The 72,089-nt window shown below is 39.4% G+C and overlaps 2 protein-coding genes and 2 pseudogenes across 2 annotated transcripts in view; 1 reads left to right on the forward strand and 3 right to left on the reverse strand.

Moving 5' to 3' along the window:
- Window positions 1-31,003: 31,003 nt before the first annotated feature.
- LOC139455713 (uncharacterized) lies at window positions 31,004-32,001 on the reverse strand (annotated as a pseudogene).
- A 4,003-nt stretch (window positions 32,002-36,004) lies between these two features.
- On the forward strand, window positions 36,005-41,503 carry LOC139455043 (uncharacterized; annotated as a pseudogene).
- A 5,281-nt stretch (window positions 41,504-46,784) lies between these two features.
- Window positions 46,785-48,086, reverse strand: LOC139455044 (uncharacterized). Its single transcript, XM_071236628.1, has one exon. The coding sequence runs from the start codon at window positions 48,084-48,086 to the stop codon at window positions 46,785-46,787; it is 1,302 nt and encodes a 433-aa protein (XP_071092729.1).
- A 7,987-nt stretch (window positions 48,087-56,073) lies between these two features.
- The window catches only part of LOC139455045 (uncharacterized), an 87,329-nt gene continuing 71,313 nt past the window's right edge, over window positions 56,074-72,089 (reverse strand). Inside the window, exons 37-47 of the mRNA XM_071236629.1 lie at window positions 71,340-71,462; window positions 70,034-70,156; window positions 68,734-68,856; window positions 67,395-67,517; window positions 66,057-66,179; window positions 64,744-64,866; window positions 63,403-63,525; window positions 62,176-62,298; window positions 60,867-60,989; window positions 59,638-59,760; window positions 56,074-56,763 (exon numbers count right to left, since the gene is read on the reverse strand). Of these exons, the coding sequence (XP_071092730.1) occupies window positions 56,174-56,763; window positions 59,638-59,760; window positions 60,867-60,989; window positions 62,176-62,298; window positions 63,403-63,525; window positions 64,744-64,866; window positions 66,057-66,179; window positions 67,395-67,517; window positions 68,734-68,856; window positions 70,034-70,156; window positions 71,340-71,462 (1,820 nt within the window). The 3' untranslated portion in view covers window positions 56,074-56,173. The remainder of the gene's footprint in view (window positions 56,764-59,637; window positions 59,761-60,866; window positions 60,990-62,175; window positions 62,299-63,402; window positions 63,526-64,743; window positions 64,867-66,056; window positions 66,180-67,394; window positions 67,518-68,733; window positions 68,857-70,033; window positions 70,157-71,339; window positions 71,463-72,089) is intronic.

Below are 72,089 nucleotides of genomic sequence, written 5' to 3' on the forward strand. Positions count from 1 at the left end.
AATTAGACGATCTGCATGCATCTGTTTCAAATCAGTTTTTAAATTAGTGTGAAATTGATTGAAAGCATCAACACGTTTTTATATCTGTCTCCACGTTTATAAACATCTATATATCTATCGAGTGCCATGAAAAGCTTTCAGGGTCCAAGGTAATTCAATAAAGTGGGACGATTAAACCTTTAACAAACCACAGACCTACGAAATGATGTTCTACAAATATTTCTTATTGCAAACAGCTGGTATTTATATGCAACAACAAGCTATTGTCAAAAAATTGTCCGATGGCTTAAGATGTAACAAGAGTTTAGGTCTTCCTCATGTAGAGTGGTGTTTGACAAGATTTGCATCCAGGTGTTTCGGTCAAAAGGCAGATTCTGTTGACAAGACTCTTGTATTATACTCCATGGTCTGGTGTCCATTGTATTTGGTTAGTTTTAGATATTTTAATTGATATCAGGTGTGCTGCTTAAAACTGGATAAATTTGTCTGGACTGCCAATTAGCCGACTCTAGTCTCGGTTAAAGTGGTTAGTCGGAAACGTTAACCAAGGTTCAGACCACGATTAACACTGGTAAGGTTCTCGGCGTGGGGAAGAACTCTGACCTGTAAGTTGTGTAACCTTATTATGTAATAATGTGTGAATTTGTACAGCGCCAAATACTTCCATAAGCCCTCACATTATATATTACCCCGTTCAATGGATACGCGCGCCCTCAATTTGCATTCCCAACTCCCTGGGGAGGAGAATAGAACTTAAGTTGACGTGGCTAGAAACTTACCTTATGCAACTCATACACTCTTGGGACATTATTAAACATTCTTGGCATCATTTACATTTTCTTTTCATTTCGCCCTTGCTGATAAGCCCTGTTATTCCAATAATGTATTCGCATAATCATAGTTTACAATATGTAAATCTATAAATACCCAAATCACCGTTTTCAATCCAACACGTAAGATGCGATCGAGTAGTAGTATATACGTAAATACCAACTGTATTACAGCCAAACAACTAGTATCAGAGGAGTAGTGGCATCAGGGATATATCTGTTATTTTGACGGCCAATTTACATACATCATAGATATAGTGAGGATATTTCCCAAATTCTTTTCAAATAAATAATTACTGTCGGTTTTATTCTATTGGGAAAGGGAGGTTATTCTGTCAGATTCATGTGCAGTTGTCACGTGTTAATCCTTTCCGTTCATGTTGCGCTATAGACAGCAACAACAATTTTTGCTCGCTCTGCACATTTAGTATTCTATCAAGAGTAACAGCTTGTCAGATCGCTATGCCACGGAAAAAGGGTGTCCCAAGATCCTTAGGGTCGACAGGCAGGGCATTTGTTCAGACTAGAGGGTCTGTCGGACAAGCAGACAAGGATTGCGCCCGCCAGTTTCGTTTCAACTACAGGTGAGTTATCCCCCTTAGTTGATGATTCGTGTAGTAGGACTGACAGCAGCATAACTATTACAAGTGGTAGGTCTAGTAATACTGATAGTAGTACAGCTACAGTTTCCACCCAGTAAGCGATAGGCCTATTGAGCTTTATGGCGGCGACAGGGGTACGGTTGCTATGGCAACCGGCATTAGTCAGTCACAGGGGCTTGGTGTCAATGATATCAAGATGAAAATTTGGAAAAATGAGTATGTGGAATTAGGGATCTTAACTCAGACAGGAGGGCTCAGACAGGAGACCTATGACATCAAACCAGGAGGACTCATGGGCCTCAATGCACAAAGGGGGTATTGAGGTTACACGGCACAATTATCGCAGAATCAACACAATTGAGGAATGGACAGATGCATTCTTTATATTTGTCAGCAATAATCTGGAGACATTTGTCGGCAAAACACAGCACATGCTCAAATACATGAATATTGTACGCATGGAAGCTACAAGGATGAAGGGTGATGGTTGGCGTTCCTATGATCAGCAGTTTCGACTTCGCCATGCTCACAATCCTCACAAACCATGGGCTGTCATCAATAATGATCACTGGCTTATGTTTGCAACCCATCATCAAGTGTTAGTATCAGTCCATACTACAGGCAAGGCCAAGGCCAAGATGTTATGCCCAACATGCAGACAAAACGCCAGCTTCCATGCTATGACTTCAATTTGAAGAAATGTAGCCGTAGTGCGTGCAGATATGCACATGTGTGTACCAGTTGCAGTAAGCCACACCCTTCCCGCCTTGGTAAGAATTTGTCAAAGTTGGCACATGTAAACCCCCAAATGGGAAAGCAACCTAGTTTTGCCTGATAAAGGTAAATCACCAGTCAATCTGGAATATTTATCAGCTTTGTTAAGAAAATACCCAGACCGAGACACGGCTGAATACCTATGGCGTGGTTTTTGTTTTTGATTTAGTTTGAATTAGACAGGTCCAAGGGAATAATGTTATTCCCATAACTTGAAATCATGTACAGAACTACCAGAAGTAGTCCGGCAGAAATTACAGAAAGAAATTACATCAGGTAGGATGGCAGGGCCATTTAGTTTCCCACCACTTCCAAACTTAAGGGTGTCGCCAATTGGGCTCGTCCCAAAGAAAGAACCAGGAGAATATCGGTTAATTAACAATTTGTCATACCAAGAGGGTACATCAGTCAATGATTATATTGCTGATGAGTATGCCTCAGTTTCGTACGCAAGTTTTGACGAAGGAGCGCACTTAGTCCACCAATTTGGCAAAGGGGCAATGTTAGCAAAAGCAGACATTAAAAGTGCATTTCGATTGTGTCCAATCAATCAGCACGATTTTGATCTCTTAGGTATATTTTTCAAGGATAACTATTATGTAGATATGTGCCTCCCAATGGGATGCCGCACCAACTGTGCAGTTTTTGAGAAAGTAGCAAGTTTTATACACTGGGCACTCAATGCAGGTTGAAACAAAGGGCATTACTTCACTATTTGGATGACTTTCTTTTTGGTAGTTCACCTAACCCTAATCATTGCCAAGGCGATCTTGTCACCTTTATGTTGCTGTGTCAGAAGTTGGGAGTTCCTATTGCTAGTGAGAAGACAGTACTTCCAAGTACTTGTTTGACATTACTTGGAATTGAAATTGATACACTAACAATGGAAATGCTAATACCGACAAACAAAATCAATCAATGTAAAAACTTACTTCACGGTTTTGCAGATCGTAATAAAGTGAAATTGAGGGAAATGCAGTCACTTATAGGTTTGTTGAACTTTATCTGCCGAGCAATCCCCATTGGACGCCCATTTGCAAGACAATTTATAGATTAAACAAGAAATATAAAGAGAGCAAATTATCATATCAGGCTGACTAGAGGGATGAAGGAAGATATTAATACATGGCTGGATTTTTTAAGCTGTCACAATGGTCTTACAGTGTTCCCAGACCAATACTGGATGTCAAGTGACTCTCTACAGTTATTTACAGATAGTGCGGGTGGAGAGGATTGTGGCTTTAGTTTGTACTTCAAAGGCAGGTGGGCAGCTGGATTATGGCCCAGGGAATGGAGACTCCAAGGTTACACCTCAGACATCACATTCATTGAGTTTTTCCCAATGTTTCTGGCAGTTCATATATTTTGGGGGGAAATCTCACAAACAAGAAAGTGATATTTAATTCTGATAACCAGGCAGTAGTGCATATACTCAATAGGTTAACATCGTCATCACCGAGAGTAATGGTTTTAGTCAGTCCGTTTGTTTACTCTCAAGTGCTTGAAGCTTAACATAATCATGAAATCTCAATATATTCTAGGGTGCATAGCAGATATATTGAATCAATATTTGTTAAGTTTAGCATATTACCTTGTCAGGATGATAACCTGTAATTGTGTGAATCCTTTGCACTTCACATCTGACTTCCCTATCCAGGTATGGATCGTATCTAGCACTTCACTATCAAACTTGACAATCATCAAGAGAAGTATTAAACACTCCATTTCGCGGCGCCATTTGTGACACGGAGTGATAATCCATAGGAATTAACAACCAATTGCAGATAGTTCAAATGCTAGACTGGTGGTGGTTGTTCAAAAATAACATTCAGTTGCTATATTTGATGTTAATAATGCACCAGATCTACAGAAATCAAGAAATCCCATTTTGTTCGTCCCTTTTTCACTGTTTAATATCAGTGTACGTATATTTCCCCTTGTGGGTGGAAGGTTGAAATTAATTAATGATTAAAGCTTTCTTTCGTGTCGACTTCCGGCATGGGCGCAAACTCTAGAATCCATTTTTGTGTGTCCACGACCGTGATACTACTGGAGTGTGTTAACTTTCTGAAGAATGCGAAATTACCTGTGTTCAAATATGCAGAACTCATTTGAATCATTTGGGTCTTTTAAATACGTGAAATGTCAACTGATTAACATTCTTCGCTCATCGTGTTTTTTTCCATATGTTTATCCTATTTATCATTACTATCTTATTGTATTCCCCAATCTAAAAACAAAAACATCCAAATAGTTTTATCATTTTTTGTGTGTAGAAATACATTAATTTTATTTCAACTGTTTCAATGTGTCAACTGTTCGACCAAAGCATAATTGGACGATGTATTATATTATATATATATAACTGTACTAACACTCATTATAACAATACCGATTCATTCTGGGGTATTTGATAATATAAGGGATATCAATTCATTCGAACCAAGCCGAACCAAGCCGTGCTCTGACTTTCGGAACGACACGCTGGCGGACAGATCACATTCTTAGTGTTACTGTCATTTTTTTTATGAAAGTAGGCCATTGTTTGACTGGAACCGGGCTGACAGGTATTACAAGATTAATCTTTTCGTTTTTGACAGTTACGTTACCAGAACACAGAGTGCTGATGTCACTAGAAAACTGTCACTTGGAGATGTGCTCATTGTACGCGGGGCGATATGCAACACGCTGGGTCAACAACATTAAGAGCCCACAGTATCAACTTGAGAGTATAGTTCTTGTTCTGATTTCAAACATAGCTTATTGACATTGAAAGGAAAAATGGATTAGGCAAATGTTGTCCCACTTAAAACGCCCTCTCGATAAACATTAATACAAGTATTATACTTTGTGATACTGCTGTTGAAACCAAACCAAACCAGAAACAGATTCCACAAAAGCTGAAAATAACATTTCATGAATTTGAAATTTGCAAACAATTTCTGCTTTTAACGTAACATTCTTAGACAGAAATCAGTTCCCTGAATGTATCTCAATATTTCGAATTTGAGAAACCAATGGATGTTTAATTTTGCTATGCATATACCACGACCTCCAAGTTTTTGTAGGAACGTGTTGCAGAACCTGGACTTGGCAGCCCCTGTAAATAAAATCGACATATAAAATTTCCATAACGATACAAAACCTCTGTTAAAACATAGCTATTGAACAGTCCGATAGTACCATAGTCATAAACCCACGATAAGTTACTTGCGCCTGGCAAGCTCTTCAAACTGATACCAGTTATCTTCATTGTTAGCAGCCTTCGTCAAAATATCGTGAAGAGCCTGCTGTCAACTGGCATCAAAATGTTGAAATCATCAGGGATGTTGTTGAAGCGTATGCCGAAAAATGAGCCCGTAGAGAAAATAAACTTGTTGAATGCCTGTTGTGTGGGTAAAGGCTGTAGTTTATATTAGTCATTGGAAGAAGGCACACACAGAAACAAATATGAAAAAGAGTAATTTACGTATGTGACAGACCCAGTTTATCATCAAAGCGTATGCATCTCGTAAAATGCTTTTGTGTATCTACGTCTTTCCAGAAGAAGTCCACACCAATAACCCATGCAAAGACAGTAATAATGTAGCATAATTACCTCAGACCAACGTCCCCGAAAAAGACCACTTGACGTGCGTTTCGAAACACCTGGACCCCTCTATAAGGCATCGTTCTGCATCTTTTCTGAGGTCTCCCTAAAATTTAATCCATGCTCCATTCACTAAAATTGGTAATATCATATATGGTCTGAACAGCATGAAAAGGTAAATTTTGAAACTCCTCAATCGTCTATGAATGGGAATTCTAGCCTTTCTCACTTGAATAGAAGGAGTTTCACAAGCTCTTGACCACACTATCCTGGATGTAAAAATAATAGGTATTTATAATAGGTTACAGTTTTCATTTCTACTCCTGAATAAAACCACTTTCTACACTGCGTAAGTAACCACCGTTTCTAAAAGCAATTATGTTAGACTAATTCATATTCATCTCTGGACCTCATGTCTGACAAAAGTCTAACTTCCTTCGTAAACCAAATACTGAATCATCCACCACCACATCCATGTCATCTGCAAATAAACATTGCAAAATTTCATCAAGATCCTCAAAACCATTTATGTCTCTTAATCCACTTTGCTTAACCTCCGAAACTAATTCGTATCTCAGTTCTACCATCCCCACTTTTCACAGAAGGCCTAATTTTAGAATACATATTATTAAGAACATTAAATATCTTCCCACAAATATCTTCTTATCCAAAAACACATAATAATTTTTCCTACTTACTAAATCAAAAGCCTTACGAAAATCAATAAATGCAACAAAGAATAGCATTGGCAAAGGGACTGTAAGATAAAAATGTTATCTATTGTTGAATATTTTTTTCCTGAATCCAGCCTGTGATTCATGAATAAGCATATTAACTTCCATCCAAGTTCTTATTCTTCCCTCCAAAACAGATGTAACGTCCTTCCCCAAAGTATTTAAGAGAGAGATACCACGGTCATTATTCGGGTCCATTAACAATCTTTCAAGGCATTGACAGTCTACATAATTTCAGGATGTGTAATGGGGTCTGATAATAAACTTGCATTATTACAATCAACCTGCTCTTCATGATCACGATTTCTGATAAAGTCCGAAAAAGGGCCATCAAAAGAAGATTGCTGAACACCCCTGTCAGGATTTAGCAGAGTTTTATAACAATCATACAAACTCCAAGCGATATAGATAGTTGGTGACCACTACAACGTAATGAAGATTTAATTTTACGCAATTTTTTTTTCAGTTTATCAGAAATAGCCGCTTTAAGAGCTTCAATAATATTTTCCTTATATTGCTGCTTTGTACCATTCCTTTTTGTACTCCAAATAGTGCTTTAAATTAAACTCTGACTTATATCTGCACAGACAAATGACAAAATGATATGTTCTATCAAATATATCATCAGCGAATAGCCATTTCTGTTTGTTTCATTTTTAGCCACATCTAGCATGGGTGTACACGTTCTTGTGCCCAGTAGACAAGTGGAGTGTCGTTTTGCCTCTGTTTGGGCCATATCTTTCCGCTTCTAAGCGACGTAACCAGTTTCACTGCATTGTGTCATTGACTCGTAACACAAGGTTAGACAAGCAAACGTATATACCAAACGCTTCAGTAGCGCGTTTCCGAGAAAACGCGATAAACCCTTCACAGAGAAAGATACCATGTTCCACGGTGTGAATATTGTAAATTCAGAGCGGTTTTACCGAAACGAAGAATATGAGTTCTTAGTACTCAACTTGCATTTGAGAATGCACAAACTATCTACACTTTTCTCATGAATGGAATAATATAGTGGTTTGGTGATGACAGACCACGAATAATGCGCCTTAGTGACGTTTCTGTGCCGGATGAGTGGTGTTGCCTCAGACCACTAGGCTCCAGATAACCATGTTGTGAAACAACACATATGTTCAATAGTTGCAACGCCCTCTTGATGCAAGGCATCAGTAAGTGTCTTGTATAATCGGCGACCGGATAATGTCACACTGTGGCCCGCAGCCATAGCAATATCTCTGAACGTGAAAGATAATATGTTCGAGAAAATAAACAAACCTGACATGCATGGGAAAGGTTTATCGAAGAGTTTATGTGATTCTGTGCCATAAACTACTTATCGCGAAAATATCTTTACACTACAAACATACCCCCAAGAGTTAAAGGTTTTGCAAGAGAAGACTACAGACCCGTTCTTCGAAAAATGTTCCAGATACACTGGCTCTTTCATTCAAAAGAGATACAATGACTTTTTATTCTTAAATCAATAAATGGAGACATGTGCTGTGCATTTATTAAAGCACATTGGGGTGCTCCGTTTTCCACGTTTTCATAAGGTGATTTAATGGCAAAGTTTGCTAATATCCTGATATATTTGGTAATTAAAAACGCTTTAACTGTCTTGCAGCTGCTTGGTAAAACATACATGTTTGAAAAAAAACACCTTATATCAACATCATATATATCCATTTTAAAGAATTATGATATCGGTTCTTCATGCAGAAATACTACTAAGATCATTATCGCATTCTCTTTGACGTGTGGTCTCTCTGATGTCACATGCACGTGCACCTCTGCTGCACACTTATCCTCATATGCTCCTAAACTCTTGGGGGACATGGGTGGCCCAGTCGTCTAAGGCGCCGCGATTCGATGTGCAGAGTTGCGTCCCTTGGGCACGCCAGAAACCTATGATTGTGGGTTCGAATCCCGGTTCGCCCAAATTATGTTTCTAGGTTTGTCAGCATCATACCCGTGCTCGTGGGTTTCACCGAAGTGATAAACGTCTAAAACCTGCATCACTTCGGGCTTTCCTCCCACATTAAGCTGACACGCAGCGATATGACTGGAATACTGTTGAAAGCGGCGTTAAACCCAACTCACTCACTCACTCCTAAACTCTTGCCTTTATTTGTAGCGATCTAATGAAACCTTCGGGCCATTAATCATGTAGAACTTGCCATTATTCAGAAGGATGAGTGATGAATAAAATACCAAATGACAAATCTAAATGCCCAGGTGTACTATTGTGTACTACTATTGTGGCAAATTAACTAAACTGATATAACAAATTTGATTTGTTTCCGGAATTATTGCTGCATTACCTTTCCCGCAGTTGTATCGTCCTTTACGTAACCCACACGTATATCAACCGTTACATAAATATTGAAATATACTTATAAACATTATATAAATTCTCCCTTTACCATCTGATTACAATCTTCATGTAAAACTGGTATTCCCTAACCTTTTATCATGTACACAGAGAACCTACATGGGATGGACACAATGAAAGAGACCTACAATCACGCATCATTAGTTTGTGTCTACTAGCAACGATGCATGGCTTGATTGTATGCATGCTTAAAATTATGCCAGGTCAACACACGAGATATAGTGAAGTAGTTTTCGACGGGATGTGAGAGAAAAAAATCACTGACATACATGTAACTGATACTGATCCATAATCCTCGTCAACAGTGTTCTTTACATATATAATGGCTCTATGCAGTTGCAGAATATGTACACCGCCCACGCTGTCTGGGAGTGTGAAATGGCATCCTGGATGTATCTTGGTGAAAGAGAATTGTTAAGTTACACAAAGCGTGGATACGTAAATAACATTTGCTTCTACCTGGATAAAAAAAATTCTGGTACCTTTTACCTGGGTGAGATAAAACGAGGCGATGTGGGAACAAGTGAGATATATTATTGACAGCGTGACAAAAATAGGTACTGTACTAAATGTACTAAACTTGAGCTGATGCCGCATTGCACAGTAAAAACTGCGTCAGGTTATGTCATTCGTCTTTAAGATGAATACTGTACAGATAATAAATTCAAACTCAGGAATGAAAATAAAAAACAATATCTTCTTACAAAATAAGAATAACAACGTTTGCTCCAATTGCTTTTTATCGTCTGAAAAGACATGATTTGTTTTTTCAAAGTACGTGTACATTCTCGCTGAATATAAAAATGGTTTTAATCGATGCATCAACCTCGTAACGGTTACTGGGTTGGAATATCATAGACTATGTAAACGTAATCGCTTCAAGTATACACGTCATAAAAAAAAACGAATATGCATGCTGTGGGGTAGTATCGACATGTGACAGAAATCATTAATTGACATACATTTATCGTTCAGCTACATGCATCTGCATGTCCAACGGGTTTATGGAATGGGTAAAGGTTTTTCACCAGGTTTTTCTACACCGTGTATTTATTGGTGTAGTATCATATCTCTATTTTCAATGGGGACTGGAACATCCCCGGACCCAATCAAAGCCAGAGAACATGCTCTTATACCTTCAATGTAAGGTTCTACTTTAGAAAACTCAGCATAGTTGGTGTTTGTTGTCGCCTGTGTCTGTGGCTCTGATTGCCCCCGTCGGACTGGTATGACAAGTGTGCAACATGGATGGAAATCATAGAAGATGACGATAAGTGAAGCAAAAACTACTTTAATGGCTCATCCCAATATATATACCAACACGAAAATAAACCGTGGCGATTTCGATTTGTCATTAGAGTGTAATTATAATAGCTACAGTGTAGCACACAGCATACAGAAAAATATGGAAAATCTTGAAAAATGTATTTGGATACACGAAATATATGGTACAAGCAGGTATACAATTATGTGTTGAAACATGTGATCAAACAGATAGCTTAAGGGATAATTGAAGTTCTCTTCCAAAACCTCGTCAAGCCAGATATAAACACACACGTGGCTTCCCCTGTGGCACACGCCGAGGCATTTACTCTGCATTGAAATTTCCTTTTACAAACACCAGTGGCGTCACTAGCCTTGATCCATATGATCTCAGAACCACGCAAGTCACCGACACTGTAACATCTTACTGTAAGATACATGCATGTACCAGGTACCATCCATGCTTTGTGGTTCAGAACCATACTCGTCACTGTGACGACATTTGTCTTGCAGCAAGATTGAACTACCCGGGCTTTACAATTTCTATATATACCCCACACGGTAGCGCCGTCTACCGTGAATAACCTCCCTTTATATCTGGCTTTACCTTCAAGAGAAATCAATTTCAGTCTAATTCACTCTGTTCAACCGAATTAAATTTCATGTGTTCGAAACTACTTGGATTCACTGAGAGCAATTGATGTACACAACACAATGATTGTCGCAGGAATATGTTACAAACGGGGTTTTATTTATCAAAGATTACCTCCAATTGATTAACATTCTATATTTAGACCTTGGCCCGATTTACTTACAGAGTAAAGTCATGTATGATCGATTTCATATGTCGGGAATTACCTATGGCATTTCGTCACAGTTAGGTTAGAAACTGCACATTAGAAATTTAGAAATTACTCTCAATAAAATAATTACACGACAGAGCCCAACACGTGCCTTTGCACATGGTGACTGTTTTCAAATCCTGCATGTGACGATACACACGTGGTGTTTTCCGACAAATGAGATATACGTACATGATGTCAAAGAAACGGCCCACAGTGTTATTGGTTGGTTTGTTGTTTAACGCCGCACTCAGCAATATTCCAGCTATATGACGGCGGTCTGTAAATAATCGAGCCTGGACCAGACAATCCAGCGATTGACATCATGAGCGTCAATCCACGTAATTGGGATCGATGACATGCATCAACCAAGTCAGCGAGCCTGACCACCCGATCCCGTTAGTCGCCTCTTACGACAAGCATAATCGCCTTTGGGCCCACAGTATGAACTTAGACAGCCCGACAGACTATACTCTCGTGGATGCTTGTTTTACTGCCACCAATTACTCCCAGCGTGTCACAGAAACGCCTTTGTGTGGTTTGGTTTGGATTGTTGTTTTACGCCGCACTCAGCAATATTCCAGGTATATGACGGCGGTCTGTAAATAAACGAGTCTGGACCAGACAACCCAGTGTTTTACATCATGAACATCGATCCACGCAATTGGGATTTTTTTATTTATTTTTTTTAAACATATTTATTCACAAGGAGTGAACGGGATTGGGGGACAAGTTCTTCCAACTTAGAATGCCCTCTCCCCTCAGCATGTTCAATAAACACCCACTGCATTATGTAGTATCACCCCATTGGCCATACATGCCATTTGCCCCACGCCTTGAAACAGCATCAGACGGGTAGAACCCGGGTCGTTTAATCTGTTTGGGAGAGACTATCAATGGGCATAGGGGTGTTTGGGTAGGGACAACTTATCGTTTGAAGTTGTTCAGTTGTAATCAGTTTTTAAGACAATCTTTCTGTTATCTGCTATAAATCTCTATATTGTCAAACTATGTTATTTCACTTACATTTCTTGATTAATCTCATTACTAAGAATATGAATAAATACACCGCTATATTAATCTATCTACATCTCAAGCTTCCCTACCCGAACACCCCTATGCCCATTGATAGTCTGTCCCAAACAGATTATACGGATTACATGGATACATGGAGAAACCACTCATGCATGGTCAGACAACCCAGGCATAGTGAAGCTCTGAAAATTCGACCACCCGGGTTGTTACCCATAAGACACATGACTCCACAACTTATCCCCTTCCTGTTAGAATAGAATGATTCAGGCAGAACAACTCCAACATGTGGAGTGCATATTTATACATGTACTAATTCAGCACTATATTACCTTTATATTATCTTAAATATTGACATACAGTGACATAAAACATTCTTGTACACCATGTGTTCTACTATATATTCAGGGGGCACGGGTGGCCCAGTCGTCTAAGGCGCCTCGATTCGATGTGCAGAGTTGCGTCCCTTGGGCACGCCAGAAACCTATCATTGTGGGTTCGAATCCCGGTTCGCCCCGATTATGTTTCTAGGTTTGTCAGCACTATACCCGTGCTCGTGGGTTTCACCGAAGTGGTAAACGTCTTAGACCTGCATCACTTCGGGCTTTCCTCCCACATTAAGCTGACACGGCGTGATATAACTGGAATACTGTTAAAAGCGGCGTTAAACCCAACTCACTCACTCACTCACTATATATTCAACATTAAATTATATTACATTATCTCAAATAGTAACCAAATAGTTACATACAACATTTGTGTCTCTGTGAACCAAGTTTCAGCAGATGATCAATAACATCCAGGCACTGCATTGGTGTCTTTGTTCCCTGTTGGAGCTTGTCTTTTTAGCCGTTTAATGCGTTTTTCCTCTTCTTTCTATCTAAACTGTGACCCAAGCTGTCGGCACCGACTCCTTACTAGAAGTAAAATGGATTAATCCATAACAACAGTAGGTATATATTGTCTCCCTTGATCACCATAACCTCTGTGTGGTAACTGGCACAATCGGAGATTATTATATTTGTAGGAGGCGTAGGTAAAATATCTAAATTATCTTTTCAATTTGATTGTAAACCAATTGAAATTGTAGATAATTATACGTATCTAGGTATCAACTTTCACTGCAATAGGAGATTTAATACCGCAATAAACGATTTACTGTCCAGCTCTAAAAAGGCCATGTTTGCACTCCTGAAAAAAACCAAGAAACCTTAATCTAGCACTTGATACTGTAATCCAATTGTTTGATATCTTTATACTACCTATAGCCTTGTATGGATGTGAAATATGGGGTTGTGAAAATGTTTTAAACATTGAAAAAGTTCACCTTAAATTTGTAAAGTTTGCTACTGGGTTGCGATCATCAACTCCTAACTTTATGGTTTACGGTGAACTTGGACGTTTTCCTGTGAACATTACAATTGCTAAAAGAATGATCTCATTTTGGTATAATTTAGAAACCACATCTTCTCCTTTCAAGTTGTCATCACGCATCCTAAAACTGTTCAAATAAGATCACACCCTCAATATAAGTAATAGTAACGTATGGATATCTCACATAAAAAGTATTTTAAACAGTTGCATTGTGGCTTGACCTATGTATTTGATCATCCTGTTTGCGCTTGTAAACAGTGGCTTGTCTCTGTGGTAGAAACAGCACTTAAAGATCATTTTATACAACAATGGAGGGATGATATAGATAAAAGTTCAAAAGGTAATTACTATAAATTGTTCAAAGATCTACAGTCGTTTGAAAAATACCTCCTGCTACCTGATTATTTCTCTCGACCTATTATGTCATTTCGGACATCGAATCATTATTTACCTGTTGAGACAGGCCGCTGGAAAAATATACCCAGAATCAATAGAAATTGTAACCTATCTAGCTCACCGGCGATAGGCGACGAGTTTCATTATTTATTTAAATGCTCCTTTTTTGACAACATGAGATCACATTATATTCCAATTTATCTTTGTAAATGGCCGAATCTCGCAAAGTTCAAAGTTTTGTTTACCTCAAATAATTGCTTAATTGTGAAAAATATCTCCAGATTTATAAGAATTATTAATAATGCTGTCAGGGGATGAGTACAACACTATAATCTACAATTTACCAAGTGATCACTACAATTTATTGTTTATGTTATAACTTTATATGTATTGTTCCTGTACCACCTATGGTGGTTTGTTGGAATAAAATATTGATTTATTGATTGATTGACAAATAGCGTGTGTAACTAATGGGAGGGAAGCCATTATGCAGTGATAACATTTGTTCTGACATATTTCATTATCATATTTTTCGTTATGTTTTTCGAGATGAACCCGATTCTCCCATAGGATATTTAGTGCACTTTCAAAGCCATTAACGAAATTGAGCGGTAGAAACACGAGAGCAACAAGGAAGCACTACATCAATGTCATCGCCCACAGATCACCTCCTATCACAGCAGCACACTCGACACGTTCTCCAACACCTCCACAACAATGTGGTGGCGATGAAAGAAATCATCAACGATAAATAACGTCACAACTGCGCAATCAAATTAGGGGGAATTACAGCTATTTATAGCCCAACAGGAAGCGGACTGTCAGTGTGTGTAAATGGTGGTGTAAAAATAGAAATAAGAATTGTACCGTGCAGACAGGTCAGGCTTCCCATTTGAAGAGTATTCGTCGATGATTGTCACTGAGCATTTAACATGTGTGAGACAATGGATTCCCAAGGTGTTCCATGTTTAAATGTTTTGCAGTTGGAAAATACGATTTACATTGTAATGAGTGACAACATATAACCGTTCTTCTGTACATCAGAGAAAAATAAATTTGCCAGCTGTACCTTGATATAAAAAAGGATGCTGTTCTATCTCGTATATGTATAGTAAACACAAATTCATGTGATATGTGATTCCCTGCTCTGTTTTTCTTTTGATTCAAATAGCTGTGTATAGGAGCTTTATCCATGATCCGCTCATTCACAGTGTACATGCCTTCATAGAACAAAAGTAGCTCTTTGAATGCAAGATCTCTAGGTATAGGCATATACATGTACAGAAGATAGTATGAATAATAATGCATTCTCAAAGGACGAGACCCTTGAATATCTGTGTTAGAATAAAGTCTTTGATAGGCATTTTAAAGTTGGGAGAACGTGAATACATGGCACTTTTTTATTGATTTTATTCTTTGTGCGACGTTTCAGAGTCCCTTCTTGCGTCGTACAAAGAAAAAAAGAAGTTACTATAGATAAAAAAGTGTCATGTATTCGGGTTAGTAAAGGTCTACAGCAACCCAGGCTTGCTGTAACAGGCGACTGTGCTTGTCGTAAAGGGATCAGGCGGTCATGCTCGCCGACTTGGTTGATGCATGTCAACGTATTGCGTGGATCGATGCTCATGATATCATTCACAGGACGGTTAGGTCCAGACACAATTATTTACAGACCGCCGTCATATAGTTGGATTATTTATGAGCGCGACGTTAAAAAACAACAAAACAAAGAAAAAAGAGACATGACTTTTGTGTGTATAATTTTTAGCAGCATTTTATGACAGCGGCCTGTAAATAATCGAATCTGGGAAAGACACACATTGGTTGATAAGATAAGCGAAGACGTCGAGGTACGATGTGGCAGTCGAGGAAGACATCAAGCCTGACCATCGATCCATTTAGTCTAATCTAGCCAGAATTCAGCATAAAGAGATTTGAAACGCGTTGTGTCCACAGTTAACATAGTTGTATGAATGCGTATATGATATGCGTATGCAATGTGTACTAGGTAATATGTACCTACAACCTATAGATGAGTTCAACGAAGTGATTTCGCTGGCGTCTTGATCAAATATACTTGTTTGTAGCGTGATAAAGGACCCCGACCCCGCGATGCAAGCATTTGTTTCGGGCGTCATGATGGATTGGGGAATGTGTCGTACTTGTACAGGCAGGGCAGTACTTCCAACGGTGCCGTTACCAATGTACATTCCACTGCATCGAAACAATTTGTTTTTATTCCTAACCACCATATTATCGGAAGAAACACTTGGATTCACAACTCGTTGTCGTGTGTGTACTCACAAGAAAGGAAATATTTTTTTGGTTTGCTAATTTAGTGGTTTTATCTTAACTTAAATATCTCACCTAATTTGTTTGTAGGATATGTATTACTTCTGGTGTCATTTCATGCAATGTATGCGCAACATGCAACAATGTATGTTTCAACTTTGAAGACTGGTGAAATTGGCTTTTATATTCTGCTCCACACATCATTTTTTATAAAGCATATTTTATTACATTCTTCACGTATGAATTCTACCGATAGCTAGAAATTGCCACCAGTACTGGCCGCAGATGGCCTTTGATAACTACTATTCTCTTTTTTATTTGCTTGACGCACAAAGACCATTTCCAGACAGCAACTGGCACCACTCAAATTATCATTATCAATTGTCATTTCGACATATATTTTTGCATGTTAATCTTTTTGACTAAGCCGTATGGCAATATTAATGATTGCAGGTGTGCCCTAAGATCTTCCCAATAGCAGACAGAGGTATGTTTGTCGCTTAACAGGCTGTTGAAACTAATATGTTTGTTAACGTGAATAACAACATACAACACTGAACGTAAACTGTTTACTTTCGGCAGGATTAAAGCATTGCGCTTGTGCAGAGATTCTTGTGTTAATGGTTATGACTTAAACTACAAGAAACATCGTTAGGTGGAGAAGTTGTCCAAACTCTAGATCTGGACAATAATTGCATATAGCAGTCGGCAGTAGTTAGAGTTGATACATCATTGTATTACATATACTGAGCCGGCATTTAGCTGATCTAAAACAAAGGTGGTATATTAATCGCAAATGATTATCCCTTTGACGTGTTTAAAGTGATGAGTTGTTCCATGTACATGTACTTCAGACATGTGGCCTACTAGTCCTGTAGGGCTACAAGTGTGTGTCCTTGTGACACCTGTCGTATGTTGCACATCGCCGCGCTGTCGCGATCACATTTGGCGGAATCTGTTCATTTTTTCTGTATTTCTGTCAGTCGTATTGCGGCAAACAATTTATTGTTTGATGTATGTATATGGATCTCCGACTCGTTCAGCAATATTCAAGGCATATCAAAGCGGCCTGTAAATATTCAACCCTTGGCCACACAAACCATTGGTCAAGATAAGCAACGTCCCACCCCGTCGGGTAAAATCGCAATGTCTGGATAACTACCCGCTAATTTTCCCCCGGATTTGTCTGATCCAGACTCAAGTAAATACACGACTTTGACTGACCGTAATGTCTTCTTTGAATCCAGACACTTCATATCTTAACCAAGCTTTCATAAAATTACAAGTGCTGTGACGTTTCGTTATAGTTAATACCTACTTGGTGATGATATCAGGAACAGTGCAACTCTAGTTACACTCATCATCGGGTTTATGTTTGAGGCAAACACATGTATCTCTTTGTAGACATTATGCGATAGTTGATAGGTGAGTGGGTGAATGTGAACAGTATTTCAGCTCTATCGTGGTGTGTCGACGGGATATCGGAGGAGAGTCCAAAGTGACGAAGATCTATTACTTTGTTGAAACCCACAGGCACGGCCATGAAGCTGACATAATTAAGACGATAACACAGACTTTCACGCAGAGAAATAGTCAGAAGTTATTTGCACAATTGTTGATGATATTTTAACATGGAAAAAACGTACCTCTTGGCGCGACTGACCACCTCAGTGTAAACTTGACCAACATGTACGTAAACCTTTCAACCTTCCACTTCTCTAAATCAACATACGTCACAACCACACACCAATAACTTTATATTTGTATAAATAAATATATTTTAAAAGCATCTTTTGTGGTATCGTGTTAGGAAAGTGTGTTCAGTTTAGCACGTCTTTAAACCGTGTCTCAGATAAATCACGGCTTACATGGCAGCTTGATGCAGGAGGAAATCCAAAAGTGTTTTAGACCTTTGATGTGTACCTCTCTATATAATATACCGTACCCTGTGACTGAAAAAACAAATAATTCACTCCCTTGTGAAATTCACCTTCTGATAACAGAGAAATCGTATGAATAGATATATTATAGATCAACTCGATATGTGAAATATTAATCACGCGCATCAAGGATGTGACATCAGTTTTCAAACGTGTGGTCCATTTTGTACTGCAAAACAATATATTTTAGGTCCGCTTGCTGCAGTTGATAATGTAATTTCCTCCAATAAACCTGACTCGAGGCGAATTTAGCATGTATTTGAAAATATCATTTTTATACTTCCGAAATACTACATATCAAGTGTTATACTGAATTACCGTTACAAGAGATGTGAAATTCCCCCTGAAACTGCCGGCGAAACAAAGTATACACTCATGTTTGGTTGTGGGTCTTTGATACGGTAATCATAGTTGTGTTTTGAACCATAAGTTCGCAGTGTTTCGGCGACTGTTTTCAGCCTAGTAACGTTTTGATAACGGTTGTGAAGTTTTAATTTTAAATGTACACTTTATATGCCGGCAGTTGAAACAAAAACATTCATATATCTCAATGGCCTGAATATTATATCTCACATAAAACACAAAGAGGATATATATTCAAAGAAGATTTATATCTAAAACACATCTATCAAAACGTTCAAGCAAGAGCTTAACCTGTAAAGGACAATATATATCTGGTCCACGAAATCATCACTTAAAAGCACTCCTTCCAAACTGAATAGAACTTACATTATATAAAGTGCAAACAAAATGTAAATAACCACTTATGTACACATGATGTAGTTTGCCTGTCTGTAAAGTTTTCCTGGAAACGTCTACGTTTTCACTTAAACAAATATCTATTAACTATTGATTAAAATCATATAATGTAACAAAACTGTAAAAACATAGAACAGTTGTTAATTATAATTAACCAATAATAATAAATACCACTGACACAACTAATATTCAGTTGTCATACTCTATTGTCAACGATATACACATTTTTAACTCGTCATTACAGCGTTAAATTAAGTAAAGCGGTGGTCCTATCAGAGTTATTATCACTTTGGTACTATACTATTTCTGAACAACGGATGTCTCGACACATAGATCCCCCGGATTCCGAGTTCATCGCATATTTCGAAAAAAGTGTAATGCAAATTCTGCCCTTTAAAATGGAACAAAACTGTGTCTGACATGGTTTGGCTAGTACCCAGGTCTATTGCGACAGGAAGTTGAAAGAAAGTCAACATATTTTACAAGAAAGGTTCTTTCAATTATAAAAATATACCGTCATGATGAAATAACAAATTCATCCTGCATCACCCTTCCAAATTGACATAACCATCTAGGGTTTGTAATTGGGTAACTTCCTCATCCGTTAAGTCAGGACATTCTAAATGGGCTTTTCTCCATTTATTAAAGTGATAGGATCTTTTGCTTGAATTGTACGTCATGAAGTTGATGACCGATATGTACACAAACCTGGCCTCCTTGTACATCACACCACTGCCCCATCTAGCTTGACATCGCCTACAATGAACAGCACTAACCTTCTGCATACGATCAAATGCCTCCCTTCTTTCAGGTGTCTGTTAGTCAAGTAAGGTCCAAATATTTGGAGTTATAACAAGGCGATGGTAATTTGCAACCACTCGGATATCGCTTGACAAGAAGGCAAATACATCGCATTCATAACAATGAAGGCCATATACCTCGTCAGTGAAAGAAACCCTGCTTCTTTGATTCTTTCTGTTTCCCTGGACACATTGTCCTCTTTCTGGAACTTTTCAATTTGTTCACCAAATGCTACCGGATCATCCTGAATGTCTTTCTGGAGAATATTCACTGCTTCATCCATGACCGATTCCAGGCGCATTTTGCTCTCTTCCTTCTTTGCAACGTCGTCTTTGCTGGTGAGTGTGACGTATGTTCCATCTGGAACTCGTGATGCTCTTCCTGTGGAGGCATAAAAGAAGGGTGTTTGGGATTTTGAAGTACCGTAGCTTAGAAAGTAACTCACATATTTCTGGAAAGCAATGTTTGTGTGCATATTAGCTATTATTGGACGAAAGCCCCAAATGATGCAGGTGTTAGACGTGTGTCACTTTTGTGAAATTCAAAATTATTGGCATGGGTCTTATCAATTAATCACATCAGAATTCGTAAAACATATTAAGGATCAACTGAACCACACCTTGCTTTGTTGTTTACACAAATATTATTATTGTACCGTTACATACGACGAATAATATCAGTGAACCTGGCAACTACGTATACTGTTGTATTTTACTACTGAATACAATACGAACAATATTTACTTCTATTTTATGCGAACTTAAATTAGAATTCTGATATTATTGATGAAAACCAAGGTGTTTTAGGGAACAAAAGTCTACAACAGATATTTAATTTAATATATTACAGTCTATCATTCAAAAACACACCATTCAGAGGCAGTGTTCGAAATAAGCGCCTGCCCAATGGCCCGTGACATGTAGATCTCTCGTGAGGAGCCCGTAGTTTCAAATTCATAGGGGTCTTATGGCCTGCGCTTAATTTACCTGTCGATTTATTTGTCACAATAAGCTGTAGGAGTATGGTCAGGTCCTGCAGCTTCTAAAGTATGTGGGTCTTGATGGCAGCCAAACATTTTTATTTTCAAACACTGCTCGGAGGTAATTTTTACTGCGCTTTCTTAGATTTAAGAAAGTATGTGGCATGGTTAATATGTTGTGTTATCCAATTTTGGATAGATACCTTGGATTAATGATACCACGTATAACTTATATGGACCAAAGCTTTACAGTGATGGCTGAACAAGCCATGAACACACTCATCCCGATATAATCACTTGTTAGAACATATGATATAGCGGAAAAGATGCCTTTAAGATAGTAGTTCTTTTGAGAGAAAAGACAAGTTTGCAAGAGCTACTGTCTGTATCTGTCGAATCGTGAAATCTCCATATATCAGCACCGAAAGTCATAACAGGTAAAACCTTTGCATACAAAATGTGAAAACAAATATCATCTGGGAGAGTAGATAATTTACCCAAAGCTTGCTCTATTATCTGAAGTATCTTCAATGCGTGCTGTGCTAAAGTTCTTTGGGTTAAAGGCCACGATCCCAATGAAGATAACTGCACACCCAAACATTTAAACTTCGTACTATCTCAAGGTTTGAGTTCTCTACTTCACACTTTTCATAATTTCGTAGTGTACCGCCATTTCGGAAAATTGTTATTTTACTTTTTTCAGTATTAGGTGTTAACTTCCATTTATTACACGATGTTCTAAATATATTTAGGCAGTTTTGCAACCGAACAACATTTACATCCATCAGACAATGTCATCAGCGAATAATTAAAGATTTCCCCAAATCCCAGGGTTACCCCTTGCGGGCCGTCATAATTTAAAACGTCTATGACATAATTTACATAAATGCAAAGAAAAATTATTGGCATACCCATCTTAATTACATCTTTCAATGCTGAAAATGTTATGAACAGTCTGAAATCCCTTTCGAAAACCCGCATTTTCTCAATCAATAAGGTTTTCTTGATTGAACCATAGAATTAGTCTTTTGCAAATGATCGTTGCAAGTATCTTACCCGCTACATCCACAGGTGTAATTGGCCAGTAATTTGAAGGAATATCAGTCTTACCTTTCTTAAACGCAGGAAGAAGAGCATATCTAAAGAATTCAATAGGTATTTCATCAGCCCTGGGTGCCTTTTAAGATTCAATACATTCAATTTTTAAATCGATTTCATTTGAAGTAATGTATTGTCTAAGTCACTAAGCGAGTCAACAAAGTCATCAGCGAAGGAATAAAATTCGGCAAATTCAATACATTCCCGACTACTTGAAATACGTTTTCAAAACGATTTATCAAATCTTGAACGTGTATATTTTGTGATAGTGTGAATAACTTTCTGGTCGCCCCGCACCAGAATGATTTACTTTGATTCTGTCAAAGGGCGTTGTTAATTTCTCCGTAAATGAAGTAACTGAATTAATATTTAGATTTATTAGCACACAGTCTTTATATTCTCTCCATGCAGTTATGTATAACTGTCGATCATCTTAACTGTTAGAGTTGCGAAACACGCGCAGCAGCCGGCATGCATTTGCTTGTGTCGCTCTGCATTCCATATCGAACAAATTCCCTCTCTTGCAAAGACTCGGCGCGTTGACACTTTGTTGGGTAGTATCACAGCCATGGCACCACATGTCGTCATTATGTTTACAAACAATGATACAGCGTCAAGCGTATATATTCTTTTTCACAATTCCAGTTATAAGTAACATTAAGTTTCAGGTCATATTTCATGACCAGTCTATGTTTGGATGTCAAGGTAACTGACCAGTTAACATCTTTATTAACTGGACATTTAATTTTGAAAGAAATTTGTAACGGTGTGTATTCTACTTGATTATGAAAAATTGAAAAGAGTGTTCAGTAGTCACGACATAGTTGACAACGCTTTGCCCGTTATTTGCAAAGCAAAAGTACTTTTCCAAATCAAAAGTAATTCTTTTTGGCAATTACAGATCCGTAGACCTGTTGAGTTTCAGAAGTTAGCTAAATTATAACCTCTTTGATTTATGATAGTATCTTGCAAGGCTTGAGGTAGGAAGATGCCAAATTATACTCTCTGAGTCCGACTCAAGTAAAGCAAATGTGACTATCAACCAGAATAAATGCGATGAAGAGATTCCTCATGTCCTCTAAACCCACACCGGGATTCGATCTTACGATAAGCTGATGTTTGCACGACTAAAGGACACAGCCGTGTCAACAGTGGTAATTATTATTTATCTTGCCATTGCAGACCGCCATACATCCTGTTTCAAAGTTTTGAGCTCAGAATCAAAATATGTCACGTGCTTGAATTTATACATGTACCGATTTTAAATTATTATGAGAAACGTCTAAATTGAATATAATTGATATTCTATTGGTATTTTATACCATATGCTATTATGTGTTGGCGTTGTTTTTTACCGTGGACGATCGTTTTCTATAGGGTTCTTTGTAATATATTGTTATTGTGGCAGACACGAGTGTTAACATACAGTTTTGTTGTACATATGTTTTATCTATTTGAGGTCCTTTAGGTTTGTAATATTATTTTAGGTTGTTAGGAAAGTAGATTCTTAGTTCAATATCTATTATGGGCTTCTGGATTAGTTTACTTATAATGTAGAGGGTGGTTGGGTTGGTACATGTTTGTGTCATTGTTTCTCCTCTTTGTTCTAACCCAAGCCTTGTTTTCATTGGCTTGTTCAAACAGTGCACTTTTCGTCCATCTTGCACTTGACACTACACCAATTCAGAAGTCAGTCAACAATTTGGACTTGGACGCATCTTGGATAAATAATTCGATTATTGAGGTTAGTAATCAATAAAATTGCTAGCTAATATCTATGTATGTATTTGTATAATAATATAACTTGTGTTATCTAAGTTATGTGGAATGTTATTTCAGTATTATTAACATGCTTATCTTTGGTATGGTGATTGTGTCACCATATTGCTAAGCTAATAATTAAATAAGGCTAAGTAAACACTATAAATGCTTTTCATCCTTCTTCTGTCTATGCGTGAATGTGTTGATTTTTACCATTGTGTATTTACTGAACATGTATGCAAAGCCAGTCATTGTATGTATTTACTTATATTTCCCCATTTCGAATCGTACATGTTATGTTCATTGATAGATGATTCTGATGGTAGGAGTGTGCTGTTAGCAAAATAGCTCTCCAACTGAGCGGCTGTCTGGAGAGGACAAACACCCCAGTGTCACCCACAGGGTACGGATAATTTACATGTTTGTCATGTCACGAAATATATTTTGTAAATAGTGTATCATACCAAATGTATATCAGTTAATGAATTAATATAGTAGTTCCAACAAAGTGGTAATTATATTTGTATGTTCATTGTATTTTAGAACCATCGACCATCTATATATTTTAATCTTATAAGTAATGTTGGGATCGAGTTATCGCCCCTGATAAATCGTTTGCTACATCAGGGTTAAGATAATGATTTTATATATCATTGATTATTAAGTTCATGTTCATGTAATGAATATAGACTATGTTTATATTAAATGAAAGGTCGCTTTGTATTGTATTAATATGTATGTGTATGAAACCTGTGTACTACTGTTTTTTATAATCTTATTGTTTTGTACATTACAGGGTGTCATTATCTGCTAAGGCAATAAAGACTCACACCCGTAGCCTGTGTTGGACCTTCTTATTGCCATCACAAACCCCGGTTAGATTATAGCCCCTGGTATAATTTGATTATTTCAAACTAACTAATATAAAATATGTATTTTGCTGTTTACATTTGTGAGTCTAGCTGCTTGATATCTAAATTAGGATATAATTTTGAACCGATCCAAATGTAGAATATTGTGCCGTTCAAAAATCGAGTAACTCAGCTCTACATTGAAAACACATTACATTTATTTCCGTTCTACTCATATGACAAAATTACACGCGAACTCTCTGGTGTTATGGAATATATTGCGTGAAGCGGCATTGGTCTTGGGTTGTCTATTTCAATGCAGAAAACACCGTTATAATTAGTAGCGTTCACACAAGACAGTATTAGCGCATTATGTGCTTTTTCAAATCAATGTGCTTCAGTGGCATATAAACCGCCGGGTAAAAGAAAGGATACACTTAAATATTGGATTTGACCAAAAACTTACAAATGTTATCAAACGTTTCTTAGATGAAGACCGTCGCTGAAACACTGCAAACTTAGGGTCCAAAACACACCTATGATACCCATTTTACATACATCACCATCGAAAAACCATTAATATTGTTGTGTCAGCTGTAGAAAAGCGCCAAATTTAAAGCTTTCATGATGTCCTTAAAACTTGATTCTCATTTTTATCGTGCTTTCTACACAAAATGTATCGGGTGCACGGGTGGCCAAGTCGTCAAAGGCGCCGCGATTCGCTGTGCAGAGTTGCGTCCCTTTTGGACGTCAGAAAACTATGATTGTGGGTTCGAATCCCGGTTCGCCCCAATTATGTTTCTAGGTTTGTCAGCACCGTGCTCGTGGGTTTCACCGAAGTGATAAACGTCTAGGACCTGCATTACTTCGGGCTTTCCTTCCACATTAAGCTGACACGCCGCGAAAAAACTGGAATACTGTTAAAAGCGCCGTTAAAACCCAACTCACTCACTCACTCACAAAATGTATCGCCATACATACTTTGAATATTGTAGTTTTCATCAAATCGGCTGTTTCAATCAGATTGTTATTGTCATTTGATACCTCTAATTGACCACTCAGAAAAGAGTATTTCCCAAATACGCGGTAGAATCAGAAATGAGGTCCTAATTTGTTATAATCTGAAAATGACAAGCTTGTATCTATAAATAAATGTTTCAAATTCTGATGCATCCTATTCTGCAAGAAGCTGTGTAGTTCTGCCTTCCATATGAAAAGTGGAAAGGCAACATTGCACTTGGTAACAGAATAGTACTATCTACAGTTATATTTAATGTGCTATTGACGCTATCACAACGACGTCGTGTCAACAGGAAGGGCACGTTCACAATAATCACGTTGATGTTTTTCATACGAACCGAAAGACACTCACTCACTCACTCGCACAAACAAACACTTAGATTATAAATAGTTCAACATACATCGGCAGCCTTTAAATACTTATTTTCAGTGAAACGAAACCGAAAGTAGGATTGTATGTCGCCGCGGCGCTTAACCGAACCTGCTATTAAATAATTCAATGTCCTCATGTCAGTTTTAAACTACTTTATTAAAACATGATTATGAATTACTGATAAAAAAATGAAAACAGCAAGAAAAAAAGAAACACATGTGTGCAATGAAAGATCCACATCGAACCTGCCGAATGATGGCATCACGATAAACATTCTCTACCATGAACTGGATGTCAGATCAACGCTTCTTTCCGCCATACCACTAACGGTTAACAACAGAATCGCCTCGATACTCTTCTGACAACATGATCAGTATGAGACCCTCCAGTATGGATACAAATAGTCCAGTAGCTGTCATGGGTATCTGTGGCCGTCATCTCTCAATACAGGTCCAGCATCATTTGTGGAAAGCTAAAGATAGCAGTAACTCGAGCAAAATCAGTATCGCCTAAACGCTACCGTAGATTTCCAAGAATCTTAAAATAAACCATGGCCAATAAACACGGTTACGATGAAGGTGCATTGTTCGGTACCGGTTTGATACTGGGTATGAGAGCGTGGCGGAACCATTAAGGTTTGTGCATATTCATTAATTTTGCCGTCTTTTGTTCATAGCCAATCACTGCACAGAAGATTTGTTAAAGTTCAACCCCATCAGTGTTACATCAGGATTCCCTGTTCAGAGATTACCACATCATTTTCTGGATCCTCATCCGTAAGTACGGCAACAGTGGCGGAAGGTGTGTGGTTGCAGTCCGTCGAGTGTATGGTACAACATGTATACATGCACACACTTGATAGTAACTGAAAAATCGTGGGTTGCGGTTCTATCATTGGACGTATGGGAGTACCGTATGATAGGTGAACAATATTCCAAGTAACATTATGCATTATTTAATAACTATATTTGTATTTAGATAATATTTTCACGAGTGCAAAATATATTTAGATTGTGTTTGTCTGTTATTGTATAAAACACATGACAGAAAATGATTTCTAGGAAACGTGATTTTCACTATCGCTATACCGATGTTCAAGATGGCTGCGACTATGCAACACGCTCATGTTTCGAAAACGGTTTCTGTGAAAAATCCACCTGTTAGTGTTGAAAAACGGAAAAAACACGTTACATACGGAAATAAGTCCGGTTATACCAAAATGGGTTTAGGAATCATGATATAGAGTGGTATGTTTGGTATTTGCTGCATGTATCTTCGCATGTATCTATATTTTATTAGCTATAACAATTTAAGTAGTTTTAGTGATTACACAATTCTATTTCATAATTATTTTCACAACTCCCAAAACCGATTTCCCCTTCACAAGATATTGCTCCTACGTGTGTATTATTTACCAAAGTTAACTGTCTCAAGAGTATATTGTAAAACCTAAGGATACCATATGACTGTATTGTAAAGGTATACACTTTATACAGACAATGGCAGGCGGGAAGGGGCGGTGTGTCTGTCCCACTATGATAATCGGGGTGCGTGGATTTAGAAGACATTGCACCAAAGAAAATATGTTTTTCACTGGATATCCAGTACTGTTTGGTTATTGTTTAACGAGGCACTCATCGATATTCCAGCTGCATGACGGCAGTTTATAAATAATCGAATCACGACCAGACGATCCAGTGATTGACATCATGAGCATCGATCTACGCATTTGGGATAAGATGACATACATCAAACAAGTCCGCGAGCCTCACCACACGATCCCGTTAGTCACCTCGTACGAGAATCAGTGCGACCAGAATTACTTCCAGATCAGTGCCCTTGCAATCGACAGGTTGATGATGAGCAATTAGCAGAGTGAAATTAGTGATGATTGGGTGTTAACCTGACCCTTAAGACCTTTATAAGACTAGGAAGTTACTAAATCCAAAGAGCATAACTTAAAATCTAAGCTCAATAGACCTGAAAGTCCAGAAAACTTAAAAACGTCTTTAGCGATGTTCTAGGTAGCTGCAACTATGCGGCCGGTATCTAAAAACTTGCTCGAATCTACAGATGGACACTTTATATACTGCTGTAACAACCCTTTTAAAGACACTCTAGTAGTTTAGAACAGTTTAAAAAAGGCCAATCCCCCAGTTCCTGTAAATACCTCCGTCCCTGCTTTACTCTTGCGGTGAGAATGATAGGTCCGCCATTACTTATTTGGCAGTTATAATTTAATACCTCAGTCTTTGATCCCTATACCCTTTGGCGTGAGGCCCCTAGACGTACTCTAGTACTATGCATGTATTAATATAAACGCAGTGAGAACGATACATCCTTGGTCCCTCCCACCATTCTTTCTGTAATATTATGATTCCTTATACATGTACTTAATACATCTTAATATGTCCGTTTGTTTTTGTAAATCAGTGCAACAGTTGACAGAAGATGGAAACACATCATTCGGCATTACTTCAGATTAGGTCTGCCGCAGGTTGAGTTACTAGCTGTTCTCACAACCCACAACATTGTCCTAAGCAAAAGGACAGTGGGAAGGATACTCCATGGCATTAGGCTATTTCGACGCAAAACATTCTCCACATTGGAAGATGTTATTGCATTCATAGAGCACCAGTAACAAACATCAAGCCGGCAACATGGTTACCGTTTTATGCATCTTAAATGTGTTGCCGCTGGACTAACTGTTAGCAGAGAGACTGTTCGCATTATCCTCAAAGAACTTGATCCGCGGGGAGTTGCACTGAGAAGAGCAAGGAGGCTGGTGCGGAGGAAATACAATGGAAGGCGGCCAAACTTCATTTGGCATATAGACTCCTACGATAAACTTAAGCCATATGGGATCTGTATAAACGGGTGCATTGATGGGTTTTCCCGCAAAGTACTATGGCTCAAAGCTAACAATAGTCCAGTGACCCCAAGGTCATAGGTGGATATTTTATTGACTGTGTCACCATGATGCAAGGCTGCCCTCGGCGAATACGTGGCGATCGTGGAACTGAGAATGGCTATGTCGCTCACATGCAACGGTTCTTGAGGGAAGATCACGACGATAGGTTTGCAAGTGAAGAGAGCTTCTTGTAAGGCAATAGCACAGCAAACCATCGCATAGAATGCTGGCGGAGCATGCTGCGCAAGGAGAATACAGAATATTGGATCAACAACTTTAGAGGACTATTGAATGATGGACAGTTCAATGGAGAAGATATCGAAAAGGATCTTTTTAGATTTTGTTTTTTGAAAATGATACAAGTAAGTGCCATTGAGCCAGATACATGTACATATATATATATATACTGATAGACAAATGTGTATCTCTCCGCTTCAATAACGGATCACAGGTATCTAAATAGGCCCAGTCACGGATCACGAAATAGGCATCCCTACTCTCTAGCAAGAGTTCGATTCAAGGTCACAGTGTCATGAAAACTGAAAGCATCACCGATAATTTTAAAATGCCTCAAGCTGGGGCCCTCAAATATATAGCACAGATGCAACTTGACCTAATTTCAAGGTCAGAAAGATATCGACCCAAGGCTTTTGACCGCGATAACATTACGACTAAATCTGTGACTTTTGTTTTTGAGGTCATGAAAGCCACCAACCCTCAACTTCACTGCAACCATTTATTATCCTCGCACTTTTATCCTACGACTTTCACTGAACTGTCGATTGATGGTATTGTTTGTATTGACATTTTCCCGTCTACAATGCATGTATTTTCTTTTTGGGTAGCCCACATGATAGCGAGATTTTAATGAGGGCTTCCTGACACAATTTGTTTCCTCCCTTGTTTTTTTGTTGTCAATTACCCATTTATTTACTTTTGAGTTGTTTTTTCTTACTGTTTTTATTTTGAGTGTCACAAACGCTTCGAGGATTTTTGGCTGGCCGTTAAATAATATTATACCATCGGACAGTATCAGACTACAATCATGCACAAGTAGGCATAGTCAGAGTTGTCTATAAATAATGAAAGATCCAATTGCATTCCCGCCCAAATATTTATTCATCACATTAATTAAAAAGTATTTAATCATGCAATTGCATGCACGAGAACGCAAAGCCTTGTACAGGTACTACGAAATTATCACATTGACAGGCAATAATTCACCAAGATTAGTTACTCTTTATGCTGAACAATCTGACGTGTGAATTTACAGACGCAGCTTCTCAAGTGATAATTAAAGTTTTTCGTGTTAAATAGCCATTGCACATGTACTGTAGTTGTCATTAATCATGAATAGGAAGTCATACAAGACCTTGTTGGAAAGGGCACATTTTCAGTCGGCTGTGGTTAGATCTGCCGCCCTAAAGGCCGTGAAGCTATTTATGGTAAGGCACCCGTAGTCAGTCCGTCTGCCCAAACTTCGCTAGTGCAGCAGCCTTTGGAGAAAGGCTTTTGTGTGAGGCTTTAGTGCCGCTGGTACTTTTATTTGTAGTGTAATACTACCTATTATTTTCTCATTTTTTTCAGGAGGAACTGGATCAAATGTGCATGGTGTGGAATTCCCACAGAATTCGTGAGAGGGAGCTGGGACATGTCAGGCACGGGCGACTAATGTTGATGTATGATATGCCTGGCCTTTGTGGGACAAGGGATTATCTCTGCAACGTGGAGAAATTGGCAGCTGATGTGTGCAGGGACGAGTGCCGATTTCCAGACATTTATCCTTGTGATCTGGATCTTTTCGAACTACATCTATGCACCCTGATTATGGAAGAGAATGAATGGGAACCACCGGATTTCGTCCACCACCATAAATATTGAATATTGTCACACTAGAAGTCCTGTATATTATGATCAGTGAAAAATGCCATCTGTTATGGCAATGATACCATTGAGGTATTCCAGTGTTTGTGCAAACGTTAAACATAAACTACACTTTCCTTATTTCAAACTAACATTACGAAACAAGTTCCATACAAGCAAATATCAGTATTGTACTAATAATAGTGAAGAGCTTTATGACTAGCGGGATATATAGGCCACCCTAAACAATGTTCAGTTTGAGCAATGTATTACAAATAAACTAACATTTAAAACTAAAGGCACATGCAAAGTAATCTGGTCAAGACGAAAACAGTGTCAATACACTAACACTTAATATCGTCACAATAAAAGTCCTGTATTTAAGGACCAATGAAATATGCCAATTAAAATAATGAAAGTTTTATATCAAACAGAACGTATAATTATCTCAATACAGTGTGACCCTGGTATTCCTGGTCTATTCCTATAAAAGGGCTTGTGGGGTACTTGCAAGTGGATCATGATCCCTAGACGATGTCAATTTGCCAATATCTATTTTTCAGTAACTCCATGAAATCAGCGTTGAGCACTGTGTATGGGCCGGGTCCTTCGCGTAGCTCCGGGGAATTTCCAAAACTTGTCCACATGTGTGGGATGATGGACAACGCACGTTTTCTGATGCATCGTTGCACGTAAAACTGACGTTTATGTTCTCGTTGGTCATCACGTCCGACCCTGTGCAGAATCTCAGGAATATACTCAAGTAGTCTGGTCCATCCATTTCTCGAATAAGCTTCCTCACATGGGAACTGAGGATTGTTTCCTCTTGATTCATGTCTTCTGGGAACACCAGAGATTTCAGTATTTTCTTTGTGCTGGGCTGTAGCTTCGCGTACAGTCCAGACAGATCATCCTGCCTGGTTTTGATGTCATGCAGCACCTTGTTGAAGCACTCGGCCACAAACATTGGTGTCTGGACCAAATACTTGTGTGCTACCTCTTCTACAATGGGCGCTACATTATCGGCTTTGATCACCTTTTTCACGTTGTGTTACTCCATGAATTAGATAAGGTCATCTTTATCCACAGATGCGAAGTCTTTCAGAGCATCTTGCAGGACATTCTTGTCCATCTCAGGTACGATCTTAAGAAAGGAATCAACCAGCTTACCCTTGCTGCATGACTTGAAAATTGCTTGCTGCATGAAGGGTTTTGACAGTTTGATTGGAAACACCCCTTCTTGTTCGTACCCCATCTTGATGATGGCTCCTACAGCTGTCCACCGGTCCCCTCCCATGTCATGTCGAAGAACTGGGACTTTGTAGACGTTGCCCTCAGTGAACTGCAGATAAAATGACTCCCAAAATTCAGTGAGTGCATCGCGCAAGATGCCTCCATTATCTTCAGCTACTTCTGGTGACCCATTCTCTTTTAGCATCTTGATTTCGAACGTTGTGTAGTTGCAGTTATCATTCTCATCTTTTGAGAAGAAGTCAATCAAGTCGAAGCAGACATTTCCACGATGTACAGAAAATTCTCTCACAGTGTCAAGCAAAGTGTCATCCAGATCGCCGTGTGGTTGTGGGCCAAACTGTGTCACACCAGAGTCATTTGCAGCTCGTGCCACGATGTCCTCATTGACAAACGCACGCTGTATGTACGTGGTATGTACACGCTGCTTGTGCTTTCTGCATTCTCCATCATGTACGTTTCAATTGGTGGCAAGTACACACTGCTGGTACTTGCTATATTCTCCACGATGTAACCATCGTTAGAATCGAACTGATACCCATCACTGGATGGGACACTAGTAACGATGTATATCACTTCACTCTTTGCAGTCAGTTCCTGCTGGGACAAACCTGGTCGTGTGTCATCTTCTGTCTTTTCCTTCTGGGATGAACGTGACTGTGGGCTATCTTCTGTCTTCTCCATCAAAGATAAACTCGTCTGAGGCACAGTAACATTTAGTGATGTGTTCGTGTCTTTCTTCAGTGCTGGCTGCATGTCTGAAATTAACTCGTCATCTATGGAACTGTCAGTGTTTAACCTCTTTGCGAGAAGATAACATCTGAAATGCTTGAGACTCAAACGCTGCATGACCCCTACGATCGTTTCATGGTCACTTATCAGTTGTGCTCCTTTGACATCGGTCAATCACCGACCATCACGATCGTATATCGAAAATCCCACTGGTATAGCACAATCTTCTTTTGATGCAATCTCTGCTTGTGTTTTCTTTCCTGCATGCCTAGTTAGATTGGCTGAGTAGGATGCGCCTAGCTTCCGTTTACATTTCCGCAATCTGTTGGGGACCGCATCCCCTGCCTCAGTATCTTTATCATTGACCTCTGCCCTTCTGTGTAGTGTCATACGGCTTTGTGGGCTGTCTACAAGAGCTGTCTTTCTCTGTGCAGTGTTATGCAAAGAAGTAGCATCAGCTTCATCATAGGTCTCGTTGCTGTTGTTCTTTCTAGCGAAGTCTTTCGTGGCCAGACGGTCCCCTTCGATAGGTAGATAGTCACTGAGTTCGTCCTCTTCCGTGACCACAATGACTGCGATGTCAATCTGAAAACATAATTGTAATCTTTAATACTGGTAGTGACAGGCCTACACGGTTTCATGATCAGTGTTTACGAGAGTGGCATTATGCAGGAGTCAGCTACTGAACCCATCCCATTCCACCCTACCTAGGGACCAAGGGATATTGTTAAACAGTAATATCGGTTGATTGTGGGGGTAATGTAATTAATGAGGAATGGGAGTTTCAAATACTGAACTCTAAAGTGAACAGTACCGACATGTATAACTCTGGGGGAGGAAAATAGCGTGGGGACACAAGCTTTTTTGTTGTTGCATTTCCTGGTTTAAAATGTGTATGTATATTTGAGTTAGTTTTGAGTGAAACTCCCATTTCTCGTCTCAATTACAGATCAATATATTCACGTTATTCAGCACACAAATCAAACGTGATGCAATTTTAGCCCAAATCTCCAAATATTTTTTTCGAGTTATCAGCAAAATTTGCACAAGTAGCATTCCCCCTCAATTTGCACGTATGCCAAGTCATGCAAACCTTATCTGCTTTCATTTTAGAGATTGTTTCACTTGGGATTCCCCTTTTCCTCAAGAAATGCCACAGAGACATGTTCCTGCAATGTACAAAAGGGTAGCATAAAACCAAATTATCAGGATAAAAAGGGCATAAGTGCACCAGAAATGCAGTACCTATACCTCCAACCAGAGATTCCAGTTAGTTCACAATTATTAGTTATACCTGTAGTAACTTAGGGACCTAAGTCTTAAAGATACGTTATTATAAGTCTGATCCCAAATACTCTGAAGCTGTCCTATAAGCTGAATTCGGACAAATGAGATGTCGTACTAAAGAGACGTTGGAATAGTGGGAATTCCCCAAACTGACATGGACACTTCTTAGAGGTGACAAAGTGACATTACCCTTTTATTAAAAGTGACGAACGAGAGTTCTACAACAGTGAGAAGTGACAAATGGCATCCAGACAGAGTAATATAGGAAAAGCAATAATGACAAATGGCATTTCTTTGTGTTCCGGATGCAATCAAGGCTTGAGCACCAGCTGACATCATAGTGCCACGCAGCTAATGAGGCCTAGACTGCATGACATTCTATAATCTTCTATTGTAATATGCATGGATTGATAATTATGTCTAGTACTATAAATCCTCGCATTATAGCCTATACATGCTATCAGTTCGTCAGCGAGTTCCGTTAGTTCGTCACGTCAAAATTTCAAAACCAATATTCAAAATTGTAAGTCAAACCTGACAAAATCCTTCTTCAATAAACCAATCACAAAGTGCCGCAACTTTACAAAGTCTATTTTAACACAAAAAAATCACAAACAGAATGTTAAGCGGCCAAATTAATCTAAACGAAACTCTCCATAGACAAAACAGACACCCACACCCAAACTGCATCCACTGCAATACACCCTAAAACCTAGACCACATATTCAATCATTGCTCACAATACAAACAACAACAATCACAACTATACAACTGTCTTCCCCCCAGCTCAAATCCCAACAAATTACAGCCTAGCTACTTTATACAAAATCCACACTTTTACAATTTAGGATCGGGATCCGAATTCTCAGCGCGGACCGACTTCTCCGACGTCCGCGCGAAGAATTCGCCCATATCCATACACCAATAATCATTACCGTTTACCCAGCCACCAACCCAGGCCCAGCTCCCACGCTCACGGCCAAGACTCCCCCCCCCCCCTACCTCAGCCAGTAAGCCCAAACTTTTTATAATAGGTTTTCCCATCCACCCCACCGTTATTTTTAAGTTTATAGAACATACTATTAACTAGCTTAACTGATTTTATACCATTTTAAGTCTATACACGAGTTACTTCCCTTAGACTAGGTTTCTTACAGCTCCACATCACTACTGCTAAAACTTCTTTCTCCCCTTCATCCACCTTTACTGTATTTCTTTCTTCTTTTTCCCCCCTAATTTATATTTTTTTGGGCCAGCCGATTACTTATTTATTTCCCACTATTGTTTGTTATTGTTTAACCCGTCTGGCCCCGACTGCGAAAAAGCCGACGGCTGAAGCGGTCGTAAAATCCACTACTACTACTACAATACATGCTATCAGTTCGTCAGTGAGTTCCGTTAGTTCGTCACGTCAGTTCGTCGATTACACTAGGTCTAAGCCTTTCTTTTCCCTCCTGTGGGTGTAGAGATCAACGTTGTTTGGGAAGGGGAAGCCGTATTCCAGTCAACAGCACAGCTTGGTTAGACGTGGAACTAAGTTGGCGATATTAAATAATTAGAAGTGAGCTAAATTAGAAAATATATAGAAAGCTATAAAAAGGTTGTCTGCATGATGTCTTAAATAGTAACTTCCGCAAGTATGGCAGGATAAAATGGTATATAATATTTGAATTACAATACAGTGACCCACTGACTTACGTTGCTGACTGTACTGATGTCTGCTCCAACTCCGTGACAGGTGCTTGGCGGAAGCTAAATGCTTACAGCGCGCAGCGGATGTGGTTATGTGTACACACTGAAGCCTTCCGATCCGGATTGGCTGTGACGTCAGCAGTATCGGTAGATACGGTGTACTCGAAGTGCTGCAATATTGGATATATTCCTAATACAATAGTACAGCGATACCATTATTTGGCATTAACATGATTAACGTTATTATCACAGTGAATTACAAAATTTGAAACGAAATGTATCTGGCAAAATATAGAAGCATACAGGGAAAAATGATCTCACCAGTGGAAGTATTTGGCGGCCGCCAGATAAAATATAGAGGTATACAGTGAAAAATAATCCCACCAGTGGCGGGTATAGGCCACCGTACATAAACGACGAACGGTGGCCCTGTTATGAATTTGTATGTAAAATATTTGAATTATAATTGAGTACGTATATTTTTCAAAGCGGTATTTTTAACGGTACAAACAACATATGGTTGTACTAGGTATTGATTTTTGACTTTGTCACACAAGTGGTGGAACATGGCTACTGCTAGCGGAGGGTTGCAATGTCCTAGTGCTAACGCTGAATCTATTGAGGACAGAATTCAACATGATTACAGAGCCCTCATAATAAAACACGTGCGTTGTGGGTCAATCATTGGACGCAGGGTCGTGCCCGAAGGAAGGTGGGACGTTTAGGTAATATTTATGTGGCGTCTTTTCTATAGGCACGCGTGTAGTGGTCTTGGGTTGGTAACTCCATTTTCTTCATGTGCGCCGTATCACACTGCACGCTGGAGATATTACCATTCCTTAATATCTTGAATGATTCAACCTACTGAATGATTTGTTCATGCGACTTATTTAACAGTATGCATATTTTGTATTCAGATTTTAGTAGGTAATATGTTAACTGTGGCTAGTTTAAATTATGTAATTCAACTGACCGTGTACAAATAATCTTATTGCCTAGTTTTCCTATTTTGTTGAATTCTTCCACACATGCATCGAGACGAGGGACAGTGCATACCGGAGCTATGTTTTCTTCCTTCATTATGAGGTGAATGCTCGATGCGTTTCAGCCATTGTTTTTTTAATCAAAAAGCGTTTTCTCCACCAGAAGGCTTAATTTTTTTACAAGTACTCTGATTTTGGTGGCGTTCGTCTTGCCTCAATAAAGCCGCCCCCATTTTCGGTATACACTGGCATTTCTAAAATAGCAAGTGATTCTTGCAGTTGCCTTGCCCTATTTTGAATCACGATGGTACATGTATATCGTTGTAAACAAAAGGCATGTACTTTCCACTCTCGTTTTATCTGAAAATATAGTCCATTGTTTTGTTATAAAACAGAATTTGCAAGGTTTGCAGTTATGCAACAGAATTGGCAAGGTCTGCTTTTAGAGCTCAATATACGACAATTCTTTGTTTCTAAATTTGTCAGCACCTTACCCCTACTCATGTTCTTTTTTATTACAGAGGGGCTGTCGAGTAGCCTAGTGGTTAAAGCGTTCGCTCGTCACGCCGAAGACCAGGGTTCGATTCCCGACATGGGTACAATGTGTGAAGCCCATTTCTGGTGTCCCCCCCGCCGTGATATTGCTGGAATATTGTTAAAAGCGGCGTAAAACCATACTCACTCACTCACTTTTATTACAGAAGTAACTACGGTAGTGAAGATCCTGGTTAGTATAGGTCTTCAGCAACCCAAGCGTGCCGTTAAAGGCGACTTTGCTTGTCGTAAGAGGCGAGTAACGGGATCGGGTGGTCAGGCTCGCTTACTTGGTTGATGCATATCACCGATCCCAATTGTGTGGATCGATGCTCATGATGTCAATCACTGGATTATTTAAAGACCGCCGCCATATAGCTGAAATATTGCTGAGTGCGGCGTTAAACAAAAATAAATAAACAAACATTTAAGTCGTAAAAGTCTCAAACCTGCATCACTTCAGGTTTTTCTCCTACAACAAGCTAGCGGGGACGCCGTGACGTACCTGAAATAATTTTCAAAGTGACCTTGATCCCTCTCAGCCACGAAATCATGACTAGCTGCCCTGTGTTAGTGTAGACAAATCACTGCAGTGTGAGGCTATTGAAGAGACAATGATATGTTTTTCAAAAGACACTTTACGGTAATTGATACTTTGATATTATCAATTTGGATTGTTAACTCGAGATTTCATATTTCCCTTAAAAAAATAATTATCTTTCATATGTTGATATCAAGGATATTGTCTGCCACAAGGATTTCATTAGTTCAATGTGTTCTTTAAGCAATTTTGGTTCATATGGTTCATAAGGTAGGATAATGGGACAAATCAAATATTAACTTCACCGGTCATATGGTGAGGGGTTTCAGTGTTCATGGACAGTATTATGACACACATAGTACGCTAACAAAATTAGGATTAAAAAAAACATGTTGAGTGTCATGGAAGGAAAGGAGTGTGAAGGTTTCTTTTAGGTAATAAACTCATTTTAACGGTAACAGAACATCACTGTTCTAAATGTGGCAATAATTGTATAATGATCTGCACACACATCCTGGTTTAGTAGCTTGATTGGCACCAACCATGTGGCAATTCCGGAACAGAATGGTTAATTACTGATAATTAAAAGAAAAGACGAGAATAAGGATTTGGTGGTTACGATGAGTGGACCTGATCGTTTGCATGGATCTGAACGGCATGTATAATTGATGCTGTCAATCGCTGGTCTGCCTGCTCTGTCTCGAGTATCTATGTGTATGTAGCAGGAACATTGCTGACTGCGTTGTCTAACATCACTCACTCACTCACTCATTTACCTTCAGAGCACCAAGAAACAGTTAATAACATCATGGCTTTGGAAAACCTTCACCAACAGTCCCAAGCAACAAAGGCATTCCTTGACTTTTTGAATACAAACGGGGAACCAAGAGACTATAACCTGTTTGCACAGATACTAGAGCTCGATGGTAGGTTCCAACAGATGATATTTTTTACTACCAATGAGCTGTGGTACATGATGTGTCCTACCCATCCAATCGTTGTATTTCAACAGAAATGGTTGACAGGGTAACACTGATTAGAACATGTCAAATAAGAGAATGGTATTTGTTGATGACACTTGACTTGTAAATTGACTGATCCTGCAAATATAACACGAACTTGTACATTGGATTATTGTAATTGTGAAAACATAATTACCATCCGCGTATTATCTTAAACCTTTCATAAATATCCTTCACCAAATGCATAAGTTTCAACGACTCAGACTAAAATAGATGCTTAGGTTCCGACCATTTGATATTCTGGGGGAGCCTGGGATTGTGTTTTGAGACCAGATATTTTTTCAGCTACAGCTGCAAAACCGGATATTTATTAATTTAAAACTATGAGCCAAAATATGTTTTTCTTATCATCGCAATTTTTGTTTCAACAATATGAAGCACAATTTTTTTTTCATCAAATGTGGGGGACATATTTCTTTTTCGATAAAATCCCAGGCCCTCCCAAGAATATATCAAATTGTCAGCCAGTCAGTAGGTATCTGTAGAGTAAGTGAGTGAGATGGATTTAATGCCACTTTTAACTGTCATTTATATCACGGCGTACTAACTATGTAGGACAAAGACGGGCACGGTGCAGAAGGATCATAATCGGGGACACTTCAGGACTGGAACGCACGACGCAGCTGATCACAAATAAGACTGCATGTTTAATATATATATTAAGCCATCGTTCACTATAACGAATAGGTAATACTAGAGCATGTTTAGTTTCATAAGCTCATGCAGATAAATCACTTCTTCGTGTTGGTCAATGTGAAGTTTCAATGTTCATGTGAATGCTCTGCTCGTATATTATATGCCTTTCACCCAAGGTTATGTCTATGTGTCTAAACTACTGCTGGGGAATAACAGCCTTGATCTCAACACACACAAGGAGCAGTGCAGACTGATTGAGTTCTTCTAAGAGATCAGTGAGACGATTGAAGTCAGTGTCCTGTATCCGAGGCTTTAGGAGGACGACTGGATGGATTGGTTTTGAAATACATTAGGTCGAGTGAAGTGAAATACCTATTTTGCAGCGGTCAACAGTCGCATTGCAAAGTTGTGAGGTATGTCAAGCATTGAGAATGGAGTTCTTTGATCATATGTAATACCACATTGATGGTTCGTGATTCAGGTAAGTGTTTTACATTCATTTGCGATATTTCGTAGACACAATGAATAGATTTGTACCATGTGAAGACCGCCTCTGTGGTCTTGTGGTTGAGCGACCGCCCGTTGAGAGGAAGGTCCGGGCCGGGGTTCGATCCCCGGGCGCGTCATAAAAAAGACGTTAAAAGATGGTACGTGTTGTTACCCTGTCTGGCGCTCGGCATTAAGGGGCTAAAACAAGGACTGGTTGGCACGGAGTCAGTATACTGTGTCTGAGTGTGTTATTATTGTTAAACTGCGGCATGGTATCTTAGTGGGCCAGCACTATAAATCGGCATCAGTCCGGATTAGTACAAGCAGACACACACACACACACACACACACACGTGCATGCACGTCACTATATATGCGCAATAATCTTGGACGCGACGTTTAACCCCATTTCATCTAATCGCCTAGCCCATGTGATGTGGCTAAAATGATAACATCAGTGAAAACAGGGGAACATGAGGAAACGAGGAGAGTATGTTTGGGAATATTGTGTGTTTATGATATTGCAAACGGTGTAGGTTGATGGTACATGTGAGCGACATGCGTTTTTGTCAAAGATGTAGCAGCCTGGCCTTGGATTGTTTATCCAAGAAATTTTTACATGTTAATCATTAAACTTTGGCAAACATTGATATGCATCACGAAGCTATTTCAACTGTATTGTATTGATGTTACCAGTATTTGGCAGTTTCGCGCCGTATTGTTTCACTCAATTAGTATGTTAAATGCATTATTATTGTTATTTTGACCCTTTGTGGGGAATCAGGGTCAGAATATAGATGTCCACAGTTAATGCTATATTCTAAAATAGGAATTGGTAGTCATGCGCTGGCGAGAGTGGGTGTGTGGCATGCTTATGGTACCCCGACGGCGTCGGACGTTACTCGTGCTATCAACCACTTGTTTGTCTGGTTTCAGTATGTATAGAGTGCCTTCATGAAGCTGAGATACTGCTGCATTAAAACAAGACAATATGTTTTACTTTTATTTTAAGACGACGCAGATGGACAACTGCTACATAGACTGGCTAACAACGGCCGAATCTCCGCTGCTAAATGGCTTATATCAGTTGTACTGCCTCGATGTAAAGAAAACTGGTTCAAACAGTTTCTTCAGTTTATTATATTATTGTGGCTATAAGAGTCAGGTTTAACTGACTGATGAAGATTTCCATGCCATTAACAGTCAGCGACTGCGAGTCTTAATCAAGACATTGTCAGCCCTGCCCAACAACAACAACAACAACAATAACAAAAACCCAAAAAACCTTTACCAACAGCAATCTCTGGCTTCCCACCAATCATTCCTCCCTATAAATCCAATTATTCATCCAATAATTAGTTGCAAGTTTTCATAGGCCTTGTCATTACTTGACTGATTTCACAGCCATGTTCTGTCTTATATCTATACCTCACTTGCTCTCGGCAAAATGGTACATAAAACAAATACATAATGGAGGCATGGAATAATATCGATCTAATACCCACTTCATGAAATATTCTCTGCATCAAAAGAAACGCAAAAGTGATATTAGACATATATTTTATTATATAAAATCAACAGACTATAATCGACTGTTCATAATGGACACGCATCATTGTCATTGACCGAGGTTCCATATGGCACACATGGAAGAGAAGATTTTCAAGGGCTGTTCCTTTGTTCTCAATATTTTGTATGGCCTCCAAAACTGACGGGCATAATCGTCCCATGGACGCAATCAGATCCCAAATTGTGGTCTGGAAAATGTTCACCCACTCTGTTGCAGTGCTTGTGCCGACTGTCGGAGGTTCTGTGGTTGTTGCTGACGTGCTCGCAGTCGTTGATCCATTATATCCATAAATGTTCGATTGGGTTAAAAACTGGAGACCGGGAGGTCCATGGCATGACCTGGATGTTTTGATTCTTGCCGTGTGAGGACGGGCGTTGTCTTGTAGGAGAACGACGTTCTCTGGTTGCATAATAGGAAGGACGTGTTGCCGAGGAATCTCACCCGTGTAACGTTTCGCCGTTTATTACCCCAGAACCTGCACCAAGTTTGTTCTACCAGTGTAGGAGATGTCTGTTTTAAGAATGACACCCCGAACTGGTCATCAGGCGCAAATACCTTCAGCGCGTGAACGGTTCCTCACTGTCTGGAATGATTTACTGCGCAATCCTGTAATTGCGAATGCTGTAGAGGTGGCCGTGGTGGTTCTTTGACGTACGAATCTTGTGCTCCAGTAGCGACATGTGGTCGACCAGATCTGGGAAGCCACGTGTTGTCCCGTGTGTCTGATAACGGTTCCACATTCTTGTAATGGTGCTTGGTGCTACGTGGATAAACCTGGCTACAGCTGAAGATGATTCTCCGGTTTGCAGTCGGCCGATGGTGTTGTTGCGTTGGGCGTCCGTCAATCGTGGCATTTCTTTCGCTGTTCATTTGCTGTGAGATTGTGATGGTATGCAACAAGTGGTGTTGCGGCTGCATATCATGTTGGTGTGTTTCGGCGCCAGACTCTCACGTGGTTGTGTTTTTGAGATTTTTCCATCTTTTCACCAAATATCTGCAGTACCTCATTCTTTCCACACAAATCAATCGCAATCCATGCAGAAATTATCAATTCATATTTGGTATTAATTGTGCATGGATGTCGGCAACACTCAGTCAGACAGTTACGATTTTACTACTTTTGCGTTTCCTTTTTTGCAGAGTATACCTGTGTACAATCTATATTGGAGCACATAATTCAAGATGATTGACTGTACTGTAAAGATGTGATCCAAACACGTCCTTGTCCGATACTATTACTGTGTACAGTAACGTGTAATGAGTAACAATTTCTGTATAATAGAAGAAGAAGAAGAAGAAAATTATTTTATTATAGTGCCACCTGGTGTTTAAAAACAGTAAAAAACATTACACGTATACATACGTATGATATATAAAAACATCAGCCGACCCATGAAGGATCTATGAGGCACTTAAACTCATTAAATTATCCATTATATAAATTGGCAAGAATAGTACACGAACATAATCGAAAGTACACACACACCCACGCACGCACGCACGCACGCACGCACGCACGAACACATACACACACACACACACACACACACACACACACATAAATATTACACACATTTCATTTTCAATCCACTCAATATCACGTGCGCATACATCACATACAAACACTACCCACATACTCATCTATCACTCACAAAAACATACACATTATATACATCACTGCCCGGCACGTTGTCGCCGGAGAAACATTGACGTCACTGTTGCGGCGAGAGGTTTACACAAGCTGACACACTGCATAAGGAAGCGAAGTTGATCACAAGGGTGGAAACTCAGAAACTGTGAATTGGCAGTGCAGGCTTTCCTCCATAGGTCGTAACGGATATCCGAGAAGAGGGTACAGTTGATAAGGAAATGGGTCTCGTCTTCAACTTGAAGTTCATCACAGAACTGACATATACGGTCATTAAGTGGGGTAATCGGTCGCCGGAATCTGCCGAGCTCAATTTCTAAAGGTAAAGTCGCACATCTCAATTTTGCAAGAACACTACGCTCTTGTCTGTTCAGAATATTCCGGACATAAGACTCGACGTGTGCGGATGCCTTGAATAGCCTGTAGGTCCGCAGTTTGTTCCCATTGGCTAATCCCCTGTCATTCCATAGATCCATCCACCAAGAGTCAGCGTCGGCGGCAATGATACGGTCCCTAAGAACTTTGAAATCATTTTCAGCAATATTATACATGTCCAGATTACTTGAATCAAACCTTTTCAACAAAGACACAGCAGAATTTACCCATGATTTCCGGAAGCGTTTAGACCAGCTCACTATCACAGTAATCTTTCGATCAGATTCAAGAGATATTATTTTCTTCCACAGTCGTAATGTTTCTAAGTTTTGAAGTGTTATCGACGAAAGCCAGCCCATTTCGCCACGAACAGCTAGGTTGGGAGTTTTATTTCCGACGCCCAAGAAAAATCTGCAGGCGCGGTGTAAAACATTATTAATGCATCTAAATTCTCTTAAACCCCAGATCGCAGAGCCGTAAGATAAAATTGGTTGCACCAAATTACTGTACAATGTGTTGAAGACATCATACGCCATGCCTCCTACCGCTTTGAATTTACAAATGAGAACTCCCAAAGCTCTATTAGCCGACTTCGCAAGTTCCTTAGCACAATAATTCAGATCCAAGAGTTCTTGAAACCACAATCCCAAATATTTATAAGCGTGGGCAAAGCTGATCTTTTCCGTGCCAATAATAAACAACGCGCTCGACTTTTCCACACCTGTTGGTCGGAAGTGAACCACCTTCGTCTTGTCGATGTTTATCAGCAGACGCCACTTAGAGCACCACCTTGCGACGACGTCCATCATACGTTGTAAACTGGCTTCGTTTGGAGCAATCAAAGCAATATCGTCTGCGTAGAGGAGTATACTTAGCATCGAGTCGCCAACACTGACGCCACACTGAAGAGAGTTAATTGCACTGGCCAGGTCGTTAATAAAAACTGCAAAAAGCGTAGGTGACAGGGCACAACCTTGTCTCACCCCGGTGTTAACATTAAACAGGTCTGTTAAATATCCATTGACGCGGATTTGTCCTGTAGTGTTTTCATACATGGACGTAACAGCTTCATAGAATTTTCCGTCTATTCCTAGTTTACGGAGTTTGTACCATAGGCAGTCTCTGTTCACTTTGTCGAACGCTTTCATGGCATCTATAAAACAGACGAATGTGGATTGTTTGGACAGTTTTCTGTTATGCAAGGTTGAATACAGCGTTAATAAATGCTCTTGAGTACCTCTCTTTTTACGGAAGCCATTCTGTTCCTCTGCCAAGACGTTGTTTTCTTCTAACCAACTGGAAAGTCGATTGTTAAGTATATCAGCGTAGATCTTGCATGGTACCGACAAAAGCGAAATACCTCGGTAGCCTAACGGATCCCTGGGATCGTTATTCGGTTTCTTCAACGGCTGAATTATACTACGCTTCCACAGTTCAGGACAGGTTCTATTTTCAAAACAGTACCTGAATAGCTTCAGAAGAATCTCGATGCAACTTCCATTTTTAAGAGCTTCGGCTGGTATGGAGTCACAACCAGTGGCTTTTCCGAATTTTGTTCTTGACACTGCATTCTCGACTTCTACAGATGTAATCGGGGCGTTCAAACTGGATTTGTCGAAGACAGCATCGATGACTACGTTATTATGAAACAGTTCTTCAGAAATGTTCTTGAAATGTCTTTCATCAAACTTAGAGTTTGTGTCGGCTACAAACAGCTCGCTGTAGTTGACCTTCCACGTATTTAACACAACATGCTTGTCTGTAGATATGCTATCTCCAGAATGAACTTCCCATGGAATGCTGGTGTCCCTGTCGTTTGCCACTCCAATCTTCCCAATAGTTCTCCAGAAATCCCTTGAATTTTTACTGTTGTACTTATCAAGTAGTCGCTGTTGTTCGGTAGCCCGGTAAGAGCGCTTAAGTTTCCGTAGCGTTCGGTCAAAAGATTTTCGCGCTGCTACAAATGCTTTTTTCAAGTCTTTTTTTCGAACAGGCGATTTACATCTCAACAACTGGCGTTCAGCTGCGCACGACACGTCCCACAGCTCTTGGAGTTCTTGACACCAATAAGGCTTGTAAAACGATTTACCCTTATTGTTTCTACACTTTATAATATAATATTTATTTTAATCCCAAACTGGCCTCGGTGAGGCCCCCCCCCCCTCTCTCTCTCTGTGTCTGTCTCGCTCTCTCTGTCTCTCTGTCTCTGTCTCTCTCTCTCTCTCTCTCTCTCTCTCTCTCTCAATATTACTTGCATAGACATCCATTTCTCAAAGCGAGGAGGTAGCACGGAAAACCTGTCATATTTTGTCATGTGTCAATCAAAAAATGTCAAAACTTGTAACAACAAAATATAAGGTATGTACAGAAGTCATGTTTGTTAGAGAAACGTTATTCGAAAAGAAGGTAAACTGTGAAATGTACGATCGCGATTACTGTCTCAGTGTCGGAATGAATGACCCGACTTGACATCCAGATATGAGACAGCTGAAACCAGGCACTACAACAGAACCGGCGTTATATTTGTTCCGGACAACAAGTTCTATGGATATGAGACAAGTGTGACTGATGTGAGACATGGCACTGTGTATTTTGATTGGGAACATATGCATCTGGGATTTTAGGATGACTCGTCAAACACGCTTGTTGTAGAGTGGACATAGTAGATGACAGGATTTCGTTGATATTTTGATGATGTGATTCATAAATGGCCGAGTAGCCCTTGAGCCCAGCATCTGGCGACTTGGTGCCAAGCTGTCCGAAAGTTCACTCAGTTCAATATCGGACACAGGATCAGCTCGCTGGGCAAGTTTCATTTTCCTTGTATGTTTAATGATTTGATATTTTGATGTCAAAACCTCCCTCATTTTAGCGAAGTGCATCGATTTCGGGAGCAGATGCTAGTAATCGTTTCGATTGAAGGTAACGCGCTATGCTGCCATCGATCCAATTTAAAGTAGATAGTTCGTATTCTGAACCATCTAATTTGCGTGTCGAAATTTATAAAATTGCAAAGAATAATGTTTAGTTCACTGGGGCAAACTTCTTCTTATTTCAGCTTTCATCTATGAATTTGTGAATTCATGTCAAGTTTACTCCTGTTCATTTTTTTCATTTTCATTGGCATTGTTGATCGTGTTGGCGCACGAGGAACAGTTTCTGGCTACACTCGTGATATGAATATTGGAACTTCAATCTGGCCGTATGCAGTTTAAAGACATCACATGTTTAGAAGTTAAGTTATACGAATAACGCTCCCTGTCAGATCTCTGTTCACTTCAACGGTTATGGGCCGGGAAGGCGAAAATCAATCCCTCAGAGTTAGAAATTACGTTCGCCTTCCCGGTCATCACAAAATTCTTATTATGGCAGATGATCGCCTTCCCGGTACTTGTTAATTAAAAAGAAAACACCAATGAAATGAGGTCACTATTTAATCTGGGCAACAAAGTCAATATATAACAAGTATAGTATAACATATCATATATCATGCATGTATTTGAAGATGTATATAGACATACATTTTATCATTTATGTAATAATTCAGTTCATTCCCAGTGCAGTAGATCTGCCATATCGTCAGTGTAGTCCATTGTTGTCGTCAATTGGTTCAACAGATCTTCTTTCAAGGCACGGAGTCTAGAGTCAATCACTCGGTATTTTCTCTTCCGAGCAGGTGCTCTTGGGTGAGCGCCTAGCTGCTCAACCCTCACTTCTGTTAGAGATTGTTCACGTTTCAGAAGATTCACTACCTCGAAGATGTTAGGATGAGTCTTCTGGGCGCTCTTGTTCAGGTGATGATGCCATCCTTCAAGGTTGTTGTTTGTTCTGCGTCCCTGGTTTCCAAAGTGATTCCACAGGTCCTTGCTCCAAGATCCTTCTACCCATGTAGTGGTAACATAGCCCATGAAGCGCGTCACCTTGACGCCTTGAGGACTGTCTGCAATCGCATCAGCCCACGCGTCTTCAACCATGTCTAGTGGCACCAAGGGAAGGGCAGAAGCTCGTCTTACAACCTTCTTCACTTCTTCAACGCTAGTGTATTCTGTTGCCAGTCCTCCCTTCAGTACACGTCGCCACATACACTGGGTAAAGTGAAAGAAGCAGCCTCTAGTATGTGTAGTTGCGAACACAGATTGAACGGCGTTGTGGGCAGCGCGCTCAAAGTCTAGCTGAAACACCCGGGGAGTCCAGTCAAAACCTAAGTTGTGTGCAGCCTCTTGGATGTATTCAAAAGCTCTCACGTAAGTACACTCTGCCTTGTTTGGTAGAAGACAGAATACAAGAGGGAACATATGCTCTTGAAACTCAGCATGAATGGTGTACACTTGGTCGAACAGCTTCGGAGAAGACGAGAAAGTGTCATCTGCATTCACAATGTCTGCTTCACACAACAGTTCTAGGTTCTTGTCAGTAGTGAAGATAAGGATAGGGTCTTCGCCTTCTGACATAGGTACCGTTTGAAGAAATCTCTCTCCTCCTTGAGTGTGGGGCCACACCCCTTCTAAGTTGACATGTAGACTACGTTGAGGCAGGCGTGGAGCAGTCTTGTGACGCTGGCGGTAAAGGATAGTCTTCATCGCTGCAAAGGTCGGGATCTCAGCCAGCACATCATCAGGTACAACGTCGTGGTTCTTCCTCAGGTTGGCGATCTCATCATCGTAGATCCTGGGTATAGGAGTCACCTCGGTCTTGGTACGATGAACTAGTTTCGATTTGAAGGCATCAACGTGCATGATGAAGGGCTGTTCTACATGGTTGTGTGCCTGTCCTTGTGACTGAAGGACATCATCGGAGGTGATGAGTTTGGCCTTGCACTGGCTGGTGACACTTCCAATAAGTCTTCTCATCAGTCTTCTTGTTAATACGATACTTATGACCACTGTAGTAAAGATGCTTGCCGCCACGAACAGAGTCGATGAAAACAAACTTACCTATGCATTAGCCATCGTTTTGAACGTTAATGATCTTGTTGTTGTTGTTGCATTAGGTGTTTAAGAGGTCGCCTTCTGCCTAGGCAATTTCGGCTGACCTGTCTCTCTTTGGGACTCCTGTGTGTGAGAAGGGTTCACATATCTATTGTGATTTCGGTGTTCACATAATTTCTGTTTTTGCATTGATATGATTTCTATTTTTTTATATTGATATGATTTCATTTTTATCCTTGGCTGCTCTGTTTATATACGTTCGAGCAGCTGTCCATCTCTCAGAAATAGAGTTAGTTTGGCCTTCGCTATTGCATCTCTTGGCTTTAGGAGATCTATGACAGATAGCGGATCTAACTGCAATTCTTGTTTTAACCTAGCCCGGGCTGGGGCATGGTCTTGACATTCTAGTAACAGGTGGTCAATGGTTTCAGCCTGATTGCAAGATGAACAAACCTTGTCATAGTGCTTTTTGTGACCAAGTCTGAGGCGTGAGATAGTAGTTTCAATTTTCCCTTCATTTGAGTAAGAGTTTGGCTTTTGTTGGACCTTGGGTTGAATTTTGTATAGCCATCTGCCGATCTTACTTGCGTCCCATTGGGCTTGCCATCTTTTTGCTATGGAGGCTTTGATTTTGCTTTTTATCTCTAGTTTACTAAAGGGAATAGGCTCTATATCCGCTTTGTCTAGAGCTAGCTTCGCCAGTGAGTCTGCTTTTTCATTTCCATGAATATCTATGTGAGGGGGGATCCAACACAGCTCCACCTGTTGCCCTTGGTCCGATAGTTTTGTATATTCGTATAGAATATTGTTGACTGTGTTTGGCCTGGAGTTTGAGTTTCTCCCACTGATGGCCTGAAGTGCACTTAGCGAGTCTGATAGGACGACTGCCTTTGCTTCCGGGAGTTCCGGTATGAGTTTGAGTGCATGATGAATTGCCTCCAATTCAGCCGTGAATACTGACTGACCATCAGGCAAGCGAACTGAATGTGCTTGGGGTTTGGAGCTGTGGATATGGATCCCGTAACCAGCACTGTTGTTGATAGGATTCTTGGATCCATCAGTGTATATATGGGCCCAGCTGTCCCAGGTAGTTTGAATTTTAGTGATAGCTACTGATCGTAGTAGGATTGGGTTTTTTCTTTTAGTGACTTCTGATGTTAAAGCAGTGTCAACTTTGGGAGTTTGTAAAGTCCAGGGAGGGTGTAACCCTTTGTAGTGACTTTCTGGAGGCTGAATGTCATCGCAATTGTGACTTCGAATGAGTTCACGTACTATTATCCCAGATGGCTTTAGTGAGGGATTTTTTCGAGCTAGGGCTTCATCTCGAGCGTTTTTGTTTTGCCATATCTTTTTAACCAAAGGGTTTGATGTTCGTCCCCAGAACGATAATATTGCCTGCTCTCTTCTTAGTTTCAATGGGAGTTCTCCCGTTTCTACTTGTAGTGCTTCTAGTGAGGTGTCTGTCGCTGCGCCTGTGGCCAGCATTAGGGCTTTGTATTGTATTCTGTCTAGGCGCCTCAAGACAGTATTTGATGCTGAGTGAAAAGCCTCACAACCATAGTCAATTTTTGATCTGATAAGAGCTTTGTAGAGGTCCAGCTGAGTGTCCCTCGATGTGCCCCAAGATGTGCCTGAAATTGCCCGTAATACGTTCAGGTCTTTTTGACATCTGTTTTCCACATATTCTATATGCTTGCGCCAAGTGAGGTGTTGATCAAGGATAACTCCAAGAAATATTGCAGATTTTTCGAATTTGATAGGTTTGCCTTTTATGGAGACACGGGGTATCATAGCATCTTTCCCCCGGCGTTTGAATAGAACTCCAACCGTTTTTTCACTTGAAAGGGTGAATCCCCATTTATTGCACCATTGATCTACTCCGTCCAGGGCTGACTGGAGTTTTTTTCTGATTTGTGAGATATCTCTGTGCTTTACCCATATTGCTCCGTCATCAGCGAACTTAGAAGTTTGGGTAGGAGAGTTGACATGGTCAAAAAGATCATTGATCATGATATTAAACAGGGTTGGGCTTATGATGCTGCCTTGTGGCGTGCCATTGTCCAGTGCCATAGGATCCGATCGATTGTTCCCTAGTTTAACTGATAGCGACCTGTCTTGCAGGAAGCTGTCTATGAAGTTTGCCATGTTCCCTTCAACTCCATTTTGTGATAGTTTTGAGAGGAGTCCGTCATGCCATACCATATCGAAGGCTTTGCTGAAGTCCAGAAATACTGCGGCTAGGTATTGTCTGTTTAATTGGGCTTTTTTTATTTCATTTTCCAGTCTTAGAATATGATCTAGACACGAGTGTCCCTTCCTGAAGCCACTTTGGTCAGGTTTTATGTGATTGCCAGTTTCAAGATGATGCATGAGCCTTTTTGTAACCATGGCTTCCATGGCTTTGCACATGTTTGAGGTGAGTGAGATCGGTCGATAAGAGTTTGGTAGGGCTTCTTCTTTCCCTTGCTTTAGCAGCGGGATAACCGCAGCATGTTTCCATGCTTTTGGGACTTCCCCTTTGGACCATATCGTGTTATACAACTCAGTGAGTAAGCCTTTGGTTTGATCAGGTAGGTTTTTCAATATCTCGTAACTGGTTGTGTCAAGACCAGCTGCTGTGCCTTTTCTATGTTGTATCGCATCATCAAACTCTGTCACAGTAAATGGTATATTGTATACCAGATGCTTGCTTTGCGGGCGTTTTGAGATCTTAGGCATAAGCATTTTTTCCTGTTTGAATTCTTCGGTGCAATTTGTGTTGCTGCTGACAGATGAGAAGTGCTCAGCTAGAATGTTGGCCTTTTCTTTGACTGTATGGGCGTTGGCTAACTTGGGAATTTTTGTGGGTTTCCGCTTACCCCTGATTGCGTGTATTTTGCTCCAGACTGTTTTAGCATTTGTTTTCTCATTAAGGGATTTGCAGAAGGTCTGCCATGACTCTTTTTTAGAATCGTCTATGAGTTGTCTTACTTTCGTCCTGGCTGCTCGGACTTGGGCAAAGGCTGATTTATCCCTTTTTGACCTATTTAGGGCTTTCTTTCTCACTCTCCTAGCTTTTGCTATTTCCCTGTTCCACCATGGTACCGGCGTTTTGCCTGTTTTGTGGTCTTTTTTGGAATTGATTTTTCAGCTGCGGCAATAATTGCTGAGGTGAGATTTTGGCAAAAAAGATCAGGATCATCCGAGGCAATTTCTGAGGACTTGAATGATATACATTCCTTCCTGAATTTAGGCCAGTCAGCCTTTGCATAGTCCCATGTGGGCTGAGGATCAGGCTGTTCCTCTAATTGTGGTGGGCTACCTATGTAGGTGAGTATAGGAAGGTGATCGCTTCCCCAAGTGTCGTCATGGACTTGCCATTGGCAATGTGAGGCGAGGTGTTTGGTGGCAATTGTGAGATCAATTGAACTCCACGTGTTGTGGACTTGGTCATAACGTGTGTGACTGCCGTTGTTCAGAGTTATGAGATTGTCGTCCTCAACCCATTTCTCTACCATTTTGCCGTATTTGCATGAATCATTCCTGTCTTCCCAAAGAGGGCTGTGGGCATTAATGATCTTGTACATATAAAAATCTTATATACTTCTTACTTGGGTTTCAGAACAAAGAGACATCCTACTTTTGCGTTAAAGTCGCATCTTCTCAATACAAGATATAGTAGTAGAGATTAACTGATTCCCGCGTGTTGTTATAGCTTCATCGTTTCTTTACTAGATTACTTAATCTGAGTTCAATGGAAGTTAGTAATCACATTCTCTGAGTTCAATTTTAACAATTTTAGTAGATTATCTCTTTCTTTATTTTTCCGTCTCACGAGTTCAATGGAAGTTAGTAATCACATTCTCTGAGTTCAATTTTTTTTATCTCTTTCTTCACTTTTCCGTCTCACAACACCCCAGTGTCCTCAATGTATAAGTGTCCGTTGTATACATAACGAGGGTCACCTGGGATGCTCACATCCAAAACCTAACAACTAAATGCAGTAAAGATCTAAACACCCTAAGATGCCTAACTGGCTCTAACTGGGGAGCCTCCAAAGATACTCTCCTCTCTCTCTACATATCCCTAATTAGATCAAAACTAGACTACGGCTGCGCCATATACAACACCCTAAACAACTCTCTATCTAAAAAACTTGACTCAATACAATATCAGGCTCTCAAACTCATTACACGCACCCAACATGGCACCTCCTACACCTCACTTCAGGCCTTAACAGGAGAAATGCCACTAAGTCTACGCAGGGAACAGCTAAGCTTAAATTTCTGGGCCGCGTCCCAATCAAACCCTCTCATCCAAAACTTAATAAACCAAAACATCAGCCCTAAAAACCAAGCTCTAGCTCGTAAACACCCCTTACTTACCCCAATATCCCAAAGAATAACAAACTACCTAAATGAACACCAAATTAAAAATCTTAAACAAAACTGCAAACAATCAAATATCTTCACCCCTAAACTTAAAATACCCAAAATAGACACAACACTAGCTAGCCAAATAAATAAACAAACCGACCCAAACATAGCTAAAACTACCACACTAGCATACATACACAAAAATTGGCCAAATTGGTGTCACATTTACACGGACGGATCCTCAGATCCGACCTCCAAACACACGGGTTTCGGAGTCCATACCACACAACCAACTAAAACCACACAATCCTTCCGACTCCCAAATAACCAATCAATATTCACGGCCGAACTAATGGGCATGGCCTCAGCCCTCCACAATCAAGAATCCAAAAACAACCAAAAAATCCTAATACTTACTGACTCCCTAAGTGGACTACAAGCCCTACAAAACAAAAATACCAAAAACCGACCTAAATTAATAAATCAAATACTTAAAAGCTCCAACGACCTAACAAAAGCAGGCAAACAAATAACCTTCTTGTGGATACCCGCCCACGTAGGAATATACGGTAATGAAAACGCCGATAAAGCAGCTAAACTATCCCTCAAAATCCCAGAAATAAGCTTAAACTTACCCATCTCAAAATCAGAAATTAAAAGTGTAAACAAACAAAAAATCACAAAAAAATGGCATAACCTATATCTAAACTCAAATAGCCAAATCAAAAGAGTGCTCAGCAAACCACTAACCAAACCAAAAATTCTCCATCCATCAAAAAAAATCGACAGAGTAATCACTAAACTCCAAACAGGACACACCAACCTAAATAACCACCTAAATTTTTTTAAAAAACACACTACAGGTAACTGCCCACACTGCAAACAACCAGAAACCCCAGAACACGCACTCATCCACTGCACACACTACCTAACACATCGAACTGCATTACAAACCACCCTCAATCTAAACAAGGCTCTCACTCTAGAAGCAATACTAAACCCACAAAATAAACTAGAAAACTTCAAGGCCTTAGGCGTATTCTTAATAAAAACGGAACTAATAAAACGCATCTAAAACCATAATAACCTACCAAATCAAAATCACATAAACAAACAATCATCCACCATACCCAGCTCCCTTAGTTCTCCTCCCCAACCCCATCGGCATCTATTCCAAATCTCAAAATTCCCAAATTCTATATAAGCAACCCCTAAAGCCCCCTCTTGGGTTGCACAGACCACTTTCGCCCCTTTCGGAAACACATTAAATGGCCTGGCCGGGCCCGTGTGCGAAATACGCATCAGTCGGAAAGCGCACGTTAAATCTCCAAAGTAAGTAAGTAAGTAAGTAATAACGAGGGTACACATCACTGATCTTTTCATTCGCCTTCCCGGTCCCCAGTCCCTTACCCCTCCAATCGCCTTTCCGGTACTACTGGTAAATAGATTTTCGACTTCCCGGCCCGACACCACTTCAACGGGGTGATTTACTTTGACAGGTGTCAAATGGTCAGTCATGTGTGTTTACAACAACGCAGACGTTGTTTTGTTTTTTCTTTATTGCGTTTATTGTAAACTGCAAATCAGGTGAAATATATTCTTTGTTGAATATAATGTAAAATCATATCGTTGATATGAAACTATCTCTTTTCTTAAAATCTCTAATCAGTCCATCATATTTAAGGGGAGGCTATTTTAAGAGTGACGACTTTTAACAAAAATATCACAAGGGGCGTTCTGTGTAATCCTCATTTCAGGATGTGAAGTGGGTTATTTTATGGTATTATCGTGGAGTATCCTATGTGGTCATCAAGTATAAATAGTGTCCATGTACTCTATCTCTTCCGCGAGGGTAACAATTTGTAAGATAATTTTGAGGGTATGTTCCCCGTGAAACACGACGTTCGTACGATATGACCCTCACTCTATAAAGAGTGTTGTATGGTGGAATAACATCGTTACTCAAAAAGAAGGGCGACATGAGCGTATGTATGATCAACGTGCTCTACAGGAACATCAGTTGTAATTTGTTTACAACTAATGTATTCAAATAATGTCATCAATGAAGGAGATTGGTCTCCCCTTGTACGTCAGTCACATTGACATCGCGTCGTTATACATTTACATCAAGTACAAGACGTGAAAAGTGCCAACAGATAAACGTGACGGGAGAGATTTTCGAAGTTGTTTAGAACCTGTGCCGGTTACATGTTTAGTCATTATTGATCATTTGGCCGATCATTGAAGGATGATTATGAAGATGTGTCAAACAGATGCTAAGATAAATTCATAGATTGCCGTAGACTGTAACTGTCAGTCTATACACGGACAGAGTCGAACTACAATAGTTTGGGTGTGCATGTCTTCGTTCTGTTCAATAGCAGTCAATCTCTATGAAGTTTTTTAATGTATGCTAAAGCGCTGAATTCAATATTAAAGGGTCTCAACGATTGGAAACAACGCTTGTCTATATATTCGTGCTTGGGAATTCCCAGGGTTTTCCCCAGGAATGTTGAAGTAGTCCGAAAGTGTTATTGTCATTTCAAAAATATAGTCTAGTCGTGAAAAACGTTTGGACGTCAAACTGTGTCAGTCATGCACTTACGAACGTCAATTTCGCGGTCATGTTATTGACTTCTCGTCAAATGGAAAAGCCTTGTATCCTGTAAAATGTACGTATTAATTTCTTAAAATTTGGCAAAATAATTACAATTTCTAAGATATATTTTGGCCTTCCACACGATCCCAATGTCCTTACCATCGGCGACACCTCCTTTAAGAAACAAATGTTGTTTTGGTTTTTTTTGTGATGTTTAGAAGCAGTTAGCAATTCGCAAGCCTTTTAAAAGTCTTTCTCATTTGCGATTTTGTGTTTTATATAAACAGCGAATCGGATGACCAACATGTATGAATGGTTATATGTTTGTGTATACTAAAGAGCAATTGGGGTGTGCGGAAGTACACCACGTAACAAGGAGAAAGCTCAACGTTGATGCTTACAGTTTGTTACATTTGTGTTGGGTAATCTCACCAGGAATAGCTGTTTGTACTTTGACACTATGATCACTTTATCCCATTATAAAGTAGAATTTCGAAGGAGGATGGCCAAAAATTGATTGTACAAAAACATCTACAACAACAGAAGTTTAAACCTGGTCATAATGCATGAAGTCACGTTTTGCTTTTCTTTCCTGTGTGATTGTAGAAGCGATTTCGAATCACTTTGCATTAGAATTTAAGAAGTTCCGAAGGCATAACAGAAAGACGTTGATTCAATATTACAGTTTTCTAAGTTTCAAAATTTCGGTTTGGTACATTTGAAATACACATCCTAAATGAATTGCCCTTTGACCGATCGATATCATGGATAAAAAGGGGCACTTAAGAGACTTAAAGTGTCTGCAAGATTTCCAGGATAAAGATTCTAAAAATTGTTTCCGCCATCATTTAAGTAATTGCTATTGAAATAACAGAATCAGTTTGACCTTCATGACAATAGCTTTTCAACTTATTGTATAAGTGATGTATTTTTAACAAACAATATGAAGTCAGAGTAAGGAACAGAAAATTTAATCAATGTAATTTACATGGTTTTTAACTAATTCCAATCATTAGGTTTTCTCGTGTACGTTCAACACAAAAAAAGTATTGCGCTCATTGTGCTCTACAAGCCTCGACCCTTTGCATTATTGCATTGACAGCGTTTGAGTTGTCAACATGGAAAGCATGCTTGTTATCGGGGTCTGATGCAAGTGCACTGATCGTCACATCTATATTGGCTGTATCGCCTCGTCCCTTCGTATGGACGACGAAAACTTCAGATTTCGCCTGAAGGTAACCAATGTTGGCAGCCACATCCAATTTGTCATCACATGTACCGTCGGCGTCAGTGAAGAAGATGACCATATTGTCAGCGTCTGGTCGGTCACCGTTTCTGCTCGTAAAAACGTCGGCGTTAGCCAACTTTATGGCCTCACCAATATGTGTACTAGCACCACCTTCATTAGCTTGTGCGTTCACAGCAGCAAGAACAGCTGGTTTGTTGTTAGAGTAGGCATTTAGTTGGAATACCACTCTTGCGTTTACGGAAAATACCATAAAAGCGACATTAATGGCTTTAGAGTTTATCTCAAAAGACCTGAGCATTTGTTGTTCAAATCTTTTCAAGCTGCTATACTGAAGCTTTCCGATTGAGTTAGATACGTCTTCTACAACCAGGATGTCGAGTTTCCGTTGGCTGCACACTGGAAAAGAAAACATATTATTTCTGGAATGATTGAGTTTTTAACTGCATTTCAGTTATATCCTAACGTGTCAGCTTGATGTAGCTGCCATAGGGATAAAAGCACGAAGTGATGCAGGCCTCAGCGCGGGCATGGTGCTGACAAACCAAGAGACCAAATGTGGGCAAATTCGCGGGGCCCTTGATCAATGGGCATAGGTACATCTCAATAGCACTGTCATCAGTAGACGTGGTTAAGATACTAACGTTGATGTGATACGACCTGAAATACAGTAAAAGTCCCCACAATTGTCAAGATGACTTTGTTAAGTAAAATTAATGATAACTTTGAAACCTTTAAGATAATACGTATCTCTCTTCGTTTGTTCAGTTTTCTTAATATACCAAAAACTGGAATATACATGTAGGTTATCATTTCTTATGGCAGATTATATGAAATTATACTACTTGTCTTGTGGTTATACAAAATAAACTTCACTACAGATGTACTTAAGGGCAGTATATGATTTTTGGTATAAAATTAGATACCCGTGGATGAATTAGAGGTGGTTCATTCAGAGACCACAAAAGACGACTTGTGTGTCCAAATGATTGATTAGAAACCGTAAAGCACTAATATCATTCGTGACAGATATTCCCCGCATTCTTGACTATCCATCCTTTTGTTATAACTTATATCAGTATGAGATACATAATGAAATAGCTACAAAAAACTTCGTAATCGTCGTGGTCATTCAGCTATAAAGGCGTGTCATCATGATGTCCTTTGATGGCCTAAAAGTATTAACAATATATTTTGATCAATAGTTCCTTGCAAAAATCTCCAACAGTATATGTCCTTTGAAATTACCTCCAATAACACATGTCTGTTTGAAATGATCTCATTTTGTAAGTTTACATTTATAATTTGGATAACTTATGTGCAAGTGTAGTGTAATTTATACGTGTAGTGTCTAATTAAAAGACATTAACATCTGTATTTCGAGCGTCCAAACTGCTTGCAAGTACCTCCATTGCGACAACGTCTTTTATGACACCGACATTGGCGAAAACAGATTGTGTTGATTCAACTTATAACATACTGCAGGTCCATAATATCAGAAAACTGATTATCAGGTATAATGTACAAACTTAAGTTCAAACTCCAAATTGCCCACCCAGAGTTTAATTATATAAGTTCCCACTTGTAAATGAAATCCAACGTATTTTACAAAGTACAGGTCTGAATCACATTTGGTTGTCTCTGGAATTTCCCAGTGTACAATGGATAAAGGCTGACGTCAAAACTGTCCTTATAGATCAATTTTTACAAAGCTGGAGCAGTAGTAAAGTAAATTCCTCAAAAGGACACTATTATAATCTGTATCAAGATATCCTCTCAGTAGAAGACTACTTGTTGTATTTACCTCATAATTTACGCATCTGGCTTACTAAAATCAGAACCACCAACCACCGGCTACCAATTGAAACTGGCCGATGGTATAACCTCAGTAGGGAAGATAGGCTTGCTCTCTTTGTAAAAATAAAATTGGTGATGAATTCCATTTTATACTAGAATGCCATGAATTGTATCATTTAAGAAATAAATATCTCCCATTATATTATTGTAAATATCCAAATACTGAAAAATTTGTTTCACTAATGACTTGTTCTTATAAACCTCTCCTCTTACGACTAGCCCAGTATGTAAAATGTGGACTGCGTATGCTCCACTAACTATTGTCTCATTTCTTTGTATATATATCTCTCTTGTCAACTTCTTTATGTGACTTAGGTGATTAATGAGAAATAAAGATCTTCGTCTTCTTCTTCTTCTTCTTCTTCTTCTTAATATCAGTAACGGGCATGTTCTTCCTCACTGATAAATATCACCTTGGCTTAAGCAAGGACGTCTTTGTCTAGTCGTTGAGATGCACATAAAGAGCATTATTTAGAGTTCCTTCAATAATCATTTCAACATATTTTAATGACCACAGTGTAAAACAGTGGATTCCATCTCCTTAGAAAACATCTCCATTTATTACCGTTAGGTTGGCATGTTCAACTTCTGTTTGGTAGTATATATTAGTGTGAACACTGACGTGTGCGTGTGCGTGTGCGTGCGCGTGCTCGTGTGTGTGTGTGTGTGTGTGTGTGTGTGTGTGTGTGTGTGTGTGTGTGTGTGTGTGTGTGTGTGTGTGTGTGTGTGTGTGTGTGTGTGTGTGTGTGTGTGTGTGGTTGTTGAGAAACATCTTAAATGGATTTTTTTTATTTGCTCTTACCAATCACTACAAATCTTTTGATGACAACATTGATAACTATAATGAAAAAGGCAGCGTGTGTACATCCCTTTCGAAAGTACAACTAACCCACATTACAAAGGACGGCAAAACATGCATGTTTCCTTGTTTGCGATGTGTATTGGAAATAGACGAAACATTGTAAGATATTTCTTGTTCAACTCATTTGATGGCCTACAAACATTAAATATATATTATACAGTTTTTCATGAATTGCGTTGCATTATCTCAAACAGTATATCACCTTTAAAATTACCCTTAATAAAACATGTCTGTTTGAAAAGATTTCCTTTTGTAAGTTTACATTTAAAATTGGGCTAACCTGTGTGCAAGTGTTATGTAATGCATCCATGTAGCGTCTTACGAACACATTCTTTTATTCACACTGCATTGATAGTATGGCACTATTCGTATCTGTTTTGTCAGTCTCTGTGTGTGTAATACATAATGATGAAAGTACGAACTTACCTTACACAGCCATAACGGAACTAACTGTATATAACAGTGTTGACTGTATAGCTAATCTCAACTTGTACATGCCATTTTGAAATGATCACCTATTCTCCGTTTATAAAAAGATGGACACGGACACTCACCTACACCTACTTTCCTTCTACACCTCCTGCCTCTGAATCCACGTCGACATAAACATTTCCATTTCAAGGGTCCAATCTGCTTGCAAGTGCCTCCATTGCGACAACGTCTTTCATGACACCGACCTTAGCGAAAACAAGAGCAAAAGGTGCTTACTTTACAGATTGTGTTGATTCAACTTATAACATACTGCATTTCCATAATATCAGTCACGGGCATGTTCTTGCTCACTGATAAATATCACCTTGGCTTGGGCACTGACGTCTTTGTCTAGTCGTTGAGATGCACGTAAAGAGCAATAATTAGAGTTCCTTCAATAATCATTTCAACATATTTTAATGACCACAGTGTAAAACAGTGGATTCCATCTCTTTAGAAAACATCTCCATTTATTACCGTTAGGTTGGCATGTTCAACTTCTGTTTGGTAGTATATATTGGTGTGAACACTGACGTGTGCATGTGTGCGTGTGCTTGCGGGTGCACGTGTATGTGTGTCTGTTCGTGCGTGCGTGTGGATGTGCGTGTGTGTGTTTCTGCGTGCGTGCGCGTGTGTGTGTGTGTGTGTTTGTGGTTGTTGAGAAACATGTTAAATGGATTTTTTTTATTTCCCATTACCAATAATTACAAATCTTTTGATGACAACATTGATAACTATAATGAAAAAGGCAGCGTGTGTACATCCCTTTGGAAAGTACAACTAACCCACATTACAAAGGACGGCAAGACATGCATGTTTCCTTGTTTGCAATGTGTATTGGAAATAGACGAAACATTGTAAGATATTTGTTGTTCAACTCATTTGATGGCCTACAAACATTAAATATATATTATACATTTTTTCATGAATTGCGTTGCATTATCTCAAACAGTATATCACCTTTAAAATTACCCTTAATAAAACATGTCTGTTTAAAAAGATTTCCTTTTGTAGGTTTACATTTAAAATTGGGCTAACCTGTGTGCAAGTGTTATGAAATGTATACATGTAGCGTCTTACGAACACATTCTTTTATTCACACTGCATTGATAGTATGGCACTATTCGTATCTGTTTTGTCAGTCTCTGTGTGTGTAATACATAATGATGAAAGTACGAACTTACCTTACACAACCATAACGGAACTAACTGTATATAACAGTGTTGACTGTATAGCTAATCTCAACTTGTACATGCCATTTTGAAATGATCACCTATTCTCCGTTTATAAAAAGATGGACACGGACACTCACCTACACCTACTTTCCTTCTACACCTCCTGCCTCTGAATCCACGTCGACATAAACATTTCCATTTCAAGGGTCCAATCTGCTTGCAAGTGCCTCCATTGCGACAACGTCTTTCATGACACCGACCTTAGCGAAAACAAGAGCAAAAGGTGCTTACTTTACAGATTGTGTTGATTCAACTTATAACATACTGCAGGTCCATAATATCAGACACGGGCATGTTCTTGCTCACTGATAAATATCACCTTGGCTTGGGCACTGACGTCTTTGTCTACTCGTTGAGATGCACATAAAGAGCATTATTTAGAGTTCCTTCAATAATCATTTCAACATATTTTAATGACCACAGTGTAAAACAGTGGATTCCATCTCCTTAGAAAACATCTCCATTTATTACCGTTAGGTTGGCATGTTCAACTTCTGTTTGGTAGTATATATTAGTGTGAACACTGACGTGTGCGTGTGCGTGTGCGTGTGCGTGTGCGTGTGCGTGCGCATGCTCGTGTAATCGTGTGTGTGCGTGTGCGTGTGCGTGTGCGTGTGTGTGTGCTTGTGTGTGTGTGTGTGTGTGTGTGTGTGTGTGTGTGTGTGTGTGTGTGTGTGTGTGTGTGTGTGTGTGTGTGTGTGTGTGTGTGTGTGTGTGTGTGTGTGTGTGTGTGGTTGTTGAGAAACATCTTAAATGGATTTTTTTTATTTGCTATTACCAGTCACTACAAATCTTTTGATGACAACATTGATAACTATAATGAAAAAGGCAGCGTGTGTACATCCCTTTCGAAAGTACAACTAACCCACATTACAAAGGACGGCAAAACATGCATGTTTCCTTGTTTGCGATGTGTATTGGAAATAGACGAAACATTGTAAGATATTTCTTGTTCAACTCATTTGATGGCCTACAAACATTAAATATATATTATACAGTTTTTCATGAATTGCGTTGCATTATCTCAAACAGTATATCACCTTTAAAATTACCCTTAATAAAACATGTCTGTTTGAAAAGATTTCCTTTTGTAAGTTTACATTTAAAATTGGGCTAACCTGTGTGCAAGTGTTATGTAATGCATACATGTAGCGTCTTACGAACACATTCTTTTATTCACACTGCATTGATAGTATGGCACTATTCGTATCTGTTTTGTCAGTCTCTGTGTGTGTAATACATAATGATGAAAGTACGAACTTACCTTACACAACCATAACGGAACTAACTGTATATAACAGTGTTGACTGTATAGCTAATCTCAACTTGTACATGCCATTTTGAAATGATCACCTATTCTCCGTTTATAAAAAGATGGACACTCACCTACACCTACTTTCTTTCTACACCTCCTGCCTCTGAATCCACGTCGACATAAACATTTCCATTTCAAGGGTCCAATCTGCTTGCAAGTGCCTCCATTGCGACAACGTCTTTCATGACACCGACCTTAGCGAAAACAAGAGCAAAAGGTGCTTACTTTACAGATTGTGTTGATTCAACTTATAACATACTGCATTTCCATAATATCAGTCACGGGCATGTTCTTGCTCACTGATAAATATCACCTTGGCTTGGGCACTGACGTCTTTGTCTACTCGTTGAGATGCACGTAAAGAGCAATAATTAGAGTTCCTTCAATAATCATTTCAACATATTTTAATGACCACAGTGTAAAACAGTGGATTCCATCTCTTTAGAAAACATCTCCATTTATTACCGTTAGGTTGGCATGTTCAACTTCTGTTTGGTAGTATATATTGGTGTGAACACTGACGTGTGCATGTGTGCGTGTGCATGCGGGTGCACGTGTATGTGTGTCTGTTTGTGCGTGCGTGTGGATATGCGTGTGTGTGTTTCTGCGTGCGTGCGTGTGTGTGTGTGTGTGTGTGTTTGTGGTTGTTGAGAAACATGTTAAATGGATTTTTTTTATTTCCCATTACCAATAATTACAAATCTTTTGATGACAACATTGATAACTATAATGAAAAAGGCAGCGTGTGTACATCCCTTTGGAAAGTACAACTAACCCACATTACAAAGGACGGCAAGACATGTTTCCTTGTTTGCAATGTGTATTGGAAATAGACGAAACATTGTAAGATATTTGTTGTTCAACTCATTTGATGGCCTACAAACATTAAATATATATTATGCATTTTTTCATGAATTGCGTTGCATTATCTCAAACAGTATTTCACCTTTAAAATTACCCTTAATAAAACATGTCTGTTTGAAAAGATTTCCTTTTGTAAGTTTACATTTAAAATTGGGCTAACCTGTGTGCAAGTGTTATGTAATGTATACATGTAGCGTCTTACGAACACATTCTTTTATTCACACTGCATTGATAGTATGGCACTATTCGTATCTGTTTTGTCAGTCTCTGTGTGTGTAATACATAATGATGAAAGTACGAACTTACCTTACACAACCATAACGGAACTAACTGTATATAACAGCGTTGACTGTATAGCTAATCTCAACTTGTACATGCCATTTTGAAATGATCACCTATTCTCCGTTTATAAAAAGATGGACACGGACACTCACCTACACCTACTTTCCTTCTACACCTCCTGCCTCTGAATCCACGTCGACATAAACATTTCCATTTCAAGGGTCCAATCTGCTTGCAAGTGCCTCCATTGCGACAACGTCTTTCATGACACCGACCTTAGCGAAAACAAGAGCAAAAGGTGCTTACTTTACAGATTGTGTTGATTCAACTTATAACATACTGCATTTCCATAATATCAGACACGGGCATGTTCTTGCTCACTGATAAATATCACCTTGGCTGGGGCACTGACGTCTTTGTCTAGTCGTTGAGATGCACATAAAGAGCATTATTTAGAGTTCCTTCAATAATCATTTCAACATATTTTAATGACCACAGTGTAAAACAGTGGATTCCATCTCCTTAGAAAACATCTCCATTTATTACCGTTAGGTTGGCATGTTCAACTTCTGTTTGGTAGTATATATTAGTGTGAACACTGACGTGTGCGTGTGCGTGTGCGTGCGCATGCTCGTGTAATCGTGTGTGTGCGTGTGCGTGTGTGTGTGTGTGTGTGTGTGCGTGTGTGTGTGTGTGCGTGTCCGTGCTCGTGTATTCGTGTGTGTGCATGTGCGTGTGCGTGTGCGTGTGCGTGCGTGTGTGTGTGTGTGTGTGTGTGTGTGTGTGTGTGTGGGTGTGTGTGTGTGTGTGTGTGTGTGTGTGTGTGTGTGTGTGTGTGCTTGTTGAGAAACATGTTAAATGGATTTTTTTTATTTCCCATTACCAATAATTACAAATCTTTTCATGACAACATTGATAACTATAATGAAAAAGGCAGTGTGTGCACATCCCTTTGGAAAGTACAACTAACCCACATTACAAAGGACGGCAAGACATGTTTCCTTGTTTGCAATGTGTATTTGAAATAGACGAAACATTGTAAGATATTTGTTGTTCAACTCATTTGATGGCCTACAAACATTAAATATATATTATACATTTTTTCATGAATTGCGTTGCATTATCTCAAACAGTATGTGACCTTTAAAATTACCCTTAATAAAACATGTCTGTTTGAAAAGATTTCCTTTTGTAAGTTTACATTTAAAATTGGGCTAACCTGTGTGCAAGTGTTATGTAATGTATACATGTAGCGTCTTACGAACACATTCTTTTATTCACACTGCATTGATAGTATGGCACTATTCGTATCTGTTTTGTCAGTCTCTGTGTATGTAATACATAATGATGAAAGTACGAACTTACCTTACACAACCATAACGGAACTAACTGTATATAACAGTGTTGACTGTATAGCTAATCTCAACTTGTACATGCCATTTTGAAATGATCACCTATTCTCCGTTTATAAAAAGATGGACACGGACACTCACCTACACCTACTTTCCTTCTACACCTCCTGCCTCTGAATCCACGTCGACATAAACATTTCCATTTCAAGGGTCCAATCTGCTTGCAAGTGCCTCCATTGCGACAACGTCTTTCATGACACCGACCTTAGCGAAAACAAGAGCAAAAGGTGCTTACTTTACAGATTGTGTTGATTCAACTTATAACATACTGCAGGTCCATAATATCAGACACGGGCAGGTTCTTGCTCACTGATAAATATCACCTTGGCTTGGGCACTGACGTCTTTGTCTACTCGTTGAGATGCATGTAAAGAGCATTATTTAGAGTTCCTTCAATAATCATTTCAACATATTTTAATGACCACAGTGTAAAACAGTGGATTCCATCTCCTTAGAGAACATCTCCATTTATTACCGTTAGGTTGGCATGTTCAACTTCTGTTTGGTAGTATATATTGGTGTGAACACTGACGTGTGCGCTTGTGCGTGCGCGTGTATTCGTGTTCGTGCGTGTGTGTGCGTGTGTGTGTGTGCGTGTGCGTGTGTCTGTGTGTGTCTGTGTGTGTGTGTGTGTGTGTGTGTGTGTGTGTGTGTGTGTGTGTGTGTGTGTGTGTGTGTGTGTGTGTGTGTGTGTGTGTGTGTGTGTGTGTGTGTGTGTGTGTGTGTGTGTGTGTGTGTGGTTGTTGAGAAACATCTTAAATGGATTTTTTTTATTTGCTATTACCAATCACTACAAATCTTTTGATGACAACATTGATAACTATAACGAAAAAGGCAGTGTGTGTACATCCCTTTGGAAAGTACAACTAACCCACATTACAAAGGACGGCAAGACATGTTTCCTTGTTTGCAATGTGTATTGGAAATAGACGAAACATTGTAAGATATTTGTTGTTCAACTCATTTGATGGCCTACAAACATTAAATATATATTATACATTTTTTCATAAATTGTGTTCCATTATCTCAAACAGTATATGACTTTTAAAATTACCCTTAATAAAACATCTCTGTTTGAAAAGATTTCCTTTTGTAAGTTTACATTTAAAATTGGGATAACCTGTGTGCAAGTGTTATGTAATGTATACATGTAGCGTCTTACGAACACATTCTTTTATTCACACTGCATTGATAGTATGGCACTATTCGTATCTGTTTTGTCAGTCTCTGCGTGTGTAATACATAATGATGAAAGTACGAACTTGCCTTACACAACCATAACGGAACTAACTGTATATAACAGTGTTGACTGTATAGCTAATCTCAACTTGTACATGCCATTTTGAAATGGTCACCTATTCTCCGTTTATAAAAAGATGGACACGGACACTCACCTACACCTACTTTCCTTTTACACCTGCTGCCTCTGAATCCACGTCGACATAAACATATCCATTTCAAGGGTCCAATCTGCTTGCAAGTGCCTCCATTGCGACAACGTCTTTCATGACACCGACCTTAGCGAAAACAAGAGCAAAAGGTGCTTACTTTACAGATTGTGTTGATTCAACTTATAACATACTGCAGGTCCATAATATCAGACACGGGCAGGTTCTTGCTCACTGATAAATATCACCTTGGCTTGGGCACTGACGTCTTTGTCTACTCGTTGAGATGCATGTAAAGAGCATTATTTAGAGTTCCTTCAATAATCATTTCAACATATTTTAATGACCACAGTGTAAAACAGTGGATTCCATCTCCTTAGAGAACATCTCCATTTATTACCGTTAGGTTGGCATGTTCAACTTCTGTTTGGTAGTATATATTGGTGTGAACACTGACGTGTGCGCTTGTGCGTGCGCGTGTATTCGTGTTCGTAAGTGTGTTTGTGTGTGTGTGTGTGTGTGTGTGTGTGTGCGTGTGTCTGTGTGTGTCTGCGTGCGTCTCTCTGTGTGTGTGTGTGTGTGTGTGTGTGTGTGTGTGTGTGTGTGTGTGTGTGTGTGTGTGTGTGTGTGTGTGTGTGTGTGTGTGTGTGTGTGTGTGTGTGTGTGTGTGTGTGTGTGTGTGTGTGTGGTTGTTGAGAAACATCTTAAATGGATTTTTTTTATTTGCTATTACCAATCACTACAAATCTTTTGATGACAACATTGATAACTATAATGAAAAAGGCAGTGTGTGTACATCCCTTTGGAAAGTACAACTAACCCACATTACAAAGGACGGCAAGACATGTTTCCTTGTTTGCAATGTGTATTGGAAATAGACGAAACATTGTAAGATATTTGTTGTTCAACTCATTTGATGGCCTACAAACATTAAATATATATTATACATTTTTTCATGAATTGCGTTGCATTATCTCAAACAGTATATCACCTTTAAAATTTACTCTTAATAAAACATCTCTGTTTGAAAAGATTTCCTTTTGTAAGTTTACATTTAAAATTGGGATAACCTGTGTGCAAGTGTTATGTAATGCATACATGTAGCGTCTTACGAACACATTCTTTTATTCACACTGCATTGATAGTATGGCACTATTCGTATCTGTTTTGTCAGTCTCTCTGTGTGTAATACATAATGATGAAAGTACGAACTTACCTTACACAACCATAACGGAACTAACTGTATATAACAGTGTTGACTCTATAGCTAATCTCAACTTGTACATGCCATTTTGAAATGGTCACCTATTCTCCGTTTATAAAAAGATGGACACGGACACTCACCTACACCTACTTTCCTTTTACACCTGCTGCCTCTGAATCCACGTCGACATAAACATTTCCATTTCAAGGGTCCAATCTGCTTGCAAGTGCCTCCATTGCGACAACGTCTTTCATGACACCGACCTTAGCGAAAACAAGAGCAAAAGGTGCTTACTTTACAGATTGTGTTGATTCAACTTATAACATACTGCAGGTCCATAATATCAGACACGGGCATGTTCTTGCTCACTGATAAATATCACCTTGGCTTGGGCACTGACGTCTTTGTCTACTCGTTGAGATGCATGTAAAGAGCATTATTTAGAGTTCCTTCAATAATCATTTCAACATATTTTAATGATCACAGTGTAAAACAGTGGATTCCATCTCCTTAGAGAACATCTCCATTTATTACCGTTAGGTTGGCATGTTCAACTTCTGTTTGGTAGTATATATTGGTGTGAACACTGACGTGTGCGCGTGTGCGTGCGCGTGTATTCGTGTTCGTGCGTGTGTGTGCGTGTGTGTGTGTGTGCTTTTGCGTGTGTGTGTGTGTGTGTGTGTGTGTGTGTGTGTGTGTGTGTGTGTGTGTGTGTGTGTGTGTGTGTGTGTGTGTGTGTGTGTGTGTGTGTGTGTGTGTGTGTGTGTGTGTGTGTGTGTGTGTGTGTGTGTGTGTGTGTGTGTGTTAGTGTTTGTGTGTGTGTGGTTGTTGAGAAACATCTTAAATGGATTTTTTTTATTTGCTATTACCAATCACTACAAATCTTTTGATGACAACATTGATAACTATAATGAAAAAGGCAGTGTGTGTACATCCCTTTGGAAAGTACAACTAATCCACATTACAAAGGACGGCAAGACATGTTTCCTTGTTTGCAATGTGTATTGGAAATAGACGAAACATTGTAAGATATTTGTTGTTCAACTCATTTGATGGCCTACAAACATTAAATATATATTATACATTTTTTCATGAATTGCGTTGCATTATCTCAAACAGTATATCACCTTTAAAATTACCCTTAATAAAACATCTCTGTTTGAAAAGATTTCCTTTTGTAAGTTTACATTTAAAATTTGGATAACCTGTGTGCAAGTGTTATGTAATGCATCCATGTAGCGTCTTACGAACACATTCTTTTATTCACACTGCATTGATAGTATGGCACTATTCGTATCTGTTTTGTCAGTCTCTGCGTGTGTAATACATAATGATGAAAGTACGAACTTGCCTTACACAACCATAACGGAACTAACTGTATATAACAGTGTTGACTGTATAGCTAATCTCAACTTGTACATGCCATTTTGAAATGGTCACCTATTCTCCGTTTATAAAAAGATGGACACGCACACTTACCTACACCTACTTTCCCTTTACACCTGCTGCCTCTGAATCCACGTCGACATAAACATATCCATTTCAAGGGTCCAATCTGCTTGCAAGTGCCTCCATTGCGACAACGTCTTTCATGACACCGACCTTAGCGAAAACAAGAGCAAAAGGTGCTTACTTTACAGATTGTGTTGATTCAACTTATAACATACTGCAGGTCCATAATATCAGACACGGGCAGGTTCTTGCTCACTGATAAATATCACCTTGGCTTGGGCACTGACGTCTTTGTCTACTCGTTGAGATGCATGTAAAGAGCATTATTTAGAGTTCCTTCAATAATCATTTCAACATATTTTAATGACCACAGTGTAAAACAGTGGATTCCATCTCCTTAGAGAACATCTCCATTTATTACCGTTAGGTTGGCATGTTCAACTTCTGTTTGGTAGTATATATTGGTGTGAACACTGACGTGTGCGCTTGTGCGTGCGCGTGTATTCGTGTTCGTGCGTGTGTTTGTGTGTGTGTGTGTGTGTGTGTGTGTGTGTGTGTGTGTGTGTGTGTGTGTGTGTGTGTGTGTGTGTGTGTGTGTGTGTGTGTGTGTGTGTGTGTGTGTGTGTGTGTGTGTGTGTGTGTGTGTGTGTGTGTGTGTGTGTGTGTGTGTGGTTGTTGAGAAACATCTTAAATGGATTTTTTTTATTTGCTATTACCAATCACTACAAATCTTTTGATGACAACATTGATAACTATAATGAAAAAGGCAGTGTGTGTACATCCCTTTGGAAAGTACAACTAACCCACATTACAAAGGACGGCAAGACATGTTTCCTTGTTTGCAATGTGTATTTGAAATAGACGAAACATTGTAAGATATTTGTTGTTCAACTCATTTGATGGCCTACAAACATTAAATATATATTATACATTTTTTCATGAATTGCGTTGCATTATCTCAAACAGTATATCACCTTTAAAATTTACTCTTAATAAAACATCTCTGTTTGAAAAGATTTCCTTTTGTAAGTTTACATTTAAAATTGGGATAACCTGTGTGCAAGTGTTATGTAATGCATACATGTAGCGTCTTACGAACACATTCTTTTATTCACACTGCATTGATAGTATGGCACTATTCGTATCTGTTTTGTCAGTCTCTCTGTGTGTAATACATAATGATGAAAGTACGAACTTACCTTACACAACCATAACGGAACTAACTGTATATAACAGTGTTGACTCTATAGCTAATCTCAACTTGTACATGCCATTTTGAAATGGTCACCTATTCTCCGTTTATAAAAAGATGGACACGGACACTCACCTACACCTACTTTCCTTTTACACCTGCTGCCTCTGAATCCACGTCGACATAAACATTTCCATTTCAAGGGTCCAATCTGCTTGCAAGTGCCTCCATTGCGACAACGTCTTTCATGACACCGACCTTAGCGAAAACAAGAGCAAAAGGTGCTTACTTTACAGATTGTGTTGATTCAACTTATAACATACTGCAGGTCCATAATATCAGACACGGGCATGTTCTTGCTCACTGATAAATATCACCTTGGCTTGGGCACTGACGTCTTTGTCTACTCGTTGAGATGCATGTAAAGAGCATTATTTAGAGTCCTTCAATAATCATTTCAACATATTTTAATGATCACAGTGTAAAACAGTGGATTCCATCTCCTTAGAGAACATCTCCATTTATTACCGTTAGGTTGGCATGTTCAACTTCTGTTTGGTAGTATATATTGGTGTGAACACTGACGTGTGCGCGTGTGCGTGTATTCGTGTTCGTGCGTGTGTGTGCGTGTGTGTGTGTGTGTGTGTGTGTGTGTGTGTGTGTGTGTGTGTGTGTGTGTGTGTGTGTGTGTGTGTGTGTGTGTGTGTGTGTGTGTGTGTGTGTGTGTGTGTGTGTGTGTGTGTGTGTGTGTGTGTGTGTGTGTGTGTGTGTGTGTGTGTGTGTGTGGTTGTTGAGAAACATCTTAAATGGATTTTTTTTATTTGCTATTACCAATCACTACAAATCTTTTAATGACAACATTGATAACTATAACGAAAAAGGCAGTGTGTGTACATCCCTTTGGAAAGTACAACTAACCCACATTACAAAGGACGGCAAGACATGTTTCCTTGTTTGCAATGTGTATTGGAAATAGACGAAACATTGTAAGATATTTGTTGTTCAACTCATTTGATGGCCTACAAACATTAAATATATATTATACATTTTTTCATGAATTGCGTTGCATTATCTCAAACAGTATATGACCTTTAAAATTACCCTTAATAAAACATCTCTGTTTGAAAAGATTTCCTTTTGTAAGTTTACATTTAAAATTGGGATAACCTGTGTGCAAGTGTTATGTAATGCATACATGTAGCGTCTTACGAACACATTCTTTTATTCACACTGCATTGATAGTATGGCACTATTCGTATCTGTTTTGTCAGTCTCTCTGTGTGTAATACATAATGATGAAAGTACGAACTTACCTTACACAACCATAACGGAACTAACTGTATATAACAGTGTTGACTGTATAGCTAATCTCAACTTGTACATGCCATTTTGAAATGATCACCTATTCTCCGTTTATAAAAAGATGGACACGGACACTCACCTACACCTACTTTCCTTTTACACCTGCTGCCTCTGAATCCACGTCGACATAAACATTTCCATTTCAAGGGTCCAATCTGCTTGCAAGTGCCTCCATTGCGACAACGTCTTTCATGACACCGACCTTAGCGAAAACAAGAGCAAAAGGTGCTTACTTTACAGATTGTGTTGATTCAACTTATAACATACTGCAGGTCCATAATATCAGACACGGGCAGGTTCTTGCTCACTGATAAATATCACCTTGGCTTGGGCACTGACGTCTTTGTCTACTCGTTGAGATGCATGTAAAGAGCATTATTTAGAGTTCCTTCAATAATCATTTCAACATATTTTAATGACCACAGTGTAAAACAGTGGATTCCATCTCCTTAGAAAACATCTCCATTTATTACCGTTAGGTTGGCATGTTCAACTTCTGTTTGGTAGTATATATTGGTGTGAACACTGACGAGTGCGCGTGTGCGTGCGTGTGTATTCGTGTTCGTGCGTGTGTGTGTGTGTGTGTGTGTGTGTGTGTGTGTGTGCGCGCGCGTGTGTCTGTGTGTGTCTGTGTGTGTCTGTGCGTCTGTGTGTGTGTGTGTGTGTGTTTGTGTGTGTGTGTGTGCGTCTGTCTGTGTGTGTCTGTCTGTGTGTGTGTGTGTGTGTGTGTGTGTGTGTGTGTGTGTGTGTGTGTGTGTGTGTGTGTGTGTGTGTGTGGTTGTTGAGAAACATCTTAAATGGATTTTTTTTATTTGCTATTACCAATCAC

This window comes from Haliotis cracherodii, unplaced genomic scaffold, assembly GCF_022045235.1.
Source record: "Haliotis cracherodii isolate W230 unplaced genomic scaffold, xgHalCrac1.p SCAF_11, whole genome shotgun sequence".
Taxonomy (NCBI): Eukaryota; Metazoa; Mollusca; class Gastropoda; order Lepetellida; family Haliotidae; genus Haliotis; species Haliotis cracherodii.

Excerpts from the sequence above, each read along its gene's own strand:
- LOC139455044 (XM_071236628.1), bottom strand. The coding sequence starts at position 48,086 with ATGAGAAGACTTATTGGAAGTGTCACCAGCCAGTGCAAGGCCAAACTC.